This window comes from Athene cunicularia (assembly GCF_003259725.1).
Source record: "Athene cunicularia isolate RWA chromosome 3 unlocalized genomic scaffold, athCun1 chr3_part1, whole genome shotgun sequence".
NCBI classification, from domain to species: Eukaryota; Metazoa; Chordata; class Aves; order Strigiformes; family Strigidae; genus Athene; species Athene cunicularia.
The window spans coordinates 97,729,461-97,801,549 of record NW_020799097.1 but is presented as its reverse complement, the minus strand read 5'-3'; positions in this window follow the sequence as shown (position 1 = coordinate 97,801,549).

Below are 72,089 nucleotides of genomic sequence, written 5' to 3'. Positions count from 1 at the left end.
GAAGAACAAACAAAGTCATATTCTAAAACATCCTGTTCTAGCCTGTGCTGTTTTGCATGTAAATGTTAGGCAGTATTTCTGCCTGATCTTTACATTAGTTGATGTAGCTAATGGAAAATGCTGTTACCTTTTAGTAGAAGAACTATAGAACAACAGTCCCACATTTTCAGTGGAGAAAAACAATCAGTATTTGAACAAGAATGGCGTGAATGATTATTATATAGGCGCATGTTTCATTAGAGGCATTAGAGGGATGGTGGGGTGAAAGACAAAAAACCCCATGTAGTTGGGTGGCAGAACAGCATTCTACACCAAATTCTCTAGTAGTGTAATAAACTGGGACACTGTTGTCTTCTGCCTCCATATCAAGCACTGACGTGCATCAAATATTATTAAATGATTTGGATAAAACTGTTTCAACAATACACTAGAAAATAGTATTTTTATTTTCTCAGAGTTGGATTGTTAAAGAAAATTCCTTTTAACTGTTCTGCTAGAAGAGAAGAGCATTAAAATAGAAACCAGCATATTAGAGTGTTAGAAACTTTCCAGTACCATTAAAGCTAAGTGCTTATTCTTTAAACCCCAAACATTTTATTTGAAACACCTGGATTTGATTAATTTCTATCAAGGCATGGTCCTACAGGAATGCTTCCTGGTTTTTTATTTGATTTTTCCTGAAATCAGTGACATTGAATATCTTAGGATACCTATTGCCTGGGGCAGATACATCTGGTAAGTGTGTCCCAGGTCCAGAGAGCCTCGTGCAGCTATTAGTGAAATGGACATTCTGCTTGTCTTAGTGCAGAAGTTGATAAGAGGTAATACAGCACTTTATTAAACTACATTGGTGAATGAATGCTCATCAGCTAGTTAAGATGAGATCAAAGCCCAGATTTTTTGGACTTTGCTTGCAGTTTGTTGATTCTTTAGCAGACATGAGAAAAACTTACCTATTTTCTTCTAACTGTGGAAGCAGTTCTAAGGAAAGCTATCTCTTTACAAACTTTGCTTCTGTGAGAAGAACATAGTTTTCATTGAGCAGTTGAAATCAAGTGTCAGAATTTCCTGGAGACTTGGATGCACTCTGGTTTTTGACTGTGTGTAATTTATTTGAATATTTTGGTTTTGTCCCAAAGCAGCATGAAGGGGCCTCTATCTATATAAGAGAAAAGTTCATGAGGGTTTTATTGTTGCATTTGACAAAATGCAAATTGCCTGCAAAATTAAAATTTGCAATGCAATTGCAAAATGCAAATTAACTTTAATTTGCAAAATTCTCACTAGATGGTTGTTAGAAAATATTGCCAGGTTCTTCCCAGTGGAATAATTTTACCAGTTTTTTACTTACAGACTTTAGTATTGCAGAGCATTGTAGAAGCAGGAATTTGAATTTTCTTTTGATTTTATGTTTAGATGTTCCCAGTTTTGGGGCTATGTTTGAATCTGGACTATGATACAAACATTTCAAATTTTAAAATTCATATTAACACTTGAATCCAAACTTTCTTAAATTTTTTGGATGGTGGTGGAGAATGTTGATATTCTAGACCAGTCACATCTATAAGTTACTACAAGAAAATGAAAATTGTGAGGAATGATTTTCAGGAAACATTTTTGTAGCAATTACTTGCTTCTCACCCCCACCTCTCCACTCTCAACCAGTCTGTAAGATCAAAATCTATTCAGTTTTCATTGTTTTCAAAAACTCATGTGATACATTCAGGGGTATATGAGGGAGGTAGGGGTTCACAGCATACCAATCATAAGACAAAGATAGATTAAATATTTTTTCTTTTGAAGGCAGTATATTTGAAAGCTGGATCATCCAGCGTCAGCAGGTAGGACAAAACCAGGACAAATGATGGAATCAAAGCCTTACATCCTTAGCACAAACTTAAAAATAAATAAACCTTGAAGAGTATCAGCATGCCTGTACTTACTTGCAGGAGACTGTTTGCAGCCCCCTTATTCCTATTTCTTGTGCTGACAACTCCCAGCTGTGTGGAATATTTAAGGTGGTATAACATGGGCCTACTACTAAACTGAGTACTTTACTATCAGTTATATCTTTAAAGAGTGCCGAGTAAAGACAGGGGTAAATTACTATTTTTTCAAAAATTTTTAAACTATATTTAGAAAGTTAAGTGGTTTTTCAAGTTTTAAAACATGTTTGGTAAAAAAAAAAACCCTAAATCATTTGCTTAGCACCTTCCTCTGTTTTCTCCTAAGGACAGTCTATAGTTATTTGCTTATCATCTAACTTATCAGCACTTAAGATTTTCTCTTTAAAGTATCTCTCAGTTATTTCTTGTACCAGAAACAGCCCTTGAAGTTTTAGGCTGATCTGCTAGAAATCTGTTTTTATAGTCAAAGCCCTTTCAGAAGTCTAAGCATGTCTTGAGGTTCTAATGTAAACTCTGGGATACTGGGAGTTGCCTTTGAATTCCTTTCAGAGATTTAAATTCCCTTTATTTCCTTTCATCCTTCAAAGAAAGGCATTATATTGATTTAGATTTAATTTTTTTTTGAGATAGAACACAATTGATCTGGGAGTTTACTGTTGTTGCACCTGAGTGCAGAAAAGATGTAAATTTTAGAGGTTATGTTTGATTGTCAGCCTTACGGTTCTTGTGGGCATAAATGTGTGCTCATATATATATATATATATATATATATATTTTATTTTATTTTTTTTCCCTCCTTCTTAGTTTGCATTTGCATATGTGTGTTCATATATCTCTATATATAGACAAGTATATCTCTCTATATGTTCATGTATACGTCTAAATGTATAAAAAGTTTTAGAATTTGTATTACATTTCAAATCAGCACAAAACCTGTACAATTTCAGTGAGCCAGCAATATGAAAAAATGTTTTGATTTTGAGCAATCCAGACATTTCATTTTCATTGGACATAATATTTTTTTGTGTCTTAAATTTCAAATTGAGAAATAATTTCAACATACAAATGGTGGTTTTTTGTTTTGAAACTGTCAAAATGGATCACTTCAGCAACTTTAGGAACTTTGTTCCTGAAGAAGACATTAATAAAGACTGTCTTTTCCTCCTTTAATTTCAACCAGCTGATGTTTTCTAGCAAAATAAATTAATTTAAAAAAAATAAATCACAAATGGGTGTGCTTTTCAGAGAGAACTCTGCAGTGTTTTGTTAACTAATGGGCAAAATAGTATATAAAGATTATGTATAACTATAAAGTAACTTAGGATGGCTATTTTATCTGCAATATGACATGTTATTGAAGATACAAAATGAAAAATATACATCCAGTTAAGATAAATATTCATACTCTAAGGGTTTTAAACAAAGCTAATACCCAACAATGGATACATAATCAATATAATGTACTTCTACACTTAAACTATTTTGAGCTGGGGAAAATATAAATATACTATCAAATTTTATTTTGTGGTGAGCTCAAGTAATGACTGGAACATTATAACTATATTTAGCATGTTTCAGTTTTTTTGGTAGAAAAAATATTAAACTGTATAATAATGTCTACATTAGTTCCAAAACTTGGGGAGTGATATTATATTTTTGCAGATGCTTAAAGGTACTTCGGGCCTGTGCAGCAGAAATAGGGTTATAATAACAGTTTGGGATGTTGTAGGGTGAAAAGGGTCAAGTGATGTAAACCACCACAGAGTCTGCATGTTGTCAGTATCAAATTAAATAAGGGTGTTCAGGACAATAGTATGATTGAGGAAGAGGGGTTGCTTTATCTTTCAGCTTTGATGCACTGAAAGTACATAGTTCTTAATGTAATTTTACATAATTATTTGAATTGTGCAAAACCTATGACAGTCTCAGCAGCAGCTCTAAAGTGAGTATCTCCATAGTAAGCACAGGGACAGTGTGCCTGCAGCTCTGAGACGTAACTGCTGCTCTTTTGATGAATGCTTTAAAAATATTTTACGCAACTTGTGAGTAAAATGACAGAATAATTACTGTAATCAGAACATCACAAGCTGGGCCCAGGCTCAGCAGTGTGTTATGGAGAACTTTCATGAGTGGTTGTCTGGTGCTTAGTATTTTCATAATAGTAAGGGCTGTATATTTCACATTAACTCTTTATTTAACATAACTGGATATTTAAAAGATACAGAATTTGTGCTCTGAATAAGCAGTTTCCAGAGACCTTTTTTTGTGTTTCAATCAGGACATGCAAAAATATTGCTATTAGTTATATTTTTGGGGGTGGGAGTGGGGTGGGGGTTTTTTTTTTTTTTTTTTTTTAAGCTGTGATCCCTTTAATCAAAACACTACTGCTTTCCATTTTTTGCCCAAGCAGCTCTTTTAGCGGATCCTGTTGTTTTTCTTACAAGGAGGAAAAACTGATGATAAAGTTTAGTGTCTTTAATGCAATGCTACTTATTTACAAAGACTGTCCAAAGGCTGTTTTCTGTAAGCAGTGGAGGAATTAGGAAAGAAAAAAGATTATTTCATTGTTGCCAGCATCAAGGCCCTTTGAGCCTGCAAGCATATTCCAAATATTCCACCACTCCAAAATATACTCACCTGACTTTTCTTAAGAAAACATACTTTGATTTCTCTGAAAAATAAGTTGGAGTATTTCTGGCTTTATATTACTCCTATGACTTTCTAAAAGAGATGCTTCGGTGAGTTATGTCAAGCAGCAAAGTAGGATCCCAAGGCCAACGCCAAGCTTGATCTCCTCTTGCCTGCCAAGCAGACAGTGACGTTGTCCCAGCAGGAGAGTGTGAAGATACTGACCTCCTCAAGCTGTGTTTGCTGCTGGAAGGCAGGGGAATGCTGCGAGTTGGAGGGAGGATGCATGTGAGAGACTGTGAACACTGCCTAATGCTTTCTGCCTTTAGCACTTTGGTTTTGGTTGTTTCCAACCAGCTCATCGTAGTAATCTAAACTGATTTTTTCCAGATATTGTTCCTTCACGCCATTAGATTTTTTTTTAAAGTTTCAACAAAAATAAGTCATTCACTTCTGAAAAAGGTTGGTGAAGAACAGGTGTTTTTGCCAGTGCTCATTTTCTTAATTTGTTTTTTTAACAGCTGTGTATCCTCTGTGGTTTGGAGATATATACTGAAATTCAGCGGTGAAGTGCCCTTCATTGTTCTCATGAAATTCACCCTGTTTCAGTCAAGTTGCAAACAGGGGTAAAAATTGCCATTTTCATACATGCAGCAGGATTTTATGTCTTTTCTTTGTTTGTTTTGCTGATGTTATTACTAATTTTCAGAAGAATTTGTCTTACAAATCAAAACAAAAAACTTTCCATAGAAAAATATTGATATTTTGATACTAACTTTATTCTGAACTAAGACATACCAGCTGAAATAGGAACAGAAAATTAATGTAGAAATATCAAAATATTTCATTTTGCCCACTTGAGCTCTATGTCCCCCAGAAGTACAGCGGTGATGTATGAGATGATAAGTACCATGATGAACCACCACAGTGCAAAAGAAAGACATGATTTTTGCATCATGGGAAACAAAATTTATTTCAAGAAATATTCTTCTGTAGAAAACTTTGATTTTGTGTGTACTCCCACAATTCCTATAAGAAGCCTCTTTGTAAGAAAGAGATTTTCTCTGTTCAGTTGAGACTTTTACAAGGAAGGATGACTATCATTTGTCAAAACTGAGCTTGAAACAGACATTGAAAAATTAATTCTGTAACACTTTTTAAGTCACCTTGAACATAGTAAGAATAATGTTGTTAATAATAATGAAGAATGTGATATATTGCTCCAAGAATGAAATTGAGAGAGTATGAAACTCAGAGGTCTGAGAACTGCTCCAAATAAGTCAAACAAATAATGAAAATCCATCTAAAATTAATTCCCAGATTTTTCAGGCCTCCTTGCTATTTCCTAACCTTTTAATGGAGCAGATGAATCAAGAACCAGCCTTACTAAAAAAAATTTCAGACATCTGTTTCAACTTAAAATGCCTCCTTTGTTTCCTACTTTCATCAAGTTTTTTAGAGAAAAGAACTTGTCTCAGTCAGATCTCCCCCATGTTGTGATCTATGTGAAATAATCAATAGCAGTATGCGATAATCTGTAGTGTGATATACTGACAAATACAAACTAGACTAAGCACAATATGGATCTCTTGTTTCTGTAGCTATTTTACACTTTCTCAAAGGACTTAAATTTCTGAAGGCCTTAGAGATATATGCCTGCCAATATAACACTCTGTTTTACTTAATTCCTATTACATTTGAAAATGTAGAAATTTCTCTGGTGTATGAACTCTCAAATGTGTTCTCAGTGAAGTACATGGTCTATGAATTCTGGCTTTTTGTAGGGTTTTTCTTCTCAGTTTTGATTTTAACTCCTTAGAAGAAGCTGCAGCTAAGCTAATATTAATCAATACCAGCAATGTTTTTCATAGAGTTGCCACTAAGGTATTCATGTCCTCATAAATATTAGGGAGAAGGTTCATGCAGGAGTGGGAGAGCAGCTTGGCGAAGAGGTTAATTTTATCTTTAGTCAGTTTGAATGAAGACATATTAGAAACCAGATTTTAGTACCTTTTTTTTTTTTTCTCCCCTCAGTAAGACTCCAAGTTTAGACTCAATTTTATATCAATGCTATGTAGACATAGTGTTATAAAAGGGCCATTAGCCTGATCTAGTATGACAACTCTCATGTTACGTTTTTACCATGATAAATCCTTTAACCACAGAAATACTTTATATGCAGTGTGAAAACAAACAAATGAAAGAAGTAATCTTCTGGATTTCTCTTTTCAAATTTATTTCAGTAGGAGCTGTAGCTCTACAGCTACATGATCACTTTGATCCATGTTCGTGCTGAAAGGGGTAGTCTCATCCTCTCCTTGCCACAGTCATTTCTCAGTTTCTCACTTTTTCCACTGTTACAGTCTGTGAAGCCTTGCATTGAGCTAAATCACTGGAGCGCAAGCTTTTTGGGGGCTGCTGGGGATGGGGACAAGTTGGAAAACATTGCTTTTTTTACATAATGGCTGAAAGCAATGTCCTGGAAATACACAGCTTTGATATTTCATTGCGAACTACTTCATGATATACTATGAAAAAGGTAATTCCACTTTATTCAGATAAAAATATAAGCAGGATGAAGCCTAGGTAAAAGACTAAATGATGGGAATGAGAAACAAAACTGTGTTAAATATGTTTAGACAATGGCAAGTGAAAACATACAGTATTGGTAGAAAGTAGTAGGACATGTTGTACTTGTTAGCTTTGTTACTGACTTGGAAAAAGGAGTTAGCCACTCAGTAAATAAACAGCCCCAAAATTGCTATGCATCTACACAATGACATAAAAAAAGATGTCACAGTAGAGAGGAAAGCTGGGAAAGAATTAACAATACAAGGTTATTATTTTGTAAAATAAACAAACCAAACCAGAGAACTGAGAAACTATCCTGGAACATTTTGTTTTCTACAGGAAGATGATTCTGGAGAAAATACAATACTAAGAGACATCAAGTTACGTCAGTGTGCGCCAAAAGGTCATGAATTTGTCAAACAGTATGGATATGAAAAGACTTACACAGTTTTGAGCTGCTTATGAAAAGTCATCTCATTGCAAAAGCAAAAATCACTATGATGAGCCAGTACCGTCATTCTGGACAGCATCCTACAATAAAGATACTACCACACTGAAATGGGTTTGACTAGCATTATTAGAGCTCTGAGCACTGATTTCTGAAGCCTAAAAAGCTAAATGTGTGCAATTTAGCATGACTTAAGTTAGTGCTTAAACACCTGGAGAAGTTCTTTCCATCAATTGTCATAGCTCCATTGACTTGTATTAGTTATAAATTCCTAGGACAAGGTCACATTATTTAGCTGGAAACAAGTGGACAAAAGCAATGAGGTAGAGTAAAATACAGAGTAAACATACATTGAAGATACACACATCGTGTGAGATCCTTACAGTGTGATAAAAGTGGCTGTGGAATGGTCTGCTTAGGCAAAAGTATAAATCACATTGTTCAGAGCTTTTAAAGTGTTCCTGCTGAGCAAAGCCCAGTGTAGCATGCTGAAGTGGAGTGATCTTCCACTGGCTGGAAAATGGGCTGTATTCCATAGTCTTTCCAAATACTGTTATTCTTTACAAGAAGCCACATAGGAGAAGGATCAGATTTAAGTATTTATGTGTGAAATAAGCCATAGAGATTCAAAATTACTTTCAAATAAAAACCAGATTTATGAATTGCTGTTGCTGCATTGTCTTGATTGAAGACAGCACCTTTGTAGACTGTGTCCATCACTGAGTTTTTGATACCCAGATGTTGGTCTGTAAGCTTAGTAAGATCTCTGATAGTAAACTAAGTAACCAGCTTTTCAGTTCTATAGAAAGATCAGATTTGAAATCCTATTAAGATTCTGCTTTTTAGTCTTTTTCTTTAAAGAGATTAAACTAAAGTAGTAGATCAACATATCTAAATTAATCCTGACTTAAACAAACAACCAACAAGCATTGAAGGTACGCTTATAAATTTTAGTGCTGTTTGCCCTAAACATCTATCGGCTAAATTCTGAATTTCCCTCACAACCATTGCACTTTTTTCACCTTATAATCTAAATATCTTCTCTCCAGTGGCATCCGTAGTTGTGCCCAAGAGTTATGTGAACTTTCAGAAATATGTAAACTCAGATTTTCAGGCTCCTTTAGATAAAGGAAAAGAGGTATAGTCACTGCCACAAAATGTTCTGCACACCCCCACACGGTAGCCAAAACTAAACCAGAAGGAGAAAAGCGTGCCACTTGGCTAGACACGAGGTAACTTTCATAAGCAAAAGCTGTGCCCATAGCCACCATAAAAACTTAATCTCTTCATTCTGAGATCCCTGTGTTTCAATTCATTCATTATAGACACTAAAAGACAAACACAGTTAACAAGATATCCAGTGTCACTGGATAGTAAGTAAAGAAGGGAAAAAAATGTACAGAGATTTGGGTCTTTTTTGTTGCTTTGAGAAATAAGCTTTTCTTTCTTGATTTGCAGAGGATTTCTGGACTGCAAAATTGCACAATGCTGCAGTAATGCTAAACTTTAAAACAGGCAACATTCACAGAATCACAGAATCATATTACCTCTTGTACTATCGTTTCCTATAATACTTGGTAGTAAGCTTGGTAATGGCCTCAAATTGCACCAGGGAAGGTTTAGACTAGATATTAGGCAGCATTTCTTTATAGAACGGGTTGTTAGGTGTTGGAATGGGCTGCCCAGAGAGTGGTGGAGTCCCCATCCCTGGAGGTGTTTAAGAGTAGGGTCGACATAGTGCTGAGGGATCTGGTGTAGTTGGGAACTGTCAGTGTTAGGTTAATGGTTGGACTGGATGATCTTCAAGATATTTTCCAACCTAGACGATTCTCTGATTACCTCTTGTTCTATCGTTTTTTACTTGGTTAAAGAGGCTCATCCCCAGCTCTCTGCACTCTCCTTTCAGGGAGCTGTAGAGGGCGATGAGGTCTCCCCTCAGCCTCCTCTTCTCCAGACTAAACACCCCCAGTTCCCTCAGCCGCTCCCCGTACGACCTGTGCTCCAGACCCTGCACCAGCTCCGTTGCCCTTCTCTGGACACGCTCGAGTCATTCAATGTCCTTTTTGTAGTGAGGGGCCCAAAACTGAACACAGGAATCGAGGTGCGGCCTCACCAGTGACGAGTACAGGGGTAAGATCCCTTCCCTGTCCCTGCTGGCCACGCTATTGCTGACACAAGCCAGGATGCCATTGGCTTTCTTAGCCCCCTGGACACACTGCTGGCTCCTCTTCAGCCAGGTGTCAATCAACACCCCCAGGTCCCTCTGTGACTGGCAGCTCTCCAGCCACTCCTCCCCAAGCCTGTAGCGCTGCTGGGGGTTGTTGTGGCCCAAGGGCAGCCCCCGGCATTTGGCCTTATGGAAACTCCTCCAGTTGGCCTCAGCCCATGGCTCCAGCCTGTCCAGGTCTCTCTGCAGAGCCTCCCTACCCTCGAGCAGATCAACACTCCCACCCAACTGGGTGTCATGTGCAAACTGACTGAGGGTGCACTCGATCCCCTCATCCAGATCATCAATAAAGATGTTAAACAGGAGTGGCCCCAACACCGAGCCCTGGGGGACACCACTAGTGACCGGCCACCAACCGGATTTAACTCTGTTCACTCTTTGGGCCCGGCCACCCAGCCAGTTTTTTACCCAGCAAAGCGTGTGCCCATCTAAGGCACGAGCAGCCAGTGTTGCCAGTAGAATGCTGTGGGAAACGGTGTCAAAGGCCTTACTGAAGTCAAGGTAGACAACATCCACAACCTTTCTGTCAATCAATAAGCAGCTTGCCCTGTCATAGAAGGAGATCAGGTTTGTCAGGCAGGACCTGCCTTTCATAAACCCATGCTGACTGGGCCTGGTCCCCTGGTTGTCCATTATATGACTTTTAATGGCACTCAGGGTGACCTGCTTCATGACCTTCTCTGGCACTGAGGTCAGACTGACAGGTCTGTAGTTTCCCAGATCCTCCTTTCTGCCTCTCTGGTAGATGGGTGTCACATTTGCCACGCTCCAGTCCAGTGGGACCTCCCCAGTTAGCCATGACTTCAGGTAAATCGTGGAAAGTGGCTTGGCGAGCACATCTGCCAACTCCCTCAGCACCCTGGGGTGTAATCCATCCGGTCCCACAGACTTGTGTGCATCCAAGTGGTGCAGCAGGTCTCTCACCACGTCCTCTTCAACTGTGCTGACCTCAGTCTGCTTCCCCTCCCCATCTCCCAGCTCATGAGGCTGGTGTCCAGGGAACAGCCAGTTCCACTGCTAAAGACTGAGGCAAAGTAGGCGTTGAGCATGTGAGCCTTTTTCTCATCCTTAGTTACCATGTTTCCTTCTGCATCCAGTAGAGAAGCGAGATTTTCCGTAATCCCCCTTTTGCTGTTAACGAATTTATAGAAACATTTTTTTATTATCCTTAACAGCTGTGGCCAAATTGAGCTCTAGCTGTGCTTTGGCTCTCCTAATGTTCTCCCTTCATACTTCACTACATCTTTATAGTCTTCATGAGAGATCTACCTCCTCTTCCAAAGGCAATAGATTCTCCTTTTGTTCTTGAGATCCAGCCAAATGTCCCTGTTTAGCCAGGTTGGTCTCCTTCCCCAGCTGCTTGTTTTTCAGCACGTGGGAACAGCCTGCTCCTGTGCCTTTAAGTCTTAGCTTTTGAAGAATTGATAGAGGTCATTCAGTCACTGTGTCTTGGTAGTGTTAGAGTTACTCTGTGTTAAACCAGAACTGCATGAATCAGTCAACATGTGTTGTCCTTGGGTATAAAATAGTGTTCTTTAGTCAGATATTTGGATGCAGCCAATACTATCTTTGAAATTTAAGAGAATTCCCACTTTACCACTCCAGCAGTAGTCATAAACAGGTGTCAAGTCTTGAAAAACAATTTCTGATGATGTCATGGCTTCTCACGTTTCATCATGCCATACTGAAAAAGGGAGAGGAGGCATGCTGCCGACTTTAAAACAAACTAAGATGTATGGTCAGATAGAAAATTGCAATGGAATATGTCGATCTTAATGCCTGGTTTTCACTACAGGATAAGGAACAGGTTTCTCAAGAGTATTCTCTTTCCACACCAGTGAAATCTACGTACAACAGGACAAGTTAAGGGCTTGTATCAGGGGTAGTGCTGTGCCCTGAAGACAAAATGGAGAGGGCCAGAACAAGCTTACCAATTATTCAATTCCCCATAGACATTAAATCGTGTCTCTTGTTTCAGGAAAGTGGATTTTTCTTGCAGAGCTACAATTAGGCTGCACATAGGGCAAGTACGTGTTAATTTCCTATTGTCTCCTGCAATAGTACATAAGTTAGAGAATCACAGGATCATCAAGGTTGGAAAAGACCTTGAAGATCATCTAGTCCAATCATTAGCCAAATACTGACAGTTCTCAACTACACCAGATCCCTCAATGCTAAAAGTTTTCCTACTTGCTCAGGAGAGAAAGTTAGTGAGAGGATGGACAGCATTTTTATGCATGCCAGAGAAGTCTCCATCCTGCTGCTGATCATCCTTTCTCTGGCCTCACTTTCTAACAGCTGGGATGAACCTGCTATTCCCAGAGCAGCACAGCTGTGTGTGGTATTCGAAGGTGTCCAAACACAGCTTCTCTGTCTGGGAGATTTTTCCCCTCTGCCCCAAGAAGTCCATGCTGGTTTCAGAAGAGGTGAATAAAAACATATGGCTGACACCAAAGCTATGCAGATAGTTTTATTTTAAAGATGAAAGCCTTTCAGTGTTGTGTTGTTTTACCAAGTTGCCAGGAACTTTCCCTAAAGTTGATTGTATTTTATTTTGTGTGCTTGTGATCACGTGGAACCTAAACCCACTGGTTTGTCCCGTGCAATCTTCCCTCCTGATACACTGTCATGACAGAGAGTGATACCTTAAAAGCAGTGACATCTACATAGCCAATAACTTGCTGGAGGCAACCCTATTATTACTACATGAAAGTATATCTTCGACTGGCAGCTAGTTCTCTTGCTTCTCATCGTGATGAACGTGGAGCCAAAGCCTCTCAGTCCTTGCAGAAAGAGCCCTTGAGTTGTTTGTTAAGGAGGAGCTCTGATGTCCCCAGAGGGAGCTAGGCAAGTCTCCTTGAAGGCCTGCCCTTATTTTCAGCAGACTAAAGCAATTTGTTCTGCTTCAACTTACTGTTTTTATTATGATTTAAATTATAGCAACAGTTGTTTTCTAGGGACCTAGATGCATATTTTGCCTGACTTGTTGAATGAGGTATTCAGCAAGCTGTGGGTATCCTGCATTTGTTCACTGGTGTGTTTGTCCTTTGTAAATGATCTAGCTGGATTGTAGGACCAATTCTTTCCAGAGGTTGAATTTCCCTGTCTTCTGTTAGCAATTCTAAGACTTCCAGAGGTGTCTGCTTGCAAGCAAGGTGGGCAATGGCATTTTCAAGGTTGTAGCTCAGTGTCCAATTCAGGAAGGGCAGCAGTAATCTGAACAGCATAATGGTTCCAGTTCTTGATCATTTAATTTCTTCTAGCGAAATGTGTTTGAAAGCTCACATGTACCTATTGTTGCTCATGCTTAACATAAAATAAACTATAAAATCTCCTAAACAGTTCTGAGCACTGCCCCACCTGCCCAAATCCCATTAGTGATTGGTACGCCAACCTACAAAAGAACACTGCAATCGCTGAAGGAGTCCATGCTATTTTTCCATAAAAATGATCTCATTTCTTTTAGCTTACACAGCTGTCTTGCTGTCTTGACATAACTGCTTGTTGATTAAAATTCTTGGCATAGAACAGCCTTTACTTATGTGTACATCATCATTTTGATTATTTCTGTTCCTTAGGGGAACTAAAAGCATGTAATCTCTGATTTGTAAAGCAGTCTTGTTACAGGTATCTTATTTTATAGGATTTAAAAGATGGACATATTTGGTATGTTCCTTTGGTTTAGAAGAAAATTCTAGTAAAATATGCTTTCTAATAAGGTGGTTGTGATGTTCTTGTAGCCACAGAACTAACCAAACACATGTACATTGATTGCACAGTAAGTCCGTGGCTTCTCCCCACCCCCAGTTTGGTTTGCTTTTCCTTTTCCTTTTAAAAGCCATCTTGTGAGGTTGAAGTCTGGCCTGAATAACTGCTTAATGTACCTTGTTTCTAGACTGGAAGTCACTGATTTCTTTTCAAACGTGCCTCTTGCCCACAACAAATAGTTTCAGCCTTTTCTTTGTTCTGCCAGCAGAACCCTGGTAGCAAATGGCAGGTTAGCATACCAGCCAGCGAAGCTGCTTGATTAGGGGGCTTAATTTTAGGAGCTTAACTTTAAACACCAAGCTTTAAGACAACTCTCATTAGTGTTACACAGCTAACTCATAAAATCTCTCAGGTTCAAAAGACTGTGAATCTATAAACGCTTTCCTTTTATTTAAACCAGAGCTTTAAAGTTATCTATGAATTGAATTATCACCTCACTGAAACCAAAATTATGCGTGTTAAAACATTAATGTTTTTTGCTGTGGCCGTGTCAGTCTACTTAAAAGTTAGTTAAATGGTATGCAATAACTTTCATAAAATATATGGAGAAAGTTACCTTATGTATTAAATTAATTTAATCAAAGTTATAAAAGACAACACAACAGAAAAAAATCTAGCATGGAACGATATGTAAATTCAGGTTCATCCAAAAATGAAAGAGAAGTGTTTCACAGAGAGATTGACTTGGACAGGGAGTGATTATTAAAACCAAACAAAAATAACAGCAACATCTTTAAACATTCTGTTTTTTCCACTCTAAATCTGTTCTTAGCAATGGCTAAAATAGAGTTTAAGTCTTCTGTGTTGTCAAAACAATGTTTGCACAACCCTAAATAGTTTTTCCCCGTTTAATTTCAAGAGAAGCATAGAGAATTTCTTACTTTCTGTTGCAGAACCAGACAGTATTCAGAACCCTGAAATTTAGAAAGGAATAGAAAATATAATTCTTGCATAACTGTGTTATATACCTTCTCATTATATTGTTTTGCAGTAAGTTACTTCAGTCTTAAAGCCTGCATTAAGAGCAGATTCATTAATAGTTAAGTTTAAATTATCATACTGTAAAAATCTTGGTTGGTGTTTTCCAGTTAAAATGCTTCAGTACTGTAAACTCAGTTATACATGAAAATCTTACCTTGGGGTTTCTGTGGTGAAAACAACAGTTCTTGTATGAGAAAGTTAACTCCGTTTTTGTTACGAACCTAATAGACTAGATGTTATAAGCATTGTGAAATGAATAGTTTTGTAGAGCCACTTAATTTACAAGTTCTGTCATTCATTAAAAAAAGAGAGAATTCCAGTATGTAGTTATTACATGCAAATGTTCATAGTGAGAAAATATTCAGTATTATCATTGAATTAAAATAAGATGTAAAGTATCTGCCAGCATGCTTATGGCAAACAGTTTCACAGGGACACATGTATGTAATATCAGTACCTCTGGAGGCAGGAGTTTGGAGAAGTTGGAATGTATGTCGCTAGAATATGTTCTCAGGGTGATTTTCCTTATCAAATTATCAATAAACTAGCCTGTTGATTTTTTTTTTTTTATATATTTTGGTTAATATTTTTTAAACATTTTTATTAAAATCTACAGAACAGAACTTGTGGCATAGAAACTGGATTATGCCTGGTACAAATTCATTACTATAATTAATTAGCTAAACTCAGCTTTGTATGCATGCAGCCAAGCTCTTTTGAATTCCTACTTACATGCATATATGTAACCTGTGTGCTGTTGTAAGCATACCCTGTGTCTTTAACCAGCCATATTTCGTTTGTCTCTTCTGAAGCATCCATGTTTGGAGTTATTAGTATCTATGGAAAAAAAATAAGGAAAGAAAGATGACATAAAGTCCATGAGCAAAAAGAAAATACATAAGCAAAAATAACATTCAGGACCAAAACTTGCAAGTTTTCCAGTGCTTGTTTTTCTAGTTGGTGCACGTGCAAATTCATTGTTGGTACATGTGACAAATACATGTTTGCAGCCATATATGTTAAGTGTATCTAGATATTAAAAAATGTGAAACACAATCTGCATGAAACACAATCTACATTGCCTACATTGTCTATGTAATCTATACAGTTATTACTATGGAGATTTTAACAAGGAAGTCTGGTTTCTTCTTTTTATAAATTTAAACTTAACTTTTCCTGAAATTTCCCTCCTTCAACATTACCATTTACTCTTATGTGGGAAACATGTGCAAAGTTCCCACAATGATCCCACAAAGATCAATCCTTTAATTGCATTTGGTATTAGAGTAGTTTAAACAGTTGGCAAATATTGTAAATGTTTCAGATTCCTTATCTGCAGAATATTCTTTTTTTTTTTTTTTTAAAACTAAAGCTCAGAATGATAACTTTATAAAGTGTTTATTTTACAAAGCAGAGTCAAACAGATAACATTAATGGCTACATCATATAATTAGCTAAATTCCCTCTGTGGTTCTGTAACCTCCAGCCAGGCTTTTCTCACTTGCTTTTTCTGTCTTGGACAGAGATGTTCCATTGTGTAAAGCTCTGCTATTGTTCTGTTGAATGGAGGAACATGGAAAGAACAACCAGTGAACATCTTTAACCTCACTTCACCCCACATTGGTTTTAAAATAAAATGAATCATATTCAGTAAAAAAATGAATGATAATATCAAACAGCCTGGAAAATGAAAGATGTGACTGCATCTGCCAGTTATTCAAAGCAATCCATGACATTTTAGGGTAACGTACTATAAATCACAATTATTTAGTGGCCAGTTTCATTTATATCACCCTGACAGCTAAAGAGAGACAAGTATTTAATATATTTATATCCTGCTGGAAACACTGGAAAGGTCTTCCCTCAGTGTGAATCATGGTCAAGTCTTATAGGTATTTTCTGTTATCCCTTGGAGCCTCATCTTGCTGCTACTGAGGTCAGTGAGAGTTTAGTGATTGAAAACATGTTTGCAGTGATAACAACCCTCTACTCTCTTAATAATAAATTCAAACAGCTAATACCTCTAAAGGAACCCTCTTATGTCTATCTCACTTCCTCAGTTGTTGAACATTTTACTTAAATTAAAGAAGTGTTATCTCCTTAGCATTCTTATTAATTGATATTCTTGATCTCAAGGTAGGCTATAAATAGTATGCTTTTGCTGTCTGTGATATGCTTTCTTGCACGTCTGCTCTTAAAAGCACATTTTTTTTTCCCCAGTATCCTTTATAAGTAATACACGAATGACTGGATTCATTGATTCCAGTTTATGATGGCAATTGGAATTTACTGAGCAGATTTAAGTTTCAAGCAAGATTCTTCAGTTGCAAAAGTAAATTGAAAGCCTACAGTCATTTTTGTGTTATGACATACCATAGTGGACACAAAGGCAACTGCAGTCCAATGTATACATGTCTGGGTCAGCTCATTTTGAATGATATGGGGCAGAACCAGGTCAGTGGGGCATCAGGGAAGTCCAAAAAGCAGAGAAAATGCATCTGTGTAAGGCACTGTACTGCTGTGAATGATCTACAGTGATCAAAGTTTGCTACTTTAAAACCAACTTGAGTATCTTTTCATGACACTGAAATAATTTGTGTGGGTGAAGTAAATGTCATTTAATCTCCTCTAATATGCATATCAACCTTGTCAATTTTCAAATAGCAGCTCTTCATTTTGTGTCTTTGACAGGCATTTGCCGCTTTTGCTTTCCCTTCCAAAAGGAACAACCTCCATCTGCATCCTCACTAATGCTCAAAATCTAGTGAAGTTTGAAGTCAGAACTTGATTTTCTTGAAATACATGTAAAGATTTCTCATTATTGTTTTACCTCTCCTGCCAGGGATATGATCAGTATGACAGAAACAAAAGAACATACATTTTTCAGATTCTATTTCCTTACCTTCAGCTTTGTGTCTTCTTTCTGATGAATGAACAAACCCCATCACGTATCAAGTAAATGTTACAGGAAAAAATTACTCCTGAAACATATTAGCTGCCTACAATGACAGCCCAGGTCTCAGTTCAAAGAAAGTTGTCCTGAGCATCACAGACACGTTGGAATATGTCCTTCCCGCATTCCTCTGAAACCACAGACAGGACATCCTGCACCATAATAAGAGCCTGTGGGTTGTTAAGAGCCAGGAAAGAGCAGCATTAGAATAGAGGAGAGAAGTTATACTTGAACAAGAAAATATCAAACCTTTCTGCTAGACTCCAAACTGCCAAACTGATTCCTGAACCAAGTTCAAAAGACTCATTTGTGTTTTCTACATCATTTGAAACATATTTAAAATGGTATGAAACAATGGTAGAGCAATACCTGCTGTTTATTTTGGAAGGGGACTGTCTCAGTTATACTTTTATCTTGATTGTCCTTGAGCTTTTTTATGAGGTCTTGGAACAAACCAAGCCTATAGGTAAAATAAAATGTTCTTGGCAGTTAAATATACATATATATGCTATGCTATTTACTGTTTTTCAGTCAGAAAGTGCAAATTCATAATTAATGCTGCTAAGTTCTCTTGCAAAAACCTAACTGGAAGATGTTTTGGGGGCATGTAACTGTTAATGTTCAGAGATCTTTTCGAAAAGCAAATTGTACTTCTCTACACAGTGTGTACTCTGTTCCCTCTTACTTTTTTACGAAGAGGTTAGATCAGAGACTAAGGAAATGTCCATGGATATGCATCCAAATCCAGTCCTGCTATGTCTGGTGAATAGCAGCTGTTTATGGATGCTATTTACTTTGAATATAGAGTCAAGAAAGGCCCCACTATTAAACTGCATCTGTCTGAGGTGTTCTTCTCAAGGTACATGAGCTTTACCACCTAAGAAATACTCATACTTTCCTTTAAACAAACATGTTTTCTAGTAATTATTTACTTTGCCTGCTCTATTCATCATAAACTTGTTATACATTTAATGCTCATCCAGGAAAAGAAACAGTTTTCCTTACTTCACAGAAAGGCTAAGAAATTAAAATGACTGTAGTAATTCAAAGAAACAGCAAATGAGTAGCAGGTTTAATAATGTGAATCCTTCATAAAGAGCATTAAGTATTTCTCATAGTTTTCTGATTCCGTTTTTTGTGGAATCTTCCCCGTATTTTTTTCTCCTGTTCCAAAGTGGCTTTATGCAAACCTACACTACAGGCTAGTCTGTATTGTCCTGCTGAACAACTGTTTGAGGGTATCAGAGACAGGAACCCTCTCAGAGAATGTAATATGCCACTTCACCAAAATGAAAACAAAATCCTCTGATTGTAGCAGAGTCTGTTTCTTTTCTTATAAGGACTGAGGACATTTTGGCAGCTATGCTGCTTTTGTGATTTGTGGTATTGTTTATTATGAAAACAAATTGCCCGTCTATTGGAGGATATTGAGCCAAATTTGCTGATGTCAGTGAAGATACCCTGTGGCTGAAATGAGAGGGTGCAGGAATTCAAGAGACTTAGAAAACTCCTGCAGAGAAACATCCCAACTTTGCAGCTTCAGAACATTTTTAACTGGGAACGCCTGACAGTATAAAGTGAAAGTAAGGCCCAGCTTTTGGCCTGGGATTAATTTTTAAATGGAAGAGGTAGAGCTGTACCAGTGTCTGGCAGTGGGAACAGCAGTCTCCAAGAACAGAGGGTAGGAACCTCTCTTTTAATGCATGGTGACTCACCCGTGGTGGATCAGCACATATTCAAACTGACCTCAGCTCAGTACCTGGCTCTTCTCTCAGCAACATCATCACCATGAATGTCAGGGAAATCATTCCTTCAGTGGAGGTAAACCGCTGCCCCATCTGAGCCTTTGCTCTGGCAAACGTAGATGAGTGCTAAGAGAAGAACAGCACAAGGCTTTTCTAGTACTGCCCCTGCCTTTGAGACACAACCAACTCCATGCTGAATTCTGATGATTGTTGCTGCCCAGTGGGGGAAGTGCTGACCATAAAAGGTTGCATCAGAACTTTCCCAAGTGCTGAAAAGATCAGAAAAGGCACATCCGGGGAAAATATGAAAAAAGTTTTATTAGCCTTTTCTACTTTGTGCATGTACTTTTGTAGGAGCTTCAAGCAAGAGACTGTTGTCTAGCTGCTTGCTGGGTGAAGTTCTCTTGTTCTGCATGGTAGGTAATGGGATGAGGGGAAAACAGCTCATTTGCATTGACAATAAAACATTATGGATCCCTTAACTGTGAGAAATATGTTTTCTTGAATTCTGTCTATTAACTAGTACTTGTACTAGCCACGTGTCACTACTGTGGGTTGAACTGCATCACCAACTCTGTGATCTGGCATTATAATTATATTGTGTAAAGAGAATATTTTCATAGTGAATATAGCCTTGCTTCATATCTAGTTTTATTAGGCTGTGACAGTGTACTTTCACGGCAATTAATTCAGTCAGTTACATTAAATATGACATGTTGCAAGCCTTTCAGCTTCACTCGGTTTACGTCTGCAAAACTGACTTCTAAGATCAACAGTATGATAAGGAGACAGCACTGCCCTCTTTCCCCTTGGAATATGGAAATGTAGAAATAATGCATGCTGTTTGTACTCCATGTCTTATTAAGATCTGTATCTTATGTATACACCCTAGCCATGCTATATATGTAATTTGTGAATGTAATATACTTCATTCCAAAAACATCTGACTTGCTGGCCCAGTCAGTATGAAGCCCATACAGGCCACAGGGCTCCACTAGAGTTCTGCTTGCTAGCTTCATGTAAACCCTAGTCAAAATATCTCTCTCTCTCTCTCTTTTTTTTTTAATGGAAATGAGCTTAGATCAATAAAATAGTTTTAATTTCACAAATGGACACTCCTTGGGAGATTGAATTAAATCTCAGTTTCCCTCTCTCTTTAAGGGCAAAAGTATTTTAGCTGAAAATTGCATAATTATGTTTCTTTTACCTAAGGCAAGTTCTGCCAGTGAACTACCATCAAAGGTATGCATTTAAGCAGGAAACCAGCATTTCTGGCTGGAAAGAAAAGCAACATTATCTCTACTTTGTTTACTTTAACTGGACCAGCAACGATTTAGAGATGAGAGTTTTGCCTGCACATATCTAAGGGGAGAGAGGGTGCTTAGGAGAAGGAAAGAGATGAAGTCCATATGTTAGATACGGGTGTATACGCGTTCATGCCTTGCCTAGAAGGTTTAATATACATCACTGAGCAAAACTGTGAGATGTTATCTCATTGCCAATACATCAGCCTGTTTTGCTTGGATGAACATTGACCACTCTTCAGAATGCCAAGTCATTTATCAGAATAAAAGACCCAAAACTATCTGTGAGAGGCAGAGCACAGGGTTGGTTGAGAGCATATGCTGGAATGCATTTAACATCTCTGAACTTCATGCAAGAGCGGTAGAATGCAGCTGCTGTTAGCACTTTCCTCTATACTCCCATAGGAAAATTTGTTCTGTGAAATTCAATTGACCAGATAACTATAAAGGGAGAAGAAAGAAAGTGATAATACATGGGTTGTGAAACCTTATCTTAAATTGGTCTAGTAATATTAGGGAGAGATACTTATGTAACTGACTTTGTAACTACAGTAAATAGGTTAAAGCTTTTTGTTACTGAAACCATATGGAAAATGAAATATTTGTCAAACTGATACTTCACTCCACATGCTGTTACAGCTTAAATAATTTTAAAGTGAAAATTGAGAGGGTTTGAAAAATTGTCTTGCTCTACTAATACAGGATACAGGTGATTTCATCAAAGATATTTTCATAGAAGTAAAATATGTAAAAAGTATGGTGAAAAAGTATTTTCTTGAAATTCCCTCGTTATTTACTTCTGTGCTGTTAGCATACTATTAAATGCAGTGGTGTTTTCATGTATAATATAGGCATCACCCAGATCCCAATGAAACTAGTGGAAAGAATCCCACTGACTTCAAAGACCTTGGAATCAAGCCCTTCCATAAATTGCTAATTAAACTTGATTAGTAAGTAAGGTTGGCCAATGGAAAAAGTTTACTAGATTTATAGCTTACCTGAATAATAGGTAGTGGAATTAGTGAAGGTCTTGCAACTTTATTGCTGGAGTTCTGTTTGTCCACAACACAGCATGAGCTATGGGTCTGTATTGCTTTTCTTCATATTAATTCCCTGGTTCATAGAAGTAAGGTAGATGTTTCTTTCTAACATGAATTTTTATTGTTCACATAAGACAGGCTTCCTTTTCATTAAAACTTTTGTTATGTTTCCTTTGAAAAACAATGATATAATTTAAGGGAAAGGGAGTATAACTTCCATTAATGGCATGAAATTAAAAAGGGATTAATTATGCAGAATATCAAGGGAAACATCCTGACAGCAAGATCTGTTAGAGCACTGAATTGTCTCTTGAAGGAAGCTGAGGAAGCTGCATCGCTTGAGACAGTTTAAAACTAGAATGGATGAACCACAGAAAAATACAGCATATAAATGAGACCGGGAAGTGGGCTGGCTCACTTAGCAGACCTTCTGTGTCTCTGCTGTCTAGAAGAATTTTAAGAGTTTGTACAATTTTAGGAAAGCTTTATGTATGTCTAAGCTCGGCTGTGGTACTAATTATACTAAACAGTTTACATTAGGCAGCTTTCAGTAACCCACATGTAAAGCTAACCAGGAAAACCCTCCAGGAAAAAGAAATCAAAATAAGATGAAAACTAAAGCCCTGTAATGCTCAAAAGGGACTTAATGTGCCTATACCTTCTGATTCCTACCTGTTTGTCTCGCTGTGGTATAATCACTTGGCTGTCCAAGTGGTGGGTAGGATTCTGACCTACCGCTATGAAAAACAGAGGTTGAGTGAGGTCAGTATTTGGCTGACAGTGCTCACTGTATTAACCTAATTATCTGGTTATTAATGGTTTGTTAGTTTAAACATATTGTATGTGCACTGATCTGGCACTAAAAAAAATCCAGTATACTTTTAGGGATAACTGTAGTTCACTACCAGATTTTTGGTTCCACTGATTTAGTTACTTGAAGTCTGCAGCTGCCTGACTGTTTTATTTGGTTAAACAGACTGCTATGTGTATTTGACCTCATTAAATGGAGGGTGTATGCAATAAATTCTATTCAATATGGGGTAGACAAGAACATTACATACCCCCAAAAGCTCTCCTAATATGCCATGAAAATATTATTTTCATTAATATGAAAAATGCTGCTGCAGAATGTATTTTGGAAGGAAAAAAAGTTCTTTTCCCGATGGCTTGCTTAAAATTATGAAGGTGTTCTTTGAAGAGCATCACAGTATGGCTTAACATTAATCAACAAACTGTTCCTAAACACCATTTGCCAGGAATAATCAAACAGGCATATGTTCAACACTCAGGAAACATTTTAGAGGATTAAAAGTCACAGCGTAGAGAGGAATATGAAATCCTAAACCTTCCCCTGCACTCAGACAAGCAGACAGCCACATCATGAGCAGCTGAATCAGACTTCAGGAACTGCTTGCACAAACTATGAAAATGTCTGGCAAGATAAAATGTACCCTCAGCTGGAAGAAAATGATTCAATGGTCACATGATGTCCCATGGCCATAGCTTTAAAACAGACTTTCAGAAACATATTCGACATGTGTTGATGATCATACAGATGAAAGCATGCATTGTACAGATGGGAATTCCAGTATCTTGCACAGAGCCTTCAAGACTCATGAAAGAGAGCATTTACAGTGTACTTTTAGGATAGCCATGGAAAAAAGTGCCTTTATCAGTCAGTACAGTAGTTATGAAAGTCTTGTTTTCTTGAACATACTGAAGTATTCACATGTACACATATGGTATTGGAGATTAATTCATCTGTCCCTTGATGCATTCCTCATCACTGAAATAGAAAAACAAAACAGAAGAAAATGGAAAAGACTGCTGTGGAAAGAAAAGCCCCATTTTATTCGGTCTTAAGCATGACAAAGAAAAAAATAGTTGGGGTCAGTCTTTAAATTATTTTTTGCATGCCCTGCGGACTTGAAATCCCCTAAGTTATTTTACCAAGCTTTACGACTGGGTAAAACAACCCTAGATATTTACTTGGTATATAGTGAAGGGATTTTAAAAAGCATGTGTAAGACAGAAAAATCCCTACACTTTTTTCTTTTTTCTTCCCTGCAAATTTATTTTTTTAGAAAGGAGGGAGGATGTGTGTTTCAATCTTTTAAATAATCTCAGTTATAGATGTTCTATTTTCTCTGAATTTGTATATCCAGGGTACTTCTTTTAGGGGAGGCCAGTTAAACCTCAAAGCAGACAAACAATTTTCTTAAGATTGACTGTAGCTTCAGATTGACATTCCTTAATGAGCCTAAGCCCCAAATCCTGCCTTGCTGAAAACAGTCTAGGTTCACCAAGGTTTCTAATCTTTTCAGTTCAACTTTTAGATGTATAACAAACCCTCAGACCAGGCAAGAAGTCAAAATAAGCAAAAATCTTTCTGGCTTTTTTCAATGTATTCTCTGGAAACACATAAATCTCAATGTAGGTTTTATCAGGCATATTTTCCCTTGGATCTAACCTACCCTTCTGATTTTTCTCATGAAGCTCTGTATTTGTATAAAGGCATGAACATTTATGTGTATACATTTGTTCATTAAGCTCATGAAAACTCAGTACAATCTGGTCACATCTGCATTATCAATATGAACAGAAAAATACGATGGAACAGAGCAGTTTGCATTAGGGACCTATTTGTAACTGTGAATATAAAGAACCAGTCATATTTTAGTAAATTATAAAAGGTTTTAGCCATGTGTATATGTTGTAAGCACACAGGTATGGTTTTCAGTTGTGTTAAATCAACTCTTTGGTGATCTGAGTGGGGTATAGTGGAAGCTGTGAATTGTATCTCTAGAGTTTAATGTTACATTTAAGGCTCCCTTCCTTTGCAGGATGAATTTGTCAGTTGATTTATGTACATTTCTCAAAAGTAAAACTACTTAAATCCTTTAAAAATGAACAGTACAATTTGAGACAGGACCAACTGTCAACTAATATAGGTGGAATTACATCTTAGATTAAAATTATTAATATTGTCCCAAAGACCAAAATTTTAACTCAGTCCTCAATCAGTCATAATTCCCTTTGACCCTTGTCAGGTTTTTGCTTGCAGAAGTGAATAAAATATGAGAGTTTGGCTCCTTAAGCTGTATGTTATTAAAGTAACATCATTGACCTTTCTGGTAGATGATCACAGTGGCAAAGTCAGGTTTCTTGCCAGGTTGTCTGGCTATAAGATTAGACTTTGAGGATTTATAATTATAGCAAAAATTAGTTTTGCCATAACATCCAGGTGAATAATTAAAACAGTTTAAGACAAATGCTTTCAGTAGGTGCAGTCATTCCTGTAGAGATCATTTTTCCTTTGCACTCTTTTCTATGTCCCGTAGGTAATAAATTCCACCTGGATGTATGGCAGCAGAAGTGACGTTCAGTGTCCCAAACAAGTCAGCCACCCAAGGGAGACACTTTGCTCTAACATGCATATCTTGATCTCTGCTTCTTGGGCAATGCCATCACAAATTACAAAGAACCACTTAATTGTGTAATTTCAATGATCAGTTTTACCACTGCCGTTTTTGTTGCTAATACCTGTAATTATGTTTGGACATAATGAAAAGGCCACAGCAAAAACTCTGAGGAGCCCTATAACCTGGTTTTCCACATTCCTGGCCTTTTGTTTGTTCCAGGATTTGTAACATGGTAATTGATAATGATAGGTGGTAGATGAGATAAGTGGTTTTACTGTAATGCCAGGAAATTAGTTTACTTGCACTCAGGGCCAGAAGTATGTTTCATCCAATTGTTTTATAGGTATTTGCTAAGGAATAAAATGGAAAAAAAAAAATAAAAAAAAAAGTCCCAAAAACCCAAGGAGATAAATTCTGCAGTTCTATTCCCCCAGTTCTCCTTGATTAGGTCTGGCTTTAGCAAGTTGCTTGGTAATACGTGAGCCAGGATAATAGCTGAGAAGTGAAAAACTGAAGCAAATAGGTAGGTAGTGCAATTTGGCAATATTATTTTATCTGCGCTATGTTTTCCTCATAAATAGCACTTCTACAATTTTAGCTGTACTTTCAATATTAGTACTTGTACTAACACGGCTCTGATGATATATTTTTTTTTTTCCAATGTAGGTTACAACATTTCTAAGATACATTACAGGGTTTAAGCATACAGTTTACATCTATCGTAAAGATCACATTTGTGATAAGCAGTGAAGCAGGAGGACAGAGCAGAGTCCTTTCAGTCAGAGGATGTTTTTCATTCATTTAACTTCAGTGATATTTTTCCAAATGGCAATATAGTGTAATCTCATGACATAATTTGTAACACATCCTTCTGACCAAATTCCCATTATTTTTTCAATTTGTATGTTGCCAAAATTTTTCATGGTTGAAATACCCAAGATTCAATATCATCAAAGAGGCCACAAAATGTTCACAGTGAACACACCTTTGTCTGTTATTGAGGAAAAACGAAGTGTTGTGGTTTGGAAAAAGAAATTTCTAGGAAGTCACTGAAACAGGTTACAAATTAAATGGAAGACTAACACTTAAAAAGACAAAGGACTCGTGAAGGGTAATTGCACAGTCAGTGTTTCCCATTTGGAAGAAGCACTTAAATGTGTCAGCAAGACTTGTGACAACATCTGCTGAGTACCTATTGATGCCATCCTTTATAGCCAGTCATTTTTACAAGGCATAACCATTTCTGAAACATATCTGAGTCTATAGTGCTGTGATTAGCTGAGAAATCTATTAGTTTCTTGAGAGGGGCACAAGGTAGACTTGCTATCTTCCTTCTCTTTCTGCCACTCTTTCCAACCCTCCCTGATCTTTGCTGATTAGTTTTCAGCAGGGTTAAGAAGCTGAATTGTTTCATGGAAGGGTCCATCCAGCTTTAGATATTTGTCTGTATGGGCACTGTAGCAAAACAGATGTGATGAAGATTGAGTGGAACCTCTTTCTTTGAGCAAATGCACAATGGCATTTTGTGGATCTTAATATGTGGTGGTAATTGAAATATTCGGAGTCTCTTATACTGATATAAAGATGCAATGTTAAGGGTTGGTAGGGAAAAAATATTAGACCTGCATCTGAATTCCCATCTGTGCCATTGTGCCCTGGACTTATCCAATTGTCTGAACTGTACACAATCACTAACTAGCAGCGTGATTGAAAATGGCTTATATGTAAACCACACAAAAGGGCATGTTCCGAGACTACAGGAGATATATCCAGAAAGCTAGCTGGTGTCATCAAAGTGCTGGATGCTGAAGCATCCATATGTGATAATTGAGGGATGGGTTAAAAATTAATTGCTCCAAGAAAAATGAGCAGAACTCAAAATGCCGAGGATACTGAAATATCAAAGAGATACTATATCTTTGGTTTAATATATAATATGCTTGTGAGAAAGAGTTATTCTAATATGTGGTGATATTGACAGTCTAGTAACTGGTCAGTTGTCCTCTTTCTGCTCATTTTCACATGGGACTTTCTGAAATCAAAGTAGAGTAACAAGCATACCACAGTTTCAAGAAGAAACATGTTGAGAATAATTCTTCTGCACCAAAATGTTATGATCAGACATCCAAACAAACATTTGCAGACCTTTTTTTTTTTTTTTTTTTTTTTTTTTTACCTTAGGAAATGAGTAATTCTCAGAACAGGCAGGAATTTACTTAGGAACTTATTAATTGCTGGATGCTAGAGAAGTGCTGGCATGTCCATTATTCCCTGGGCATTGGCACTAGTTAGTAGATGTCCATGTGATTAATAGAATAAGCCTGGTCCAGACAGTGAAGAGTGTTAACAAGGCCTTTGCAGAGTTTGTGGAAAGTACCTGGTTATTAGCGTTACACAGAGGTGCAAAAAAAGTTGAAGAATTTTTGTAGCTGTTGACATTTCTTGGGAGATGTTAAAAAATGCTGGAGGTGGAAGAGGATATCTGATACATTCATTTAAACAGTAGACCTGCAGATCAGATGCAAGATAGCTAACAAAAGCAGAAAAACTATGTTTAAGTCTGACAAATTACACTTGGACAATAAATGACAGAGTGTCATTCAGTGGATGAATAAATCATCTGCACTCAAAACTAGTTTGGACTTTATGAAATGTTTGTGTCCCTGTCAAACCAATGAATGTACGTGTGTTAGTAATAGACTCTAGTTACTGTGTAAAGCTAAAAAGCTGTATCCAAAAGCAAGCTAATGAAGAAGGCGATTTGATGTGTTTATATCAAAGAAATCAGGAATACGAGGAAGAGAGATTTCCAATATTACTAGAAATTAGTATGCCGTATAATACAACTTTTTAGTGTGATTTTCCAAAGAAAATAGCAGATTACTTGTTTAGGGTTAGGTTTAGGTATATTTCAGACAAGTAATAAATTTATTTTAGCTGTTTACCTTTGTTGATATTTTTTTTTTGGCTGATAAATTTGTTATAATACAAAAATATGTATATTACTTTGTGGGAGTGATGTGTATAGTGCACTGTCTAATCTAAGCTAAGTCAATTGACAGATGTCTTCAAAACTTATTGCTAAATTTCTGCCATTTGAGGTCATATTGTTAACTCTTTTATGCTGAGCTCCTCAGTATAAACTGAGACCTACCCTTTTTTTGTATATGACTCAGAATGTTCATTTGATACATTTAGTTGAATGCTAAATGATTTGTAAAGAGAACTTGGAAAAAGGTGGGAGCATTATAACACTTGTTAACAACATTTCTATGTCTCTGAAAAGACTGACATCAGAGTAAGCCAATTTTGGGAATACACATCTTGTGCATCTTGCGGTACTGAAAATCAGAGGACTTTAAAATTTAAACATGGTTCTTTCTTCTAAGGATTTAATGGTTTCATGTATTGATTTCTTGACAGTCTCTTTGTCTTTAATTTTCTTTTTTTTTTTTCTTTTTTTTTTTTTTAATTTAGGCATAGGTAGAGGATAGACAGCATATATATTATTTTATTACTTAGTGCTAGCATTATTATAATGTATGAAATCTATGGTTACATATACCAGAACAAAGTTTTAGACCACTCTTTAAAACATGTTTGCACATTTTGTCACATATTCCTACCCATGCAAACCTTTCTATATCCATGCGAAATTATGTTTTCCTTCCATTCTTCTGAAAGGGTTTAGAAAAACCTGCCTATTAGGTAAGCTTAGTTTTTCTTTAAAGAAGGTACCTTTGTTTAGAAAACTAACCCACAGAAATCCAGGGCAAAATCCAGGAGAGGATATATTGCATTTAAAGAACAGCCTACATGCTAGAGGTATCTTTGCTTTTAAAGCTTTGAATTGGTTTTTATTGTATAGCTCTGTCTTCAGAGAGCTAAGATTTACAGACCTCATTAATGTAATTTATAAGACTAAATGACAAGCATACTAAAATATCTGCAGCTGATCCAGTCAGCAACATACAGATAATTCAGATTTATCCAACCTGGTCTTGTCAAGTCAAGCAAAACAAAATCAATCAGGGAACAGAAGGAGTGGGAGTACTTAAGCTGAAAAAGAGAGTCTGTTTCCTGCTAGGGGACTGGGGCTGGGCAGCCTGTGCCCATTTTGCATTTCAGAGAAAATACTGCAGGAAGTGATTTTTTTTTTTTTCTAAGTGTTGAAAAACTACTAACATTCTCCGAGGAATCCCCTTCTCACGTTCATCTGTGCTGTCTTGAAAAGTGGCATGGCGGCAGTGCTTGGGAATAGCTTTCTCAAAGAGAGTTCAAGTCTAAAAATTGCTGTTTACCAGAGAATCACATTTCCATCTCACAGCCACTAATAATAACCTACAAAACTATTCACTCTCAGTTTTAAATGACCTCTAGTGCTTGCTGCTGCCACTGAAATTGTCAGTCATCACAACTGGTAGTCTCTTCCACTGAGAACCAGCTATGAGTGTGAGGCACGTGTGCCCTGGCTGAGGGAGAAGAAAGCTCAGTCCCTGAGCAGAGGACCTGGTCACTCAGGCTGTGGATTCCTCTCCACCTTTACTTCCCTTTTGGCTGCACACACATCATCAAATAATGCAATTTCGAGACTTCAGTTGAGCTAGGGGTGGAGACGATGGAAAATTAGTCCTGCTCCCTAGCATACCAACATTGAGCTGTGCACTTCATGGAGCAGGGCCTGTCTTGAAACTGCCAGAGAATACACCAGCTCCATGTCTGACAACAGCTACTGAAAGCAGTCCTCTCAACGTAAGCATGATGAAGAGCCAACAGCCCTAGACTTTCTGCCTTGCATGTATTTTAGCTAAAAGCTCTAATGTGATGTGTGCCAGTACACCTAGTGCCATGAACTAGTCAGAGACCTGCGAGCCTGTTTGGGAACAGTTCATTGTGCAAGGAAGTGTTTTTTGCTTTACTAGCCTTGTTTTCATGCTTGTCTGGAGTGATATACAATGAGGTGTTTTCGGTTGAGGAGTTTTGAACTTGTTTTAGTAATAGAACCTAGCTTGTTCTAAGTAAAAGCAGAAGTCAAATCCTCCACTTAGTGGACGGAAGTTATGTACTACAATTTACATCTTGGGTCACAAAGATTTAAAAAGCAAATTCCTAACATCGTGTTTACTTTCTGGCACAGCAAAGGAAAGTAGAAAAGACTAACATATTCATGAGCAGATGCTTGGCTCCCTTTGCTGGTGGCTCATTAGAATGCCGTGTAACCAGACTCTATACAGGTGGACAGTTAAGAGACAATAATTTTAATTGGTGCTTTTTAAGATCTATGTACCCAAGGGTCTCTAGGAGCTTGACCTTGGGCCAGAAACCAGTCTAATGTTTTAAGTCATTGTGGGCCTGCTAAGATGCTTGTCTTGCTAGTGACTAATTTATGACTCATTCTCTCCTCAGTTAGTCATAGTATTGCAAGTTTCCACAGTGTGAAGTTGCAACTAAGAGGGGGAGGAACCTAGGGCAGAGAAATAGCTAGAGAAGAAAACTAAAATGGGAAAGATTTATTATTACACAATATGGACTCAAAGAAAAAAGAAACAAACCAACCAGACTTGTTTATAGTCTGAAGTGAGGTTCATCAAGGTAAACTGCAAGGAAATGTTGAGGTTCCATGGACTCACTGTGTAATTCTAAATTAACATGAGATATTCAGGAAGAAAAAAAATTAATAAACACCCAAAACAATGGTTATCATGAATACAACACCAGTGACTCTTTGACTCTTTGCTCAGTGTACCATGGATCAGACAGAAAACTCTGTCTTTGAATAGCCCTAGTCATGTTCTGTGGGCTAGGGTGATCATTTACCTAGGTTAGATTCATTGAGTTTGGTGATGGTCTTACCAAAATATCTGGGAGAACTAGAAAAAGTCCAATAGGAAGTAATATACAACTTTGGACTGATAGACCTAAGAGAAGGAATGAGTGAAAAGCATCATGAGAGAGCTTACGCAAAACATTTGAAAGGAGTGAACAGTAAAATCATACCTGATCATAACGTGTGATGAGAGGACACGAAGGTTTAGGAATGTCATGTTTGAAGCTGATCTAAAAATGCTTCATGAAGCCTTCATGTGCTCAAAACCTTAGACATCAGGTAAGTAACAAAAATACAAACAATGTAATTGAACCATTGCCTTAGACCTTCCTTCTTAGGCCATACATTCAAGAGATGATATAGTTTTATTCATTGCCAGAGAATAGTGTGTCATGTTAACACATTCACTGCTTTAGTTAGACATATCCTGGGGTCCCATTTAAAAAACACAAAACCTTGCAACCAGAAAAGATACTTTCTTTCTCTCTAAATTGGAGAGATTCATAGAAGAGCCCAGGGCAGAAACAGCTATACAATTAATTTCTGTCCATCCACTGTCATCCTAATAACAACATCATGACAACTGGTGAGAGAGGAAACCATGTAATCTCAAGCAGCCTTTTGCAGCTCTAGGGATACTTTTTTCCACACTGAAATGACAGTAAAGATTAGGTGGGTGACCTAAATTCACTTTAGAATGTAATGGCTTATAAAACCAAAAGCCCAGTCACAGGTACTTCGCAGCAGATTTTGTAGCATATGAGATACAGATCTGCACTTTATCATTGTCTAAGTGAAGACACGCTTGAAAAATTGGAGCAGATTTTGTCTGAAGAATCCATTGCCACTTTTCTTTTTATTTTTCTATCAGAAGACAGCTTGCTTCAAATTACCAGTTTATGAGCATACACTAGAAGCACAACAGAACAAGCTAGAAGCATTTTGGATTAAAGGCTTTTGTTGATTTTATGTATAGAAGTCCCAACAGTTCTTCAAATGGATAGCAACTAACACTGAACCTCAAAAAATTAAGACTGTTCAGTTCAGATAAGTATCCAAAATTTAGTCCGCTTAACCAAAACTTGTCCAAACCTCTCTGGTCTGGAAAACAGTCTGGAAATGTTACATGATCAGACTTTCTTATTAATTTTCCAGTGCTCTTTTCCTTTTGCCAGCAAAGAGATATCATGAGAACGACTTCGCAGAGCTTAGTGAGTCTGCAATTAGGCTTCTGCTCTTGGCTGAAAAAACCCCCAACAGTTAACCAAGCCTGTTTTGAACTTATGCAGGGAACAGATTTGATGCAAAGTCCATCCCTAATAATTACATAGGAGAGATAAACCATATACTCTTATGCAAGAAAATATGCATAGTATTAATTCCTTTGCAGGATTTTAAAGCCACTTCCTTTCTTCTTGTGGCACTGAATACAGTAGTTTCATTTTAAAACTGAACTTGGACCAAAATTGAGTTCACTTGTAAGTGAACTTCAAATTAAGTCTACCAGTAGAAAAACTGCTAATGCAACAGAATTGTTTCTACTCTTCCCTTTTCAATGCTTTTTAGTGTATAATCATATTTTGATCTATGTTTCACATGATCCTTTTTATGAAAACCAAAAAGACAATTTTTGTTTTCAATGGTTTTGCTGTGAATTAGGCTCGGAGAGCTAGGAAATGTTGGTAAATGTATCTGAAAAAGATATAAAGTGGTATGTAGTTAATAAAAATATGTTAAACATACAGGAGCTAGGTAAGTCCTAAAGAAGGCACAAAAGCTTGCAGAATAAAAAATAAAAATAAAGCTGAGAATACTGCATCACTGGCATAGGAGAAATAGCACCCCAGATCCTGAAGTCAGTGACACTGATTAGTGTTTTGTCTGCTGAGAGTTAAGATTAAGAACTAGGGCATTAAATCTTACAGTCTGTTCTTGTGACTCCTTTTTATTGGACTCAAACATTTCAAATGATAGGGACTTAATGGACAAATTGTGAACTGAGTTGTTGCCATCAGATATCCATGTGAGTGGCTATAATAACTTGCACAATTGTTAGCAGTTTCATGCAGGCCAGTCGTTCTTGTGGGGGCCCTTAGAAGTTCAGTACCATGTGCAATTTGAGTTTTGTTTCTTCTACTTACTAAAAATCAAAGGTGTTACAATCACCAAGGGTAACATTAATCTATAAAGGTATGAAAATTTAGCTTCACAAATAGAAAAACTGGCTATTACTAAATAAAGAACTTCTGGAGAGATAGTGCGAAATCAGAGTAAAAAAGTTGCTTTTCTTTTACATGGCTGTGTGAAATAACTTATCTGTGACAAAGACAGAGGAACAGAATGCTGGAAAGGAGAACTTGCCGTTTACCCATCAGCAGCCTTTCCTATCCAAACTTGCATACCTTGTTGTGTTTGGCTTTCAAGGTGAATGAAAAAGGCTTCCACACAATGTTTGTGTAATGCTCTTTCAATCAAAAAAAAAGGATATTCAGAAGTGCCTAAGGACAGAGGTGACTTAGGTGCCATTTGTAGCATGAACTGTAGCATTAAAATAGCTTGAAACACCTTCACATTCCGTTCCTTTGAAAACTGGAAGTCAGCTCCTACATAATTTTTGTGGTTTTCAGATACATAGATCCATATAGATAAGTAGCTGGTTTCATTTGTTCACCTCCAGGTCTCCATTTTCTTTGTTGCTTCATTTTAATTCTGCATATTCCTAAGAATGCACATCCGTTTTATTTATACTCAGCGTAGGTCTCACCGGCTGTTTTGCTTCCCATAGCTTTCTGTAAAAGGGAAATATCAGGCATATTTTATAGTTTACATTTTTGTAGCCACTAGTCTGAGTAATATCTGATAGACACATGCTTTGGAATTTGTCAGGAAAGGGATTCATCTTTTATTTCAACTGATTTCTGATGAAATTGCCCACAGAAGTAACCACAGTGTCAGAGGTTAGGGAAACAACTCTGTTAAAAAAAAAAATAAAAATCAGGAGACAGACATTGAGAAATGTAGTGATTTCTCCAGCTTCTCTCTTATCATGTAGTTTCCTTCTGGTTCTATTATACTCAAGTTTTTAAGTTTTTTCTCTGGGCTGCTTCTGCTTTAAAAGCAGAAAATCATCCTGAAAAGGACCATAGTTCATTAAAAAAACTAATGATCAGAAGTAGTCTAAACACTGGTGTTTATTCTGTGGAGCAAGGAGTTTCCTTGACTAATTATTTGCTGAAATCTGAATAAAATCACTGGCTTTTTATCATAGAATGTCCAACCATTACTTTATTCTTCACTCCTTCTCCACTGCTCCTGAATGGATGACATATACACAGAGAGGAGGGAGGACAACAGTTACCCAGTGTGCTTTCTCCAAAAATGAAACTGTTTAAAACTAGATGTAATAAACATTCTATGGTTTGCTCTTATGCTCACCCTTTTTGTATTCTTGGCAAAATGCATACGAGCTTAAATCTTAGGTAGCAATGAATGGAAGATTTTTTTTTCAGGCACAAGTGTTGTGAATGTAGACTGATCTCCGAGACTCCTCAAAAGCAAGAACTTTTGGCTTGAATCCTGGCTGCGCCTAGGGTAGGCACAAGGCTAAAGTAGTAACATATTAGTGAACTGGGTACAGCTAAGACAGGGATAATTTAGGCCTCCAAGGGTGAGTAAGTTAGTCTAAGGGCCTTTCTAGATCCAGGGCAGGGGCAAAAGAGACCCTGCATATAGAGATACTGTGCAGAATTCAAGGTTATTAGGGCAAATCCTACAGAGAATGAAATTCATATAAAGGTTGTCTGTTGCCTTCCTTCACTGATGTCTGAATGGAATTCTGACGGGCCACCCTGTAGGTGTGAATTTTCAGTATCTACTTTTGAATCTGCTCTTATGTTCCTTCTATATTGTGTTGCAGTAAGAGCACATCTTAACATCCTTGACAGGAAGTTACACAAAGGAGTCTAGGCACTATGTAGAGCATGTCTTACATGCAAATATGCCTTCCTACAGTTTATTGCAATGCCAATGGCAATCTAAAAGCCCAGGGAAAACTTTGAACACATTATTTCAGAAAAGAACATCGATGTGCCCTTGAAAATTACATCAGGCAGTAATAGTAATTTCAAGCACACTTTCTCTTCTGGGAAAACACATCAAAGAGCAGGGGTACCATTCTGTTTTGTCATTTCCTTCAATAACAAAGGAATGGTTGATCCTACATATTTGGATTATGTAGTCAAAACTAAAAAAAGAAAGAAGAGTATAATAATCTGAATCTTGATAGAGCCCTTTTGTCATGCAGTTGTTCCTTAAATAAACTCTGAGTAAGGGAAAAGATGTTGGAAACTTAAGTACGGAATGTGATGAGGTTAAAACACAACTGGTCGAATTAAAATTATTGGCAGGCACAGAAAGAAATACATATAAACTTTCTGACTCTTTTACTACAGATACAATCCCACTGTCATGTGAATAGAGAAAAATAATGTAAATAGCCTGCTGGTCCCTGGTAAGAACCTCTTCTAAGAGGTAAAGTGAGAGAAAGAAGAGGCAGGATTCTGAAGAACTAATGACAATTTAATCATCAGCCCTCCCAGTTCTAATGACTATGTGATTAATGTCAGTAACATGACTCTCATTCTTAAATAGACTGTAATAATACATGTGCATCACCTTTGTTTGCATATGCATTTGTCCCCTACAAAAACAACCCAAAAAGCTAGTATGCAGTGTAATTACATGACCACTTTTCTGCAGGAGAAAGGCAAAGCTCAGTGTAGAGCCAACTCCACCAAACTTGGGGGAGTTCAGAAATGTATAAGAACCAGAGTGACATAGCACAATCCCATCATACTGAAATATTGTATCCTGGCCACTAAATACAATTAAAATTAAAACTATAAATTACTCTTATTACCTGTACAAAGTCCAGTTTGGTTAGCCATATGCATCTGAGTAATTGTAACGGACTTACTTGGGCCATTTATGTGCATTATGCTAACATGTAGAAATAAGTGGCAAAACCAGATCCATTAAATGTAGGTAAATTTTACCTTAACACTAAGAGATGTCAATTCAGCTATATGCAATTCCCCATCTACAAATCACATTCCTTTCTCCCATACGTTCTGCTTTGTCTCCATACAGGAAAATCTGACAAGGTGGACATGTCTGTTATTCTCCGCATATACGACAGATATGTAGTGGATAATTTCACAGGGGTCCTCTAGATACCATCAGAACACTAAGACTACTTGCACTTTACCTGTACTTTACCATGAGATCTAATTTTTTTTTTGACACTGAAATAGGGGGAAAGGAAATACATGATGTAGTTGCCTGTAGTATAAGTGTATTGGATTCTAATACCCATGAATTCTTTCCAGACCCCAAACCCCAAGGCCTTGTTGTAAAAGAAAAGAGCATTTCTTATTATTCTGAATTCACTCTGGCATGTTCAAGGAGGAAAATTTTTTGCATAATTTCTTTCTTTATTGGGAGTCAGCAGAAAGACCTATGTCCATTTGAGACACAGGGAAGAAGGTTCCCTGTATGTGTGGATGATGATTCAGATGCAACCAGCAGTTTTAGCAAAATTCTTCCACTCATTTAGAAATTAAGAATACTGGAATGAGAAGATAGAAGGCTGAATAATATTCCTTCCTGGGAACTGTAGTTTTCTAATTATTCGTGCTAGCTTGCAAGAGAGGATAGAGAATTCCACAATGAAAAAAAAATAGGAGCGTTGAAGAAAAAAAATCTTTTCCTCAAAAGACTATCTTGATTAATTAATTTCTTTCTGTTAAGAATTTAAATTATAGCACTTTTACCTTTCTTGACAGGTTCTGTGACATGGGAAAAAAGTACAGCTTAGAAGCCATTCTGTAGCATACAGACATAATGAAATTTTCTGGCAGGATATCTGAAACAGGCATGTGACTAAACCTGGAGTTCCTGAATCCACCTCCAGTATTATGAGTTATGAGTTATAAATAAAAGCTTCTGACACATTTAATGGACACATATTCTGGGGATAAAAGCTTAACTATGACAGTATGAACATTCAGTAGTTCCTGAAATGCTACTTTAAATTTAGAAATCAAGGCTTCTCATGAAAGTACAAGTAAAGATGGATAGAATCTGCAGGACGGGATAGGACATAGGCAGGATGAAATGTCCAGTATTTGCATTGAGATACTTCCACATGGACTTACAGGGAGGGGCATACAGAGACCTGATATAATCTCATTGCATTTCCATGAAACCTCCTGCATTATAAACCACTTGGAGCAACATTACCTGGAGAGACCTTTAATGCTTATTGAGGATCTAGACTGATCCAGGGTCACTATGGCTAAATGTCATTCCAAGATCATGACAGAAGCATTGTTTGAGGTCTGGTATGAAATGAGACCAGTCGGTATCTAATGCAGCACTGCTGTTGTGCGAGCACTGGATAAGACTGTCCAGGGCCAAAGAGCTATGGGGAAAGCCCAGACACTGTACTCCAGTCTCAGCTGACTGGGACTCACATTGATGGTCTGGGACCTGTGGGACTGACAAGGATTCTTAATATTTACAAAGCTTTCCCAGTGGCTGCTAATATCTAAATGACTTCCAACACTGCTACTGTCACCTTCTGTAAGCATTGAAATTGTTCTGCTTGTTAAAAAAAAAAAATCAGTTCAAATGAAATTCATTGCTGTTGGTGTCTGGAAATGAAAATGAAGGTGAACTTTCAACACCAGGTCTGTTTTCCGACTAGGAACCATTTTTATTCCCACTGGGAACAGTTTTAGCAGAGAAAAAAAAAATGAAAAGGCTAGATAAGCAAAGCAAAAGGCATATCTAGGGCCCAGTTTCACTGGATGTGTTTGACAGGCAATACTCTAAAGATGACAACAGTAACTCAGTTTTCTTGGCATCTTTATTTCTTGTAGGAAGGACTATACAAACCACTTGGTAACCCAATTCTGCAGGCATGGAAGGTAGTCAGAGGGTATAAAATGGTAAATCAGCCTGAAGAATGAATTTATCTTTCCTCATAGACAAAATTCCAAAAGGTTGTGATGTGATTTTTCTTTTCTGTTACATTTTCATCAGTGCCAAGAGGCAAACAGGATTTAAAAGAACTGACTCAGGTTGTTTGCACAGGTGCAAATTCTCTGCTGTCCTTTAACTTTTCAAAATTTCAGAAATGCAGGGGCTCAGTGCAAATAGAAGTATAGGAAAAAATTCCATGTCTGGAGTGTTCCACAACAGTTACAAACAAGAGGAACTTCTGCAGTCACAGAATCTTTTTTTCATATGCATAAATTCAAATTGAAAACCGGGCAGCAATTCACTTCAGCATTTATATCACCTCAGACTGTAGTTCTGTTTCTTTTTCCAGTCTTTGTTTTCATCTAATCCAATTTCGTACTCCCTGGAATAAAGAATTATGAGACATAATAAAAGGAGGCTATCATGTCAGTTTGGACTTGTGGGTACTGCATAAATATTAATGATAATTAATAGGACTTTAGTTTTACCTTTAATGTTCAAACACCATGAAGGAAGGTGTGGCAATGATTTCCCTTTTTTCTGGGGTGTAGTATTACTGATTTTGTTTTGGTTTTTTTTTTTTTTTTTTACCAAGGAATCAGGATCCTATTGTGATATTTTACAAATTCATGATGTAAAAACATCAACAAAAAATAGCCTTTGTTGAAGACATATTTTTTTCACATGATATCTGGTTTATTAATGACAGTAGTCCCCATATGAAGTAGTTCCCTCCACGGGGAATTTTAATGTGTTAACTATGTTCCTTGATATTAGAATCAGAGATTAAAATAGTAATTTTTTTTTTCAGAGGTTTTTACTGATTTGACATTTTTGTTTGTTCCAGCTGAAGAAATAGAAGGAAAACACTTGGAATATTCTATTAATGGGGACAGAGCTCTTGCAGTGTTTTTGGGAAGGACAGCGGGTGATCTCCAGACCCTACAAATCCAGGTTCCCAGCAGCCTGCTCTGTGGGCGGCCAACAAGCTGGACGAGGTAGCCAGCAAGAATCCAAGTTTTAAAACCTGCCTGGCAATGAGGCTCATATTGGAGTCTGCCTAGGGTCTGTCAGACCTTTGAAATTAAGGTCTGTCAAGTCTTTGAAATTAAACCACATCTGTAAAAAGTTCTAAATTGGCAAAATCATCAAATTCCAATGAAACACTATTTGGTAAGAATTTTTCCAACCTGCTCTAATTAAAAGGAAACTAAATCACCACAGCCACTGTTATGCCTGTTCAAGTTCCCAACTGTAGTTGTTTCCAATGTTCCAGGTTGAAATGATATGTAGATATGTATATAGGTCCACAACATATTAATGAATCCAGGAAGTCACGCTTTCCAGCCAGAAAAAAAAAAAAAACAAAACCCAAACCCAAAAACCCCAAACCAAACCAACAACCCAAAATAAAGCCAATGTCTATGGCCAGACTGTTTATAGTTCTATCACCTCATTACTTTTCTCTGAGGAAAGTTCGTTGGTTTTTTTGGTTTGTTCTTTTTTTTTTTTTCTTTTGTAAAAGAAGTATTTCTCTCTACACAGTTTATTTCCAAGAGATATTGTTCCTGATGAAGAGTTTTAAAAAGGTCATGCAAACTGTACTGTTCAGGCTGTCTAAAAAATATTGCTATTAAATATGTCTTAAACTTAATATTCCCTGAAAGATTAACTGACATAAATGACATTTTGACAGATTATGTTAGCTATGCGGGGTTATGTATATGTGCTGAATTTTAAAGTCTGCCTGTTAACTCTCAAAGTGAATTGAATTTATTTTTCTGATAATTAGTATGTTATGTCATTTCTGAAATACAAGAGATCTTCATCTGGGGAATATAAAAGATACTGTAGAACCAGCAATGCTTAGAGCTCCACACACAGCCACTCCCTTTGGAATAGGATATCAAAGGAAACTTCCAAAATACAAAGATAAATTTTCAAAAAAAATGCCTGCCAAGTTCTTTAGAAAATCTGCTTGTAAATGCCAGAAGACCAATGGGTGCCACACAATTCGTAAATCACCTTAATTAGATACCTAACTGTAAATCAAGTTTTTTTGAGAAGCTGGTTCACTGTAACACAGACACTATGGTGACAAGATCCAAACCAGAAAATTTCATCTCAATTAACTGTCTGTATATCCTAAATGGGAACTGATATATTTCTTCATGTATTTGCTTTCATGGCTCTTGCATTATAGCTCTGGCCAGGTGAAGGATCGCCATGTAAGGGATATTCTGTATGCAGTGTGTCTTGCTGCACAGAGAGCAGGGTCTGTTAATAGCTATGGCTTCAGCTACACCACATCTGTTCATGCTGTGAGTCCTTTTACTTCTGTAGAGTCTTGCAAAGGTGTCTTGTGTGAGAGTCTGATCTTTGCAGGTATGACAACACAATCTGTTTGGCATAACCCTGGAGAACCTGTTCCTGCTCCAGATCTAGGATAATTAAATAGGAAGAAACTCAGCAAAAGGAGGATGGTCACTGAAGTGACATTGGTTTCCACAAGTGGTAACTTGCAGTCTTTCAGGCTGAGCCACAGGTGGGCTCAGGGACTTTGTTTTCTGCTAGGGAACTCTGTCAGAGTTCAGATGTAAGAGTTTTACAACCTTTTGTTATGCATGCTGCAATGGCATGTTATTTAGAGGAAAATTGAACTTGTTCTTTTTTGTTTGTTTATTTTATTTTGGCTTCTCTCTACTTGACTCCTGCTTCTCTCTACTTGACTCCTGCACATATAGCACAGTCCAGAAGTTCTTCTGAGAGCTCCTTGCCTCGCAAAATGTCCTGGAAATTATCCTATGACTGATGTAATAACAGCCTGCTGACTGACAGCAACAACCAGTTCCAGATTATGCATCTGTCTGCTTAGCAATGGCTAAGGAGCACACAGCTGGTGTGCATGGGAAGGACTGGCCTATGTCCTAATTATTCTGTGAGAGAAAGAACCAGGCATTGGGATTTACCCAAGCCTCACTTTATCCATGATGAGCTGTAATACTAACCATTTTTGAGTGAATCACTACCAAAACCAGCTGGGAAATAGGCATTTCAGAGGTGAAGCGGAACAGGCTGGATAGCCTGTGGTATTCTGGGGAGTAATTTGTAAATGTTAGTTTATGGAGCTGCATGGATGTATTTTGCAAATATCGGTGGTAATCATAAAATAGCTTAAAGTTTCTTGTTCATTCCTGAACATGATGGACTACCCATTCAGTGTATGTCTGAACAAAACCAACACTAGAGCATTAGTGGATGTCACGACACAGTGTAGCTTCGGTGCATCCTCCTAACTGTGTTAAAGTATTGGTCTAGAGTTTATGGCTAACATGGGAGCTGTGAAAACATCCGGCAGATATCTCACAGCCAAAAGTACTTACAATGGGAAAGCTAGGTCCTATGATTTGTTGGCCCAGCCAAAAACAATGATGGGAGTTAGATAGCACTGCTGACGCCCAGCTGAGCATTCCCTAACAGACCCTTTGAGACTCAAACTATCTTGAATCAAGATTCTGTCATGATAACAACCTGAGTGAGGTAAGACACTTCTGAAAAGTCTCCACATTGTACAGGGCTGTTGCTTTGTGCGAGCTAAAGACTGATGATGAATGATTGATTGCCAATGTGATACAAACATCCCCTGAATAAATGTGACTATTTAGCATGCTGGTTTTGCTGGTGAGTAATATTTCTGAAAGCTCAGGAAATATGTAACCCAAATAAAAAGAGTTCATAGCACTGTGGAAGGTCTGATGGAGACGACCTATTTCCAACACAAGCTGGTTTTGTGCAAAACTCTGATCCAGAGGAACCCATCTGGATTTTGTTCATACATAGCAACAGTCATGTGAACTGACTGTATTTCATACAGTACTTTGTCTTACAAAAATAATACTTTGCCATTTGCCCATACTGGGAGCACTGAGGTCCTGCCTGCCAGGTAAACTGCATTTAGTTAGGTTTATTATGATCTGTAATGGCCTCATTCAGTGTCTGTTTTGCATACCTTAACTAGCGTAGAATTGCAGGCATCTAGGAATACTTTCCTAGAAAAGAACATTAGAACACAGGTTTGCTTTCTTTAAGTAACTAATACATGACAACTTTGAGTAAACAAGCAAACGAGCCAACATATGTGAAAAGGAGTTACAAGCTGGTCCTTAGCCTGTGTCATGTTGGTAGAGAGCCCTGACTCGGGTTAGAGATGAACTTTTCAGATTAAGAAGAAAGGAATTGTCAACAATCATCCAAGGTGCACTGGTTGTCCCTCTTCAGTATTTCAGGATTAGTCTGGCCAGGGTCAGAATTCTTTTTTTTTTTTTTTTTTCCCCAGTGAAAATATTAGGGGCTCTCAGTAAGAATTCTGAGGTAAGTGCTGTCTGAAGTTTTGTTAAGCCCACTGCTTCAGTGAGACATTAAAAGGAAAATATTTTGTTTTGTTGGTTTATTTTGGCTTTTCCTTGCTTGGATCCTTTACAGGGCTCTGCGGAGGAGTGTGTAGGATGGGCAGGGTGCCAGGTTTGCAGCCTGTACCATCCTTCAGTCCCAGAGAGTTCAGTTAGAAAAGGTATAAATGTATTCTCTGCAGAATGCCTGGCAAATGACAGGAGAAGGAGGGAGGAAAAGAAGTGAGCCTTCTGTGTAAGTAGAGAATTCATCTGGATTCTCACATGAAATCTTTTAGGACAATATATGAACTGTGGTGCTTCTGATGATGTGAGCCCATAGTAGAGCTGGGAAATGGGCATTATGCAGACATTTTTCAGCTTTTTCTTCCCCTGGAAAGGAAAGGTGGGTCCATGACACTTTGTTGAAGATTACTTTTTTACTGAGGCTCTTCTCAGCACAAAGGGGCTTTTTTTACTTGGTTTTATATATTCTAAAAATGTGTTGGCTATGTTTATGATAATAAAATATCTGCTGTCTGTGGGAATAGAATCAAGGGAGAATCTTACTACAGTAGTCACTGCTAGAATAGATAGGCGATAACGTTTGAATTAACTGCTGTGAAACTGCTCTTACACTCTTGCCATGTGGCTTAGACCCACTCTTGGACATGACCTATTACTTCTGGTTCAAATATATGTAAAAAATAGCAGATGTCTTAAGGACTGAAAGAGATTTTCATCAGTCTATGAATGGCTCACTTTATGTAAATGTCTATAAGCAGCTTTATTTTGTTTATATTGTGGATTAAACCTCAGTCTTAGTCTGGAGTCCATTTTGGCTTTGAGGAGGCATCCATGACAGTCTACTGAAGGCATAGACAAGAAATGAAAAGGCAGTTTTTCTAGTAATTTCAGCATTACAGGAAGAGAACACTTAAAACTAGCCACATGTGGGACTCATGCAGAAAACTGAGACTCTGTAGTTGGCAGTGTAGAAATGAGTAGAAAGAGAAATCAAGCTGACAAGATGACAGCTAAGACCATAATTATGAAATGCAAGCTCTATGGGCAAACTTTTGTTAGAAAAGATGTAATGTAACCAGTCACATATTGCGAGACAAACCCAAATATAAACAAGAAAAATCTTTTTATTGTCCCTAAATCACATGTAAAGCTGAGGAGTAGTGAATTTGAATAATTCATTACTGGCCCCAGATCACACCAAATGAATTTGAGTGTTAACTTAGGTTTTTGTGAAAGCCTTAGAAACAAGACCGTCCTTCCACTCAAATAGAATTTAGTAGAATACCAAAATAGCCAACTCTTAAAAGACTTACAAATATACTATTTCAAGTTCCAATAAATCTCAGTTGATCTTTAAGATTTGCTATTAATCTGCTGAAAGTCACCAGCTGCTACAAAAGCTTTCTTCACAGAAATGTCTGTGTGACTTTCCTAAGCCCCAGACCCAGACTGAATTTCTTGAGAACTTTAGACAACTGCTTCAGCGTTCAACCTTCATATTCCTCCTCATTACCAGTACCAGTGATAGTGACTGTTTGTTTGTACTACGTAGTGAAGTGCAGTAATTTCTTGATTATTGTCAACTATGTAAGATAATGAGAAGTCCTTATTTCCTACTTTGTCATGCAAATGGACAAACACAACTCTAATGCATAACTGAAAATGTTCCTGGATGTACAACTCTGGAATTATTTTTTCCATAGACTTTAAAATCCCAGTGCAGCACTTATAAAGTCTCCTGTATGGCCAAGCTCAGAGTCATCACTGCTCCAGAATCACTGCTGACAGGCAGAATAAAAGATTGCAGTCAACCTCAAAAGAATATCTTTCCAGCTTTCTTGCTGCTGGTTTTGTTTTGTTAGCAATCCAGTTCTAATTTGCAGTTTTATCTTTCATTTCTCCATGTGTTCAAACTGGACTAAAGCTGTAGCTTCTTGCCTGACTGGCTCCAGTGAGGTAGCATGATCCACAATAAAATTCATTTTCCACAGATAAAATAGTGGACTCTAAACTGACTGCAACTGCTAAAGGAGTGAAACCTTGATGCTGTAATAGACACTGAAACATCAGCTCAGTGATTAGTAGCAGTTTAGCAAGCAAACAAAACGTTAGGTTCCTTAAGTAATGGGAAAAAAAGAAAAAAAATGGAAAATGTCGTTATGCACAGTTTGTTCACAACCTGAATGATATGTGCAGTTCTAGAGTCCCTACCTGAAAAAGATTGTATTAGAACTCAAGAAGGCACAGAGAAGAGAAGAGAAACAAGGATGACCAGAGGTTTGGAGCAGTTTGCATAGGAAGAGTGATTGAGAAGACTAGGGCTCCTTCAGCCTCAGGAAGGATACAAAAGAGGTCTACAAAATCATGAACAGCATGAAGAGATTTGTTAGTGATCAAAACCGATCACAGTTTTCCCCAGTATGAAAAATGAGGGCCAACAAATGAAGCTGGTAGGAGCCTAGTTCAAATCAAAAGTAGGTAATTCACCTGAAGGAGAGAGCTCTTCATAAATGAAACATGGAACACCATAGGACACAAGAAATGTATGCAGGTTCAAGGGAAAACTGGACAAGTATTTGTAAGAGAGGGCCCCCAGATTTCCTGAATAGATTAAATCGTCACAAACTCAGAAAATCTGCTGAGTTGAAAGCAGCTGCAGGATGGAAGACTATGAGGGGAGGAAATAGCTTCTGTACTTTTCTATGCTTTCTTATGTGTCCAATTATGACCACAGCTAGATACTTGGTCTGAATCAGTAAAGCCACTTGTATTTCGATTTTATAACAAGGTCCCAACTGTTAGTGTGACCCAGAAACAACCACTGAGCCTCAAACCTCTGTAAGATTCCATTTTTTTCCTATATAATCTGGGAAAAATGCTTTATTTCTTGGCCTATACAGTAATGGGATCTGCAGTGTGTGTGAGGTGACCAGAGCTATACAGCCCTTTCATTACAGGCTTTCCAGTGACTGAAGTCAGTTAGGAATGTATACTTTAATGTCTGCATCTTCACAAATGTATGGTAAAATACCAAACTAAGCTGGTGCTCTAGAGAGCTGTGAGGAGAAGTGAATTATGCAGTGTTTTGTAGTCTCAGAATCATAACTATGTAAAGTCCTGATATTACCATTTTTCTTGCTTTGCACATGTTCTGAAAGGGTCTATGAATGTTTGGAGCATCTTTTTGTGTATGAAAATATGAAAAGTCAAGTATTATTAGAAAACCTATTTGCATCTAGTTGCAAACTGAATACTCTTCCTGGCAATGAAATCAGCATCTAAAATTATCATTCGGAGAGAGGGAGAAATGGGTTCCATATGGGAATAATTATGTGGTCATCTTCTCTTGAAGTAATACAGAAATCACTACCCTGATGAAAGAGTCAGGAATAACTTGTTTATCTAGCATTTATTTGGCATTTATTTGGGCATCACAACACTAAAACAGGTCAGGAGGGATCTGACCTGGATATTTTCTGTCTTGATTATTGGTTACAAATGTGAAGAGTAACTTTCAGCTAAGACAAGTTTACCGTAAATCCTACTAACCTGCTTTTTGAGGCGTCACCTCTTATGGTGAAAGGATTGTTCAGTCTCTGCGCTCAACTCAGTCCTTGCTTTCTTCAGTGAAATATCCAGTAAAGGTGCCAATTGTGGCAGAGGTTTTAGTGGTGTGGATTCCTGTCCATGAGATCACCAGCTCATTGACCAACCATGACTTGGTAATGACCACTTGGTAAGTGACCTACACTGGATTTGAACTAGTGACCTTAATGTGGAAGACTCTGAATGCCACTTCGAATCTCTGGAGGATTTAATTTCTGGTTTTTATTCTAAAATAAACTCGGTTCAACCTCAGACTTCTTCCTCAGGCTTTGTTGTGACAATAATCTTTTCTCTGTTACCTTGAACTGCTTTGTGTCTTTCACAGAGCTAAGTTGATCTTAATCATTTCATTCAGAGACCATCTTAATATACATCTAATTTATAGAATATTAGAAAATTTTATTTTTCATCTAGTGTTTATGGGAACAACAAGAAGGAATTTTAACAGCTATATTCAGTGTCCTTGAGAAAAAAACATGCACTGTAGCATGGGAACAGCCCTAAGTTCCTTACTCCAGCAAAAGCCTAAGTCAACAAGACTTGTGCCTGAGGAACTACCACAGGACTGGCCCAAATATTTTGATGTTTCTGATTACAGAGGTACACAGAAGGAGAAGGAGACAAAAATAAATCCAAATTTCAGAATATTTAGCTGGAGCTTGTTTATGTAGCATTTCTTAAAAAATAACTATTCTGTAAGATTAAGTTGTGTAGCCCTAATTGAGGCCAAATGTGTATCAGGTACACTGATTTAAAGCCCACAGTGGTCCAGTTATTTAAAAACACATTTTTAAAGATGATGTTGGCATTGAGTGTTTTTTCAAGTAGTATGTACATATTGATTGCAATTATCAGCCTTTCACTGAAATGTTCTAATTTCACTATCAAAGTAAAAATGAAGGTGAAAACTAAATTGTTAGTGTCTTCAGTATTCATGAACTTTCTTAAATTGACATTGTTGCTCAAGACGAGCTTTTATGGTTATTTGTCCTTTATTTTTAATGGAAAATTAATCAAAGTTTTACTTTAAAAAATCTTGGTCTTTGTAAACCCTTTCTGGGGGGGAAAGAGGGAAAGTGGATGTGACTTAGGTATAAAGTTTAAATTAATAAAATATGAATAATGAGATCCTATGAATCTCAGCTGATAGATATTCTTGGGAGTTTTTCACATCTATGCATTACTGATTCCTGGCTTAGGGGCGGAAATTTTACAGTGAAATCCTCCCTTATCAGTATATGGCTTATATGTCCAGGCATAAAATTTAAAACGATAAGTGAACAACCCTTCCCTGAAACATAGAGCTTGGTCAGGTTGGATGCAGTGAATCGGTGCTCTTTCTTCAAGTTATGATACAGAATAACTCAAGTTAATAACTCAAATACTGAGTAAAACAAAAGAAAAAGAAGGTAATTAGTTCTTTTCTTCTCAAATGTTTGCTAATTTGTTAAATACATTAAGGAGCTAGACATGCAACTTTTCTGTATAAATTACAACGTGGATACAGTAACTTCCAAAAAATTCCAATAGTGCCATATTTTGTTACTGAAATTTCTCCATCTCTTTGATCAAAATGGCCAGTCTTCAGCATCTGGTCAAATACTTAACATATTTTGTATAACATAGCCAGGAAAATACATTTTTTAATTACAGGTCCATGAAGCCCTTGTGGTTAAGGAGGAAAAAGAATCAAAACTTTCATCTGAAGTCAAGCTGGCTGCCTGATGAAGTGAAGTCAGATAGGAAATGAACAAACATGCATATTATATTGTATATTTATATATTCTTAGATACTATACAAAACTAAGATGTTTTGGAAGACTGTTGCCCCTGACTTGCAAGACTGAGCAAATCTGGCAGTGGCATGGACATATGCTGAGTTTTGTTTTCCAATGTAAAGTCTAGGCATTTCTCCTGCAAACCAAAATGTCTATCTTATGAGGTCTGTGTTATGCTTTCAAAAACATTTTCGTATTAAACATCTGCTATACAGCCTTAATCCAAGTGCACTATACTTCTCATAGGCAAATGGATTGAAATTCTTGTTTCAAGGTATTTTCAACTAAAAAGGACTGTCCTTTTTAACTTTTTTTCCCCACAGTAAAATGTTAACATTTTGAAGGAAAGTTTAGGTTTTTCTTAATTTAATTACCTGAAAAGATAATGACCTTTTTATCCAAGAACAGTCTCTGCTTTTTTTTTTTCTGGAAAAGAGAACTTTTATGACAAATTCTAAAACTATGGAACTTTTGTGATAATTTTTTTTTTTTAATTTTTTTTACGTTTCTTTCCAAGTTTCTCATTAAATTGCTCACTATTTTATGACCTGCTTCAGTGTAGTAATTTATGTTTAATTTAGCTTGGAGCCAGTTACTTTCTGAACCCACAGAAAAACCCCATGTGTAGATTCAAAGGACACAGGAAGCATCACTTTCATTCATGAGATCTGTAGGGTTTGCTTCTCATGGCTGCTGAAAATTTTGAGAAAGCACTTTATTTTTGCTTACAGTATACTCAGTATTTTCCTCCCAGTTTTTCATTATAAAATATAAGTTTTGATAATTCTGAAATGTGGGAAAGAGCCTTGAGACATTGCCCTCTGAGGGATGAAATGTTTATAGTGTCTTATTTCTAGATGTAGATATGATTAATTCTGTAATAAAGTGTCTAAATTTTATTTCAGCCATATGACACTCAGCTGATAGTGGTTTAAGGGGCTCACTAAAGAGCAAAGCTGGCAAAGTCTTTTTTCAGCTGATAGCTCAGATGAGTAGTAGGAATTAGCTGTTAGAGCAGCAGCTGTCAGGAGTCAATAGCACAGAAGGCGGCAGTGTGGCAGCGAATGAACAGAAGTGAATAGATACTGAGAACTGGTCTATCTTGTCACCAACAGAAGTGACAATCTAACAGCCATGGGTAATATAAGCATAAATGTTATAGTACCTTTCCTTTAAGGGGAATAAGCCTACACAAAGATTTGTGTCAAAATGTGCAAATCATTTGACACTGTACTGCATTACATCCTTGTCTCTAAAATGGAAAGACATGGATTTGATGGATGGACTGCACAGTGGATAACGAATTGGCTGGATGGTTGCACTCAGAGTTGTGGTCAACAGCTCAATGTCCAAGTGGATAGCAGTGACAAGCAGGATTCCTCAGGGGTCGGTGTTGGGACCGGTGCTGATTCACATCTCTGTTGGAGACGCGCAGTGGGATTAAGCGCACCCTCAGCAAGTTCACCAACGACACCAAGCTGTGTGGTGCAGTCAACAGGCTGGAGGGAGGGATGTGCCATCCAGAGGGACCTGGACAGGCTGGAGAGGTGGGACTCTGCAAACCTCATGAAGTTCAACAAGGCCAAGTGAGAGGTCCTGCACGTGGGTCGGGGCAATCCCAAGCACATAGGCTGGGCGATGAGTGGATTGAGAGCAGCCCTGCGGAGAAGGACTTGGGGGTATTAGTGGATGGAAAACTGACTATGACCCTGCAATGTGCACTTGCAGCCCAGAAAGCCAACTGTGTCCTGGGCTGCATCAAGAGAAGTGTGGCCAGAAGGTCAAGGGAGGTCATTCTCCCCCTCTACTCTGCTCTCGTGAGAGCCCACCTGGAGAACAGCATTCAGCACTGGGGCCTCCAACATGAGAAGGACATGGACCTGTTGGAGTGAGTCCAGAGGTGGGGCATGAAGATGATCAAGGGGCTGGAGCACTTTCCTTGGTGGTGGAGGACTGGCTGAGAGTTGGGGTTGTTCACCTGGAGAAGAGAAGCCTCTGAGGACACCTTGTAGCAGCCTTCCAGTACTTAAAGGGGGCTATAGGAGAGATGGGGAAGGACACTTTATCAGGGAGTGTAGTGATAGGATGAGGAGTAACCATTTAAACTGGAAGAGGGTAGATTTAGATCAGATATAAGGAAGAAATTCTTCACTGTGAGGGTGGTGAGACACTGGAACAGGTTTCCCAGAGCAGCTGTGGCTGCTCCCTCCCTGGCAATGTTCAAGACCAGGTTGGACGGGGCTTTGAGCAACCTGGTCTAGTGAGAGGTGTCCCTGCCCATGGCAGGGGGATTGGAACTAGGTGATCTTTAAGCTCCCTTCGAGCCCAAACCATTGTAGGATTCTATGAAATATATATACAGGGTTGCAAACACTTTGTGCCACTCTACACAGCACAGAGATGCCTCCCAGAGCCCAATCCTGTAAGCAGAGGATACCTGCTACAGGCAGACCACACAGTCTGGACAAGGCTCAGCCTGGCCTGAAGGCTCAGCCAAAAGTGAGATACGGGTTTTCAAGCTCATCTCTGCTTTTCCCATCAGGTAGAGCAAGCCGCTGGTGTACTTGGTGATCTTGGGAAGCTTTTTTTCCTTCTCTCACTTTTTTTTTACCATGGGGAAGATGTAAAATATTAGAGATATTCTGTTGAAAATATAGTACGTATAAAATAGATGTGATGCTGCTCTAAACAGCTGTACATGGTTTCTGCATTCCCTGAAGTTTTTCAAAGACAAGGTTTCTGCTGTGAGTTGGAAATGTGTACACAGCTCATATATTTCTCATTTTGGTTCTGTAAAGATAGGAGTAATCCATGACATTGATCATATGTATAAAATTACTCCAAGACTAGCTCTAAATTTGTGAAGTGCTTTTGCGTTCTTTTGAATGAAAAGCATTACAACTTGTAAATGCAAACCAGCAATATGTAAGTTGTTGTGTGTACTGGTAAGCCAAGGAGATGTCATCTGAAAGGAGCTAATAGCAGAGGGTTGTACCTGGAAACCTTTCTGCCACAGATTTTACTCATATCCAACTTTTCCCAGTTTTTCACAGCTGAGGAAAATATTTCAGCTGACTTGAGTGATGCTGAATACAAGATGTGTGGCTATGTTTAAGATGGCAGTGTAACAAATATAGAAATTATGAGGTTTTCTGTAATGAAAAAAAAGTTTTCACTTAAAATATCACGAGTCTGAGGTTGATTCTGCTAGTGTTTATGTCTAATATTTCATACAATATATGTACATCTGTTTATATTATGATGTCCTCAGTTATATTTATAGTTGAGCATATCAAAAGGGAATTATCTGCTAATGTTTTAAAGAAAAATACTCTCAACTAATTCATCATGCTCCACCAAAGACAGGTGGATAATAAGGAAAAACATTTATAGAGTTAGTTTTATATTTTATAATAAAAATTATATGCTGAAAACAAGTGCCATCTTACCATTTGCACTATAAAACACTCAAAACCAAATTTCTTTTTGAGGACTGTCTGCTACCTTAATTTCTCTGAACTGGAAAATAGATACAGATAAAGCCCCAGTTCTCAAAAGGTTGATGAAAAGCTGAAGTTAGTTTAGATCTCATTTGTATTACAAATTTGTGAGTAAGTCAGCAAATGCACTGTGTAATGGGTCACTCTACTGGCAATCTAGTCTTGATTAACTGCTGTCAGTGTCATGGAAATGATAATGTAAAACTTGAACAATTTAATTTCTACTGCATGTGTTTGAAATATTTATAAAGTAATGGTATGGTAACTGGGCTGTTCTTGATAGTGGCTGTGTAGTTCTTCTATCTGTCATAGTGCCATACTTTGTCCTGCATTTCGCATGTGATCTTTCACTTTTCTTTACTTGATGATGAGAATGACTCTTCTGGTGGCATTATTACAGAATTTGCTGTGACTTCCTTATCAGGTTCAGGTTCTCTAATATGACATTGCTGCTGGACAAGGAGAGGGAAGGGGCTCCTTCCTTTGTATTCAGCTGGATAGCAGAAGAAATCTTCCAGGTATGTCTTTACAATCCCAAGCAAACAATGGCAAAAATTCCCCTTATTACTTGATCTTTATGATTAGTGACATTATTTTGATTACTACAAGGCTAAATAGAATGGGTTTTCTCCTATAACCTCATGACTTTTCCCCATTATATACTCACAAGATATTACAGTAATTAGTATCTGCTGACAACTGCGTACAACATAATTTTATAGAACACTTTTTTAAACAGACTGTTTCTTTCACAGCGCGTAAAACAAATTAATCATACAAATTTGCTGTATGTCACTTAACTTCCAGGTTGCATCTGTTTATATACATATGCCTATTTTGTTAGAGAGATTTATATAAAAGCTTTTAATGTCTACACAGACTTTTAGAATATCTAATTACATTCTCAAAAAATGGGAGGAAGGGGACTTATTGAAAAGAAAATATCTCAGGTAGTGGAGGCTTGTTCTTCAGGCACTAGTGGTCTCCAAGTATTTTTGGCAAGACATTTGTTCTCTTTTAAGTTCCAGTGCTAATGCACAAAGGCTCGGAAGCTCAGGCATGTAATTTCTCTTGCAGTGGTATATCTTAAAAATCTTCAGCATTATTGATCCAGGAATGTTCTGGCTATAGGTTGCTTGGAAACATGCTCACCTAAGATCAACTTTTCATGTTTGATTTTCCCTGACGGTTTTCCATAAACCCTCAGTAGTACCTGAGAGCTAATTTCAAACCAATGGTTTATTTTCAGTGATTGGAGTTTATGAGTTCAGGGTTTGGCTGGTTGTTTTTTCAAACAAAGACTACTAAATTCTGTAAAAAAACCCATACAATGGTAGAGAAGAGTTAGCCACGTTTGGGATTTTGCAGCCTTGATCCATCTTCTTTATGCACGAGGAAAAAGAATAGCGTCAGGAAGAGAGACGTGTCCCTTGAAAGACTCCATGATTTGAAATCTGAAGCTTCCTGCAGGGAGCTTTCTCATCTCCATGCCTGCCCACCTGTTTCCCTCTTTTGTTCACACATGGAGTCATTACAACATCCAACAGTGTTTGGCTTAGTGGGCAAGTAGTGCTGGCACACAGTTTTGTGTGGAGCCTCATTGTGCAAAGGAACCTACCTGCTGCTAAGACAGCCTTGCTTTTTTCTTCTCCCACCGGTGTTATCAGGGGTGGCTTAGTCCAAGTGACAACTTTGATTGGGCCACACAATCACAGTTACATGACTTGCTTTCCTTCAGGTATAAATGGGAAAGAAAAAGGCTGGAAGTGGTCCTCACATAATCACTCACTAGGAGACTCAGAAAACGAAGTGACAAATGTGGCTGCTGTGTAATGACTTGCAGGACAAGGCTCCACTGAGGAACATTTGAAGATGGCATAACTTAGAGCAACCCTATTATTGCTACAAGCTGTGTCCATGGCTGAGATCCAAGCTGAGAGTCAGCAAAAGTAGATGAAAGCAACCAGCACTGTTTCCTCTATGCCTCTTGCACTAATGAACTCTATTATCTTTATGAAATTGTTTCTCACCTACAGCTTGCTAATGCAATTATAATTTGGTCCTTTTAGCTCTTGCATATTCTTTACGATACTGTTCCCAGGCCAATTCAAAATCACCACAGCATGAAAAGATTGTTCTCAACAGCACTTTTATGCTGTTGATTTGAAATACTTTGAAAACCATTAGATTGTTCCAGGCTTACCGGGACATTTCCATAAAAATAAGATGCATGCCAAAGAATCTGAGATTCATATATTACAGGATATGGTCTCCTCACACCCTCCGCCTACTCATTTGGAAGTGTCTCATGGTTTTCCTGCATCATTTGACACATCTGTAGTCATTTAATTGTTCTAGACTTTCAGACTGTATTGTGAAACAATTGCTTACAGGACTCATTAAAAGAAAATATAACAAAAAATTCCCATGCGTTGTACCTCCTCCACAGTAACATAAGCCTTGGAAACTTGCAGGGTATCCAAATTTTTTTTTTTTTTTTTAAACAGGACACTTTGACCTGTGTTAGAGTAGGCAGCCAGCATGCAGCATGAATATTTGGACAATATTTCTGTATGTCTAAACAAGTCATGAGTGGAATGGGAGTGTGTTGTATATTGCATGGGATTTTTTAAATTGTTATTTGTTTATTCCAGTTTTAGCCCTGTCTCAGAAAGGTACTTAACTGATTTTTTATGTCAACCCTCAATAGAAAAGCCTTTTCTTAAGTCCTGTTGAAATAAGTAGAAACTAAACATATGCTCAGAGGTAAGCATTAGCTTGAAACATTTTGCTGACTGGGATATTCTCTCACACTAGTCTTTGGAAGTTGACCTGGCAAGAGACGTTATTGGAGTGCATCTCTTTATCTCAATTAGTATTGTGTCATACAGAACAAAAACACATTGCCAAATGCTTGAAATTCCACCATTCCCTATTTCCCTCCTTAGCAGAGAGGAGAACTCCCTGCATCTCCGGCTAAGATACCTAACATGTGGCAGATCTCTAAATTCCCATCTGACTTAAGGTCATAGAACAAGACACTTGATATTGATGCTGAACTAGGCTTCTGCAATGTAATGGATGTATCTAGTTGCAAATGTTTAGAACTGGTTACAAAAAAAGTTTAACAGTTTCTGTTGAAACATGAATTATGGTAGACACAAATGTGGCTTATAGGCTGATGAGAGTTTACCTGGAGAATGTCACAAGGAATATATAAAAATGCTGCTTAGGTTTTGAAGGAAAGGATCACATCTGAATCAATCCAGAACTAAAGTATCCACTGACATATCTTGATCAAGAGAATCTTTTGGATGGAATTTGCTAGTGAGGCACAGAGTGACAGGCAGATCAACTGCCTTAATGTGAAAATGATTTAGCAGTAGGAAAATAGAAATTAAATATTCTTTGCTTTCTACATTCTTTTTAGGGGCCTTGTTTAACACATCTATATTCTCAAAGGTGAAATGTTTTATTTTCTCTGAGGTAATGTTTTGGAAAGACTAGAAAAAATTTTACCACATCCATAAATGTATTTTACACTGACTTTATAACAGGGTACATAACAACAGAATATCATATGGTACCGGAAACAGAGCTATTAGATGTATGGTTTTCTTAGCTTAATAAGTAGGCTCAAGTGATGAACAAGCTTCTGCAATGATGGATTTTACCATATTTAAAAAAGAGGCAACATGTGTTGTGCTGCTTCTCAGAGTACCAGATGAGTCCCTCTTTATTCCAGTCTGTCTCTATTTTTATGCCACTTCATCATTTACATTTGACTACCTGGAATCTTGAATCTCTTTGGTTCAGCATTTCAGGCACACAGATACAGTAGTGAGGAGTAGAGATGAGTTTTTGTTAAAACACAGGCTCTCAGGCTTCAAGATCACTTGCAGAGGTATAGAAAGCTCTTCCCTGAGAGCCAGGGATCTCACATGCTGACCCTGGTGCTCAGGACTAGCAAGAGGAATAACAGCCTGCCTCTCAAAACAAGAGTCAGGTGAGGTATTTCCTGGGTCAGATGCCATGAGATCCAGTAAGACCTGGAGAGGTGTATTTCCAACTTTTCCTTCTCCATCCCCAATCACTTTCTCCTTATTTCTACCATGATTTCTTCCACATATGACCCCAGGACCATATGCTGGATTTGGCAAACACCTCACCAGTTTTAAGTGAAACATAGTAGCTTTCAGAAGTGATAATTTCCAAAGTAGCTTCAGTTAATCAGAAAATCACTGACCTTCTCTAGATCCAACACTTGCCCTAATGAGTGTGAAACATGATAACTCGTATCAGTTGTTGGGACACCCCATTACCAAGAATGTTTAGTAAGTCTGCACTGCCTGGGGAGAAACAAGGAAAATTATAATTTAGCAAACACAGGAGTAAGGTTTATGATGAATGTGAGCACTTGCAGGTAAGCAGAAACAGTACAGTGGCTTTGGAAAGCCCTTCCAAAAGGTTAGTGGTGTTTAATAACACAGGTTTGCGCCTAATGTTGCACTCTATGCCTTATAAACTGTACCTCAGTATTTCACTATTTTCATTGCAAGGCTTAATTCAGAGTTCAGACTACACTGAGTTCAGGCATATTATTCATGAGGGGCATAGTGTGTACAACACATTTTACTGTATATCCCATCTCAGCTGGCTTTCCAGCAGAAAGGTGATGTAAGCACTCTGAGGAGCAGTTTGGTTATATTTGGAAAACAGATTTTTCAATAGGTTTTCTCCCATATTGGTGTGTTAGATTAGAGATAACATTAAACAGGCTGTGTGTAACTTAAAACAGATCATGACCTTTTGTCAATTATAATAGATTTAAGAGTACATGCGTGTGTACAGGCATATGTGTGTATATAGATGCCAGTGTACAGCCAACACAGAAATGTGTGCATATTTGTAACCTAACAGAAAAATTTGAGAAAAATATAGAAGCTAGTGGAGGGTGTGGTCATTAATAACTGTTTTTTAGATTAAGCACGGTTCATGTTCTCTTCTAGTAGTAATCAAATTGAATTGAGTGTATCTAAAACACCAAGGGTTAGCAAAATCCAGTGGAGTAGGCTGGGCATCTTTTGCAAAGAGAATCCCAGATGTAACTGTGTTACAGTAAGTCATTTTCCTGGGGCCTGATACACAACGTGTTTCTATCCAGCAAATTTGACAGAGGATATGCAGTTTGCATCGTCTCTCTTTTCCTCTTAGCCAGTTTTTCCAGCTAATGGAAAGAGAATGTCATTGGCCTCATCTTTATTCCACCCTCATTCCATCAGGCCCAAACTCTGAGTTGGATAACTCCCAATAGGATCAGGACACATATGGTCAAAACATACCACATAAGTAATGCTTCTGAATCAGCACATGCATTTGCAAAATATATTTTTACTTTTAAATTTCTTTGTGAGATCAATTCATTCCTCAGCTTACATTTCTTTAGGAATAAATAGATATGTTTATGTTTGCCTATATATACGTGTATATGTGCATATCTGTATAAGTAAATCGATTTTCTTTATCCTACTAGACCTCTGGGAGATGGTGCTTCCAGCTCTGTGTATGTGAACTGCAAAGAGACATTTACTGTTGTATATGCAGTGACAGGAAATGGGATGAACCAGCTCACATCTGTTAGCCATTAAACAGTGAAATAATAACAACAGCAATAATAAAATATTATTTTAGCCAGGCTGACAAGAACAGACATCAGCCATAGAAAGCTGAAGGTGAGTCAAAAGAGGGCCCACATCCAGCTGATTTCTTCAAAGGCAAAATACTATGTACTCTTTCCTGGTTTTCAGTTCTGCAAATACCGCCTTCTTGGATCATCATAACATGCCATCAGAATGAGTGGGTTTGAGGATTTCCTGTAGAAAACTATAGCAGCATTCATTCCTGCAGCAGTGTTCTGAGAGGAACAAGCACGGGCCTCAGGAATTTTTGGATTCAGAAAAGCAACACTTTTCTTACACTTCTTCCCACTCACCTTCTGCACTTCACTCAGCTGATTTTTTTTTTCCTAAGAAACTGCTAGATGGTTATCAAATGGATTAATTATAAAAGTGTGATATTTCTTAACTAGATATTACCTGAGCGATTATCAAGGGTTGTGTGTTGCTTGGTTTTTTTTTTTAATAGATCTTGTGTGATGTACTGCATCACTAGAGAGAACAAGAGGACAGACTTTCACTAAAATCTGATCAAGTCAATGAGAGTAAAAGAGGTTTCAGAAGATCATGCCTCAGGACATTGCTTTGAGTGATAAAACAATCTATTATTAAATTTAAAGGGAGAGATGGCTCTTTTGCCAATGTTCATGATAGTTGTTACCAGATAGCAGCTGCCATTGTGGAAAACTGGCAAGCTGAAGGAATATCACAATTAATTGGAGAACTAGTATTCACAGAAAATGGCTGTCTGCCAATGGACTGCAAAAGTAAATAGCAGCAATTAAGTCAGCATAGCTAATTTTGTACTGAGCTAGTAAGTACACTCTATGCACAATGACCTCTTTATTAAAAGAATAGAATATTGTAGAAAGTATAAGTGAACAACTGTTGAGTATTATTCAAGTTATTTCTTGATGATTTAATAGGAAAAAAAGATAAGCACTGCCTTTTACCCGCTTTGGTAGATAGCTATTTCTACTTGAGTTCTCTATTTTTACTGTTTCTGTTTCATCAGTCTGCTTATGTGCAAATAAAGAAGGCAAGCACTTGGTAGAGCGTTTTATAAACATCGATGTGTAAATACTTGGTACAAGTTTGGATCTTAGTTTTAAGATGCTTGTTTTTTTCATTTTTCAAAGTCACCTTGTGTTTCTCAAGTCAGAAGTTGAGGATCATATGGTGGTGATTCAATGGTTGTGTGTTGCTGGTCGTGCCTCGCTGAGGGGACAGCACTGTGCTTGACCTCTCGAGTCAATTCTTCGTGTCCCTGTGTTCAGAGGGACAGGATGAAGTGTGTCCAGGACAAACTGTTCCAGGCTTTGAGGACCTGTTGATGCAAGCAGGCCAGCAGGAAAGAGTCTTTACCAACCTTTGCTATTTCAGTAGATATCGCAGGACTCAGTGATTCAGAGGCTCCTGCACAGTGAATTGTGCTTACTCCCATTTGGCAAGGAATGGTAAGGGAAATGGATACACGTAACCTTAACTGCTGGGCTCACATATAATGTGGTGTTGGCTGGTCCTTGAGGAATAGGAAGATGACCCCAAGTGACAATACACTGTCTTCTTCAGGTGAGAAGGGAGTAGTCTCTGCGTGTTTACATAGTGTCAGGTCATAACCACACAGACATGTACATTCAGTGTTTTAACTGTCTCATGAAGAAAGTCAACAAATGATCTGAAACCTGGCCAGACTTCAAAAGTTCAGAGGTTTGCTTCAGAAAGAGCTGCACTCACTGATCCAAGGTTTATAAAAGCTATCCAGATTTTGTGAGACTGTAAAACTGGGCTGGAGCAGCATTTTTCCTGTAGTTTTCAGCACTTCTGTTTCCCATCCTAGCTGGACAGTGGAATTGAAAAAACACTTCTTCAGAAATTCCAAGAGCTTAAGAACATTTGGTCCCAGTCTGTTTCTAAAAATGAGAGAAGATCCGAGAGGCTGTCTGGTGGGGTCATATCTAATCTACCTACTCTGTCCCATTTTGTCTGCAGCTCCCTTCAGATTGAGCGGTATTTTTGTAGCTGGAGTCCAGTGCGACACTTGACATGCACCTTAACAGACCAGCTTGTCATCTTTTCCCAACCGCTTAGAGATTCTTATTGATATTAAAACTCTTGATTCACAAACAGACTCTGTTTAGTCTTTGATAGCACTATGCTCTGGTGAAGAAAGAGCCCAACAGTTTGACAGCTGCAATATTGCAACATCAACAGGGAGTCTTAAATTTCAGAATAGTAGAAGGCATGCTCCTAATGCCTTGGTGTTTCAGATAGGAAAATGCTGTTTATAGTATCACATAACCAAGGCATGGGCTAGTCAAGCCATGGGAAGAAAATATGTTTCAGCTCCTGCTGTTAACTCTTTCAAAATGTTGCTTTGGGATTGTCAGGACTAGCTATTCATCCTTTTTCCTCCAGCTTGGAAAATGCTTGGGTTTTTTCCCTGAAGGTAGTTACCAAAGTGTTGGACCACTGTGACAAGTGGGTCAGTCACCAACACACTTCATGTGTGACAGCCATGACCACTTGTGGGGGCAGCAGCCTAGGTCCTATTGCTTCAGCTGAAAGAATTTGTGATGTCTGCAAATGTCATCTCCATTTCGTCAGACTAAATAAATACGTATTTATCCATTCTTACCTATATCTAGGGCCTTTTTAATTGTTTCAGTTCACTGGGAAAATTAAACTTTTTTTTGAGTCCTGGGGAGTGAGGATATTTATTAGTATTCTACTGTCAGTAAAAGACAACTAGCTAACATATCCTTATAAGAAATTTCAAGTATGCAGAGGTAGGCAGGCATTTGCAGAGAGTCCTAAAGCCACAGATTCCAGTTCTGCCCTTCAAACTTAAAAACAATTGAATTGCAGAGGTATTTGCATTAAGAGGAGACAGAGAATTGTTACGCCTATTACAAAGAGAGGAGAAATTTTAACATTCAGTTCTGCATCTGGACTCAGATATTAAGCAGCTCAGAAGATTTTGGATCTGAGACTCTGGTATGAGTTCATGCCTGTTACTGTGTGCAGTAAGAAACTTCTTGCAACTATGCTCATGCCTTCACTGAGGCTTCCTGGATCCTTTTTCAGGAAGGGGCTGCAGCTGTGTGCAGCTTCTGACTCCTCCAGGGACACCATGTTGTCTATGCTATATAAAGGAGGTCAGAGAGATATTTACTCTCACCAAGCAAAAATCTTCCTGTATTTTCCCAAGGGACTGAGTGCTGCTAAAATATTACACACTTTGGAAAAATCTCTTAAAACCTTACCTGCAACTTTGAACCTTTCTTGGCTCCTTTCTTTTCATCCCAGAAGGAATTTTCTAATAATTTTTCTTAACTGTATTTGGTCCAAGATAGTCAGGTTTATACCACTGGAATGATACCTCCGTAGAGTCTACCAGAATTTTCCTTTATCCATCTTTAAATAATTACAGTTGTACCTTACAAGAAACCTAAGCCTATTTGTGTAGTACTTCAAACTCTTCAAGCTGAAGGGAGTGTATGAATGCAGTGTTCACTTAATTGGGTACATTTCCTTGTGATGAACACAAAGTCAGTTTATGCAATGAAGTGTGAATGGCAGTTGCTGCTTACTCATGTCAAGAAAACAGCATTTGGCTTAGCAGAGATACTTTTTGTGGAGTGAAACTGGATTTCATATTGTGTTGAATAAATATTTTAAGATTTTTTTATATAAATAGAGAAAGTTAAAAAACAGTAGCTAGCTAATAAAAGTAACGTACAATTTATACCCTCATCACAAGATATTTTTACTAATTAAATGTTATTTGGACTCTAAAAGTAGGAGACATTGGGATTAATATTGTGTTTGGACTTATATTTGCCTTATAGAGATGAATTTGATCCTTAGTGAATATGATTTTGCCTCTTGCTTTTATTTCATACTGCATTTTACTCCAGGTTCAAACTTCTCATATGCTTGGTTAAAACAGTTAGTGTAATAGTGAGGCTGACAGATTCAGCAAGACTTCCCACTAGAAGTGCTTTACTTATGCACTACATGTGCAAGACCACATTAAAAGAACATTATTAAGACATTTGATGCAAGTAATTACAAAAGTGAAGTTTGAGACGGCACATAAAATTTCAGTTTGGGTCACGCATTTGCATTTTAATCATATAGTTTGTTTTAAAGTCACAGGTCCCTTTCATTTTCAGTATACAATATATGTCCGCTCTTCGAATACACCAGAGCTGTGAGTCAAGAAGACTGGTGCCTGTGGATGTGGATTCAAAGATTATATATTTATCTGCATCAAGTAAGTCAGAGGACTACTGGAAGATAAAGGATAGTCTCTGCACATCTCTCTCAAAGATTTCCTGTGAGATGATACTAAATAAGTCACTAGCACCAGAATTTATCAAACATGTCTGAGAATTTTGTGTTTCTTATTTCTGGATCCTGTGTTTAGAAGTGCAGCAGAAGGCACTAGGACCTGTACTTTGGGCATATAAGTATTGTGAAAACTTAACTCCCAGATGTCACAACTTAAAAAATGAAATTCCTACCATTATTTCAGCCGCAAAATGGAAACTGTACTGTGAAGATAATTAATACATATGAAACACTCAGATACTATTGTATTGAATATGACACAAAAAGTCTTGAGGAAATTAATAAAGCTGTCTTGAGAACAGCTTTTGAATAAAGTGAAGCACATAAAGGCCGTGATCACACACTGAAGAATAATTCAAAACAGCCAACTCAACATTGTTTGTATGTGAGCACTTTTCATTTCAATTCACAAAATGAGACAAAGACCCACTCAAAAAAAAAAAATAAAATCCCAACCCTGAATGTGTAATCATTGTATTATATATTCACAGGGGGACCAAAGTAAGGTCAAGTATATTGTCATTTCTGACTTTCTGAGTGTTTGACTTGGCAACTTTAACAGTTTTTATGTCACACATGTACTGGGAGAAAAGTGCTATAAATTGGTGGTCAGGTTTTCTTTTTGGGACTATTCTTACTTCTCAATGTCATGAAATAACTCAGCACAGCCCAGTTTCACCTCACGTTTCAAAGAAATAGAGTATTTTAGATGTGGTTTTGTACTTAGTGAAGAATGTAAATTTGACATAGAAGAACATGAGTTCTTTTCAGGGAAAGCTTGGTGCTTTAGAAATAACTTGTTTTTCTCATGAGAAGCTGAGTAAAACTGAGCTCCATTTGGAAATACAGCTGAGCTTATCCTGTGAAGATACCAGCACTGTTTCTTTAACTTTTAAAACAATGTTGGGCAGTCAGTTGGGAGGGAATGGGAGCAGGGAGAGATCAAGGGAAAAGCTCCTCTCAGTGAAGCGGAGGGTGAGAAACAGACCACCTCTATGGGAAGTGCTGTTTTCCTCATACTAGCAATGTTTCTTGCTTTGCATTGGAAGATAATGTTTCTTTCTTGATTCTTGACCATTGTCATATGCTTCTGCCAAGGAAGCAAGAAGGAGGAAATAAGACAAAGAAAAGAGACCTGTCCATGAGAAGGCGATAATAACTTTAACAGAGCTCTCCGCAGAAACCCACGTGTCCCCATACACCAATTGCCCTGAAACAACCAGGCACAGCCACAGCCACGCACAATATCCTGCTGGGCCTCCAGCCAGAGCTCAGTCCCCCTCAGAAAGGATAGAGCTCTTCAAATTGCCACTCAGTTATCCAAATTACCTGCTTTTCTTCATAAACCAACAGTATTGTTCTTTTCAACAGGATCTTACGGTGAGTTGCCAAGTAAGGGGGTGTCTGCTGAGGTGAAACGAATGGAATATTCTTACAGAAGTATTTAAGCTCTACTCAAAATGCTGAAAGTGACAGGATCTCTGGATTTTAGTTATCATCTTGCAGTTTTTTCTCCTTAGGAAGTTGGTTTTGCCCATGAAACTTACAGGTTCGGGCCATTGTTCACACAGACCTACATGCTGCAGCGGTACAGCCCACTGCATGGCCATTCATTCTTTTGGTGAGAAGTGGTGACAGCAAGCAGCTACCTTGGCATGGTTTTACCTAACCAAGGTGAGGTGTTTGTGACATATCTGTTTCAGCTATGCCACATAGTAGGTGAGATGGGGTATCCCCAGCTTTCCCAAAGGAAAGCCAAACCTCCAAAACTGTCAGCTATGTTTACTTCAGGTCAAAGAACCAAGAAGAGGGTGAGAGATACTAGAAAGTAATTTTCTTTATAGTCCAATGGACATTTGATGAAATTTGTTGATTTTTTGTTAATTTCTCTGTTCCTTTTCTTCTTCATATTTTTAACATCCTAGTTGGGGAATGAGTAATAATACATCTAGGGTGTTTTCTGCCACTTTGAGGGAGATGTTAACAGAGTGTATCAGAAAGATGGAGAAATGTATGTCTCTGTCCTTCCAGTGGTTGTGTCTCTGACTGTGTACTTTTGTGCAAGCAACAGATACATATTACAGTGTTGTATTGGGAGTAACTGCATGAAACTGCTCCCACATAGTTTCATAAACTTTTTTTAGCTTGAAAAAGACCCCTTCAAACTTAGAAGAAATGTTCCTCTGTTGTGAGCTCCAAATGATATGTTTTATTTTAGGAGAGTTGAAGCAAGGAGGAATATCCTTTTGTTCACTCTTTTCTGTGGTCTCTGAATAGAAGAACTAAAGTGGCAGAGATGCAGTGTTGGTGTCTTTGTTGAACTCTCTGGCTTGAGGAGGTTCCCTAAAGGTTGTTTGACCCTCCCTGTTCAACTGTTTAAAGTAAGAAAACATCAAAACTTACTGTCGCCAAATTCTTCTCTACTAGAAAGCTAAACTAGGAAAAATAAAACCTGCTTATAGTCAGCATAGGCTTGATCGACTAAGAAACTAAGTCGCGTAGATAATGGATACTGATTTACATATGAAAAGTCCAAATATCATACAAAACCAGATTATGGTTGACAACAGGCTAGCTGTGGTGACAGCAAACAGGTACCTATTTGCTGTGATTTCATCACCCTGGTAACACTTAGACCATGTTTCTGTGTAGCCGTTTCTATTACATACTCCATCCATTCATCAGGTCCATTTCCTCATTCTGGCTGCTTCGAAAACCAGGTTTATTTCTGGTGGTTGTTTAAACTGATGAAGCATATAATGTTGGATCAACACAGTGTTTCAGATTTTTCTCTCAATATTGCCTGTTTTTCTTGACTAGGAAAGCCTGGGGTAAACACTAAACATACTAATAGTGAAATGCAGTACAGATTGCCTCTTCAACAACTCACACAGTGTATTTTCTTATAGAAAAAGTAAATACATTGGGCAGACAACAAAATTGCTTGCAGCAATGAGTGGGAGTTTACAAACTAACCAAAGAGCTTTGATTCCCGTGTCCTCTAGTTGCACTAAATGCCAGAAGATAGTATCACAGCCTAGCATAAATGAAAACACTGAAGGCAACTAGTTTGTTTGTTTATTACTGTTTTGTTTAAATTTATGGATACACATGTTCCACTCTGGATGCTTATAGAGTTGCATAAATATGGTTTTGCTTGGGTAGGTTTCTTTTTTTTTTTTTTTTTTTTTTTTTTTTTTTTTTTTTTGAGCCACAAATTACAGTGTTTATCATGCTGATGAAGCAATGGTTGGGGGAGAAATATGACGTTAAAAATAGACTTGGATTTCCCAATCATCTGAAGTGTTGGATTGCAAGCCCATGCAGCAGTGTTGATTTGTGGGTAGTTAATTTTCTTGGCCATTGTTTTTCTTCTGTGTGATGCTGTGAGGTTATTTCTAGGCAAAATGAAATATACAGTTATACATAGTAAGAGAACTGTATAGTAGAAAATGTTCTTGGCACAGACACACTACTCAGAATGAGTACATAACGTGCGCTTGAATGGACTAGCTGTTTTTTGTTTGTTTTTCCATTGGCAAGCCAAGAAATAAAGCACAATCCATTTTGAACTTAATTTTCCCATTTATTTCTCTTTTTTTAAGATTAAGATACAAAATCTTATTTTCCTTTGGACGCAGTTCCAAGACTCTGGACCAAAAGCTTACTTAAGTGATATTTCCAAGCTCTACAGATGTTACTTATTCACTTTTCAACTCAGTTCAAAAATCTTAAAAGATCCAGATATTTGAGAAAACAAAAAATTATTTCCTTGCTGCAGTACTGAGTTCAGGTTTTGATCCTGATATAAATATAGAGGTGAAATTCACCAAGGGACAGAGGCCAGCAGAAAGACATGCACAAACAATATGTTTTGCAATGTTTGCATGGGGGAATAGCTCAGTACCTCCATCACCTCAAGTTTGCAATACCTGGAGCTGAGACAGTATGTGGTTAGACAGAGCAGAGAGCATAAACTGGTGTTGGACTTGGATTTGACTCAATGCCTGAGGGCTGGATTTGAGGCTAATTGAAATAGAAAGGAGGTTTTCCTTTTATTTCATTGGTCTTTGGACCAGCCTCAGATTATCTGGTCCTAACTCATTTGCTCAACAGGGACAGAAACTGTGAATGCTGTTCCAATACATGAACTGGAGCTGCTGATTCACAAGAGCTAAAACTTACTCCCAGGTTGTTTTTCTTCAGTAAACCAGATTATTTGAACTTTTAGGGGGTGAACTAATTTCATGCACAGCAAATAAAAGACAGAATTAAAGCATTCCTGGTACAACAAAACTTAATTTGCAGGGCTTGTTGAACATTCTTGAGCTAAAAAGAAGTTGTGGCACAGCGTCTTGTACTATGAGATCATTTCCCATCATTCTAGGAATATATTGTCTTTTTATTCTGCCTTGAAATGGAAATACAGGGAGATGGATACAAGCAGGATTTGGTCTATGATTTCTAGGTACAAAAAAGTCACTTCTTGGAAAAGGTGACTTAGAAGTTTCTTTATAAAAAAGGAGGGAATAGTTAAAGAATTCAAGTGACGAACAATTTGCATGTTTAACACCATATATTTTCTTCCCTTTTTATCCTCACTTATACACATAACAGAATGGACCCCGTCCTTTACCTTGGAATTTTGCATTTATTCTTTCATCTAGATTACTTTAAAAAAAAAAAAATTTCTATTTGTATAAATGTGTTTCTCTTTCCATCAGGCACAGCGTCTTTGGGAATGGAGTCAGACTAGGGTCAGAACTCTCCATCTTTTGGATTCATACCCCAGACTGGAAAAAAATGGTTAATAAGTTGCAGAAAACAGATTGGTTTTACTCTTGTGACACAACAGTTTGAGATTTCTGTCTGCCATTACGCAGGGTGTCAAATGTTCCTAGAAACAGCAGTTAAGCAAACTGGTAAAAAGGGGGATGAAAAGAAAAGAAGCAGCAAGTTAAACAAAGTCAGCAATCCAGAGTACAAACTTAAAGAAGAAAAATCACTGCATTCACATGTATTCTTTGTAGAAAGCTAGATGTGGAAAATCATCAATTTTCTAACCAGAATATGCTAGTATTTTTGTAATTTCAGGGTTCTTTTCATCCTCTCTCCTGTCCCCAGCAGTGCTTCAAAATTAGCTACAATTTTCATGGTTCAGTTATTAGAGTATGAAATGCCTAAGTTTTGGCAGATAGCAACAATAAACCCTAAAATTAAGCATTTAGTACTGCAATGTCTATATTATCCTGGATAAATATGCCTATATTTTTGTTGGATGGGTTCAAGAGAGCTAAACAGGCTGGGAAAACCTGAAGTCTCCTAAAACTGACTAGGTGAGGGGAATGGAAAACAGTTATTTCACTCAAGTGGTGGTTGGGGAGTGGGGAATGCAATAAGGGGAAAACTGAGCAAGGCACTTGAGAGATACCATAGTACAGTTGGAATACAGGGTTAATACTAGAAGGTTAAAAGACAGAACTGCTTATTTTTTCTCTCTTTATACTCTGTTCCTTACCTTTGTGCTGCATTATCTTGCATTCATATTTTCTGGAAATACTTCACTCTTCTTTTTTTTTTCCTTTTTTCCTTTTCTCACCAACTATCACACGACCCCCTGTATGCATTCCATTTCTATACATCTTACAGCAGATCTTGGACCCAGATAAAACCTGGTTATTGCTCTATATATTACAGCAGAGGACTTTGACTTGTGCTGAAGGCCATAATTATTCAGAGAAGCACTTGTTTAAAGTTTCAGGTGCGCACTTAGGTCCCACATGGAGCCCTAAGGTATTTACTGGCGGACAAGAATATGAATAAGCAGCTTGTTACTATAGGTGAAATAGTGAGTGGCTGCCTACATAAATGCCTCCAACAGTCGTAGTTCTGGAAACCCCTTTGGCCTAAGCACTGGCCTGGTGTTTCTGTCTCTGTTATTGTGGTATTCTGACCGAGAACAACTGTATGAGATAATGTCATATGCAAGATATGCAGTAACTTGTATTTTTGTTTGCCACAAACATTGTTTCCTAGATTTTTTCTGCTTCAAACTTGCACTCCCCTTAGTGAGAAGCTCAGCTTTCCTCCAGAGTGCTCACAGATAGTTCTGCTTGAAAGGGACTTTCCTTCATCCACACTTTGTTCTTCACCTGGTATCTCTTTCCTTCTTTCTTTTGTCTTCTTCAGGGACTAACCTGAAATAGAAAGAACTCCTGCTCTGTACTGTGCTTGCTGTTTTCCTTCTAATGCTCATTACCTCTGATCTCTTCTGGCTGTATTCACTTGTTCTGGCTATGGAGTGTTGTTCTACCTGGTGCATCAAATTTACTTTTCCTTTCCCATATGTTCAGCATCATCAGCTGATATAATTTACTGGGATTGTATCCTTTGCAGGTGTACTTCCATTTTCAGAGTATCAGGCAGGGTGCTGTCCCCTTCCCTTTTACATAACCAAAAAGGCTGCATCCTGCTGACAGAGGCAACTGGTTATACAGAGACTGCAGCAGAAAATGTTCCATATGCTACTTACAGATGACCCACCAAAGCTGGGGATGTGGAGAATCATATAGTAGAAATGTTAAACTTAGTATCTTAGGAGAGTAAATGGATGTCTGGTTGCAGAAATACCAGAATGAGTTGACAGCTGGAGAAGGGTTACAAGAATAGCATGTGCTGATGGCAGCTGGATTAGCAGGTCATCAGGATCCCAACACACATCTGTGTGCAGTTTTTCAAGTCACCCAGATTGAGAGACAAAGTAGAGTAAATCCTGATGACTCACAGAGGAGAAACAGGATGGCGAGATTAATCACTGTCATGCCCTGAAGGATGCAAAAAGACACATCCAAAATAAGCACAGGGCTGCCAGCTGAGGAAGAAGAGGAGACATCAGGTGGAGCTGATAGTTGACAGGTCCTCCGTGTCACTGTAGAGAAGCCTGGACAGGATGACTGGATATGAGTACCTGGGTGCTTGTATGCTGGGCAGACTACTCATGTGCAACAAGCCTTAGCACTTGTGAGTGAGGCTGCAGGTGTGAGGGTATGACTGAAATCAGCTTTGTTTTAAAATAAAATCTCCCTTCTCCCACAGGTTCTTGCATGATTTGCTGTATTGTTGCTACAGCACTGCAGCATTATTTCCTGCAAGTGGGGCAACTGTGCCATCTCAGGGATGGCAGAGAGTTGAGCTTCCCCTGGGACAGCTCTGACCCTAATCCAGAAGTGGGAAGAGGACAGCAGGCTCTAGCATGCACACAGGGCAAACACAGTGTGAGTCTCCACATCATAGGCATGGGGGCCAAAAACCTTATTCACGGGGCCTCCAGCTTCACCTTTTACAGTGAAACTGAGGCCTGGGCCTTAGCCCTGACATCCAGGACTGCTGTTACCTTCTCTGTGCTGCCAGAATGCTTTTCTACTCTTGGAAGAAGTAGGAAAATGCTCTTTCTCAATGAATACAACCAACTCTATCTAGGGCATGTTGTCATGCTTTTTTCATTTTCTGGATAAAGCAGGGAGACTGGCATTCTGCATAGAGGGAGAAGCATGCCTCTTGTTGACAGACATGTCTAATGATGGAACATACAGTACCTGGCACAAGTTGCACCCTGTTTAGCGAGTCTGGGCTTCCTTAGGTGAGCTGATATGCAAAGTGGTATACAGTGATCTGAAGCCTTAGCAAATTACATTCCTTCATAAAGTCTTACAGCAAAATCAGAAATGCTTCAAAACCTGACTATCATGTTCCCCATTTTCATTTGAGATAATAGCCATCTAATCCTCTCCTCTTAACTGTCAGATTCCAGATGATTTGCCATGTTTTCTAGCTAGACAAAACATTTGATGATGTCAACAATTTAGATTCAGAAGAGTGTTTGCAAACACATGCTCCTGAGAGGATCTAAAGTAAGGAGCTGGGGAGCCTACAGATCCTAGTTTTTAGATACTGAAGACCAAGGTATCAAGGTTGCCTCTTTACTAAAGGAGTTAAAAGCTGCAGGTAGATTAGATGTGTGCTTTTAAAATTGTCAGCATACTGAGCAAGGAACCCTTAGTAGAACCAAAGCAACTTATAGTCAGACCATAAAAAACACCAAGCTCTTTCATTTAAGTCAAGGCTATAGAGAATTGTTTATGTCTGCTCTGAAACCACAGATTGAAGCCCCCTTTTGAGGCAGATGCTCTGACACAGGAAGACAGGCAATTTGGCTGGATCTGCAGTTCTGAAGTGGAGTATTAGTTTAGTTGTAGATGGTTTGTAGGAATACTTGTATTTTGTGTCCAAAGCCATTGCAATCCTAAATTGCAATTTTTACTCCAAGAACACGTGTAATTGGCATTTCACAAATCTGTAAACCTACACTAAATGGATCTCTTACAAAATGCCTGTTAAAAATTAACTCACTTTCATGGCACCTTTAGAGATTTAGTTAAAGTTTAAGTCCCATTAAGAGACATTAGACTGAGACACAAATGTCATGACATGTCCAAGGCCACTTAGTTGTTGGAACAAAATAGCTACACAAAATAACTAAAACAACAGGGAATGAGATGGTCTGGCTGCCTTCTGTATTCATCTCATGCTTCCCTCCCTTCCACTGTCCCATAGCACATTGTATGTGAATTCAAACCTGCAAACACTTTCACCCAATTAGCAGCCCCTCAGTCAATGGTCTCATTCAGCTGTCTCAAGTAATGTTGGCTTTTACAAGGTCCCTTTGCCATTTGGATTCAATAAAATATTTATGTAAGTGAGAGCCAGTGATGGGGCACTAGCAGGACTCTGATGTTCCATTTTATGCCTTTGTAATGGAATTTTTTTAAGTAATTGCTTCTCAGAAATATCCTCTATTGTTTTTCTTTTAAGACGGTATTCTCAGTTAATAATTCTGCTTCATTTAATACCAAATTAGTGCTATTTTTATAGGCTGTTTGCTCTCTGAATGGAGAGCTGGTAAATCAGTTTGCTAATTTCTCTCGTCACCTCAGCGTTTAATTTTGATTTTGTCTAGTGATTATCTGTTATGTACACAAGAGTGTAGTTTCATACTTGTCATTTGTCTCTCAGTTACAAGATCTTTGTTTCACTCCCATCTCAAGGCTTCTTGCTTACACACATCTGACTGCAGCAAGCTTACAATTATTATTTTATAATCCTAAAAGATATGAAGTTGCAAAAGGGGAAAAACATTTTAAATATAGCTTTGCATTAAGCATGGTTACTGAGTCATTGTTTCGGTTTTATACAGTACATATTTCTGGCTAGTGTAAAATGCACTAAGAACCAAATTTAAAAACCATCTGCACCTCCTGTTTCCGTCTAAGATGTTATTTATGTTTTTGGCTTTGTACCCTGAGCTAAATACAGAATGTGTAAAGACTGTTAATTAACCCTTTGAGACATGAGTTTCCCATCAGTGTGTGGAACAGGAACATGTTTTTAATTAGATAGTAAAACTCCTAGGATTTATACTTACTCAAAATTTGCTCCATAATGAAACCAAAGGGAGTACATGTTAAATGAATTAAGAGAAAAAAAAAAAAAAACACCACACCAAAAACAAACCCAAAACCAACCCTCCATGTTTAAGTAAAGCTAAATTTGTGTCATACTCCCACCAAGGCCAGGAAACTCAAATTTAAGGCCAGTGGTATGTTATTAATCCAAGATATCTTAATGAATATGGTCAGGGTTAGATACAATTTTTCTCACTTGAAGAGGCAGCCTCTTAGTCTTTATCTTTTCTTTAACATTTTCTGGTAATATCTTTTCATACCCTTAAGAATTCCCCAGGATGATGCTCAGTGTTCTCCTGATATGGTGGATCAAACAGTCAATTAAAGAAGGAGCTCTGTATAAAGCTGAGCTCGGCTCAACTCCAGCAAAATGTCTGAGCACTTTAACATAAAGCAAGTGAATAGTCCTGTTGAAACCAATGGAATTAGTTGCATAACTGAAGTTAGCCACACACTTAAATATTTTAGTGAAATGTGGCCCAAAGAAACACACTGGCTGTTTAACAATAGAATGGGGCATTGGTCTTGTGATGTGCCATAGCCTGCCATAACCCAAAACCAACAGAATACTTCAGTGGGGATGTAATCTTACCTGTAGTATTATTTCAATCCTTAGTTAAACTTTATAGAGAGATTTTAATATTGATACATATAATAAAACATGCTATAAGTAAAGAGTTACCAAAGCACAGGGCTTCTGTTCTTATTCTGCTGTATTTGCCATTCAGTCATTTCAATTTTAAATCAGAAATTCCAGAAATGCCTAATTCAAGCAAAGGTCTTAAGGGTCTGGAAAATATCATGTTTTAAATAAAAGCTTGTTTAAGTTACACAAGCACAGGGGAGGGAAAGCAGTTCAGACTGTGAAGCCTGTTTGTTTTTCTTTGTGCATGTTTAACTTAAACACAATATATTTCTCGAATTTATGTATTTATTTATTTATTTATTTAAATTTAAAGGATTTTGATGAAACCCTTCACACTTCTTTATCATACCTCTTGAGTGCCAGGTTTCAGTATAAGTGAATTTTTGTGGCCAAGTGATAAAACACTAAAAATAGAAGCGAAAAGTAAATGTCTCCAGACCAGTTGAAAAGAGCTTCAGCTGTGTAACTGTTGGTCCAGAGAAGTTCCATGGGCTTTCTGTTTCGTAAAGTGCCATGGATAGTTTGTACTCTTCCCTAGAAAAAGCTCCCTCCCCACTTCTCATGTCCTCTGTAATAATCCTGGTCAGAAGTGGGGCCTGATCCTGATGATCCTTCATAGGAAGAGAGAGCCACTGCTTAGGGGGAGGGTTTGCAGTCCAGAGACTGTAAAAATTAAAGAACAAAACCTGAATCACTTGCTTTTGTTCTTGTGGGAGACTTTAACGTC